This window comes from Macrotis lagotis, chromosome 1 (genome assembly GCF_037893015.1).
Source record: "Macrotis lagotis isolate mMagLag1 chromosome 1, bilby.v1.9.chrom.fasta, whole genome shotgun sequence".
In the NCBI taxonomy this organism is placed as follows: Eukaryota; Metazoa; Chordata; class Mammalia; order Peramelemorphia; family Peramelidae; genus Macrotis; species Macrotis lagotis.
In genome coordinates, this window is record NC_133658.1 from 909,444,032 (window position 1) to 909,516,120 (window position 72,089).

Genomic DNA, 72,089 nt, shown 5'->3' on the forward strand with positions numbered 1-72,089 from the left:
CGTGATCCAGGAGGAGTATAATGGAGCAGGGGCAAGAGAAATCCAGGTGTGGGAGCAGAGTCAAGAAAAGATATCGGAAAGGGTAGTTCTCCACATGCTAGTAGCCAAGCAAATTCAGTCACCAGGAATGGCTGAGGGCTCCTGGGATCATAGATTTAGAAAGCAGTGGCAGGTTGTCTGAACTGCTAGAAAGACTCTTTTGTGATCTAAACTTCTAAGCTCAATTGTTTCTTCTGAGTCACAATTTCCTCATTTTGTGAGAGACACAAGGGAATTGTGAGGAGCTTTTTAAAAAACCGTAAAACCTTAACAGAAGGGGAGTTGGGGCTACAGGTAAGATAGCTGGATCTTAGGAGAATCATTCAATCAAATCCTTTCTTTTTGCAGATAGAGCAAGGGCAGCTTCCCTCTCATTCTCCAAAGGGGCAATTTTGGGAACTGGAATCACAGCCCTTCTCATTCTCTGTTCCAAGCTTGCCTAGTGAGTGGGGTATAGGAGTTGGGAAGGGCAATGGGAGGGAGGCTTCTGGAAGGGACAGAGGAGTGATAGGTCAGAAGCCTGGCACAATGTTGGCTTTATTTTTTTCAGTAAGAAGTTTCTGAGGAGGAAGCAGATTGAGACAGAGGAACTAGAGGTTAGAGATTCCCAGAACAACATGGAAATGGACTATGTTAATGTGAATGTGGTAAGTGAGCTATCCCTGGTACTGAAGTCCCTCCCTTTCCTCCAAACTTCATCTTAAATCATGATTGGACTGACATTTACTCACTATGTGACCTTAAACAAGTCTCTTCCCCAAACCTAAGTCTCAGTTTCATCATCTCTGTAATGATGGATAAGGAATGACTTTAATCAATTCAGCAAGTATTTGATGAAACAATGCTATGTGTGAGGCCTAACAGGCAGCAGTGAAAGTGCTGGGCTTCAGAGTCACAGATTGCCTGCGTGGTTGCAATCCAATTATTTCACCACTCATTGACCCAGGATAATCCCAATTGGCTTTAGAATGGGTGCTGATTTATAATAGCTAGAGAGGAACAGCCTTTTTGGAAGTTTGTTATCTATGCACAAAAAAATAACAAAATTTGTCCCAAAGATGAAGAGATGATTGAGATACTATGTCTTGGCTTTGTAGATAGTGAAACAGGGAAAAATTAGTCCTTGCTTCTTCTAAGGGAAGAGGGAAAAGAATCAACATGAACAGAGATAATTATGGAAGACCTTATTTCATCTATTGTGTATGTGAAATCTATTAAAAATAATTTGGAAATATGACAATATGAATTTCTGGGAGGAATCCAGAAAAATTTCTTGGGAGATATTGCCCCTGCCCTGAGTATTGAACGGAAGCTCAAGGTTCTTTTTTAAAAATTATATATATTGGGTGGCTAGGTGGTGCAGTAGACAGAGCACTGGCCCGGGAGTCAAGAGTATCTGAGTTCAATTCTGGCCTCAGACACTAATTACCCAGCTGTGTGGCCTTGGGCAAGTCACTTAACCCCACTGCCTTGCAAAAACCTAAAAAAATCATATATATATATATATATATATATATATATATATATATATATATATATACACATATATATATGTATATATATGTATATGTATATGTATATATGTATATATGTATATATACATATGCATATATATTCATATGGAACATACATATTATATTTGTATGTAAAATACACATTCATATGTTCATATAAAAGTTACATATTATGTATTATATTCTTTATATATAACTGTATTTTTCCCAGTTACATGTAAAAACAAGTTTTAACATTCATTTTTAAAATTTTGAATTCTGAATTCTTTCTCTTCTTACCATCCCACCTGCTCCTCCTCATTGAGAAAGTAAGCTATTTAATATGTATTAAAATGTGCAGTCATGCAAAATATTTCCATAATAATCATGTTGTGAACATAAACATAGAACCTTCTTCCCCCCAAGAAAAGATGATCCTCAAGAAAAATTAAAAGTAAAAGTATGCTTCAATCTATATCCAGATAGTATCAGCTTTCTTTTTCTGGGGATGGATAGCATTTGTTATCATAAGTCATTCACAGCTGATCATCTTATATTGTTGCTGTGACTTTGTATACAGTACAATTCCCATTGCATCTGTTCTTATAAATCTTTTCAGGTTTTACTGAAAGTATCCTGTTTATCATTTCTTATAACAGAATAGCATTCCATCATAATCACAAACCATAATTTGTTCATCCATTTCCCCTACTGATGGACATCCCCTCTATTTCCAGTTCCTTGCCACCAGAAGAGTTGCCATAAATATTCATATTATATATATATATACATGTGTGTATGTATGTGTGTGTGTGTATATATATATATATATATATATATATATATATATGTATTCTTTTTCCTTTTCCTTTTTCATCTTTTCTGGAATACAGACCTAGTATTGGAATTGCTAGATCAAAGAATATGCATGATTTTATAGCTCTTTGGACATAGTTCCAAATTACTCTACAGAATGGTTGAATCTTTTTACAACTCTTCCAAGAATGCATTAATGTCTCATTTTCCCTATATTCCCTCCAATATTTGACATATTCCCTTTCTTTCTTATTGACCAATTTAATAAGTAGTAGATAGAATCTCAAAATTATTCTAATTTACATTTCTCCAATCAATAGTGAGTTAGAAGGTTTTGTTTTAATAGGGCCATATATCTATCACATTGATTACCTCTCCAGAAAATTGTTCATGTCTTTTGATTATTTATCAATTGGGGAATGGCTCTTATTTTTTACAAATCTGACTCAGTTCTCTAAGTTTGAGAAATGAGGTCTTTGTAAGAGAAACTTGCTTCAGTGTTTTCCCTACAATTACTTTTACTAACTGTACCTCCCTTGATCTTATTCCTCCAATTCCATTTATTCTATTCTCTCTTCCTTTCACCCTGTCCCTTCTCAAAAGTCTTTTGCTTCTGACTACCCACTCCCACAATCTGCCCTCCTTTCAATCACTTCCCACTTTGTCCCATCCCCTTCTAGAGTAATATAGGTTTCTATACCCAATTGAGTATGTTTATTATTCCTTCTCTGAACCAGTTTCCATGAGAGTAAGGTCCATCAGCTTCCCCCCTTCTTTCCCCTCTTCCACTCCACTGCAAAAGTTTTAATGTGAAATTAATTTACCTAATTCTACCAGCTCTTTCTATTTCTTTCAGTGTGTTCCTCCCTCATCCCTTAACTCCATCTTTGCAATATATTATTCCTTCAAATTCAACTCCCTTCTATGTCCTATTTATATAAACTCCTTCTAATTATCCTAATAAATAAGAAAGTACATAGGAGTTGGGAGTATCTTCTTCCCCTTCAGGAATATAAGCAGTTCAACATCATTAAGTTTCTTATGATTTGCCTTTCCTGTTTACCTTTTTTTTGCTTCACTTGAGTCTCATATTTGAAGATCAAATTTTCTGTTTAGCTCTGGTCTTTTTATCAGGAAAATTTGAAAGTCCCTTATATCATTGAATATCCATCTTTTCCCTGAAAGAGTATTCTCATTTTTGCTGGGTAGTTTATTCTTGGCTGTAATCCAAGCTCTTTTGTCTTCTGGAATATTATATTTCATGCTTTATGATCCCTTAAGATAGAAGCTGCTTGTGCTATCCTGACTTTTGCTCCATAATTGAATTGTTTCTTTCTGGTTGCCTGAAATATTTTCTCCTTGATCTGGGAGCTCTGCCAAAGGAGAAGTCATCAGAGTGGGAAACTGAAAATTGGTTTTGGAGAGAAGAGTATGGCTGAGTAATCAAACTGAAACTGGTTTGGTACAAATTAAGAAGGGAATTCAAGGAAAGGAGGTAGAGGGCATGTCCTTTCCTTTTGCTAGGTCTTGATTTTCTCATTGAAAAATGAGCAGCTGGAACGAGCTATATAGTTTTGGGTTCCTCAAAGCCCTGACAGACTCTGTCCCTTTTTCTCTAAAGTTGTAGCCTGCTTGGCCCCACTAATCACCTTCTTACCATAATTCTACCCAATGAAAAGTCAGCATACCTCCATTGACTGCCTCATCCAGAATTATGAATTTAGCAGTAGAAGGACCACCAGAGATTATCTGCTTTAAATCCCCATTTCATAGGCAATGAAACTGAATTGGAAAGAGGGGAAGGGACTAAAGGTTACTTTCTGCTTAACTAATTCAGATTTAGGTTATTTAATTCTAAATCCAGAATTCTTGTCAAGACACAACTATGCCTTCCCTTCAGAGTAGAGAATAACTTTAGATATCATATTATTTGTCCCTTTTCAATTTTATGGAGGATGAGACTGAGGTCCAGAGAGGAAAATGACCTCAGCTCAGGTTTTATAGATTTTAGAACTGGGAAGAAACCTAGGGGAACAAATAATTCTACCACTTCATTTTACAGAAGGTCAAGAGCGGGAAAGTGACTTATTCAAGATAACATAGTTATTGGTAGTCCCTTAGAGACCACCTAGTCCACCCCAACTCATTTTTGAAAAGTTTGAATTAAGTTCAAAGATCTTATATGTCATATAATCCAATCTTCCTCATTTATATCAGGGGAAACTGAGCTTAGAAAAGGCAAGGGAATTACCCAAGATCATGCAGTAATATCAGAAATGGTCTAGTGCTGTTATATCTTGACAAAGTGAACTTAATGTGGAATCATAAACACCTCGGTTCAGAGATAACTGTTTTTTGTCAAAGCGATTGGAGTGAAGTGACTTGTCCAGGGTCACACTGGTGGCAAGTGTTAAATGTCTGAATCTGAATTTGAACTCAGGTCCTCTGGACTCCATTATATATAATATATAATAAAGCTAATGCCTTATCTACTTTGCCACCTAGCTGACCCTAGAGATATCTTTCTGACACTTTGCTGGCTATGTAAAAATGACCAAAGCACTTAGCCCAATCCCTGCCACCCACCACCTTCCCTGTCATCTTTGCAGAGCCTCAATTTCATCAACTTCAAAATGGAAACACTAATAAGTCTGTTGTTTACCTCACAGGGCTGTTAAGAGACTCCTATGAGATGGTATATGTAAATCACTTATCAGATATTAAAGTATGATCTAAAGTATGATTCATTTTACAGAAGCAGACTCTGGGAAAAGAAAACTCACAGAGATAATAATAATAAATTTCTACCTAATCTCATTTTTAGAGCTAGGAAAATGAGGTCTGCTGTGTTAGAGATAAAGGCTAGACTCAAACCAAGACCTCTTGAACTCTTAGCCCAGAATTCCCCCAGACCCACCTTGAAAAGATTTAGCAAGTGCACCCACCTGCCCAAATCCCTAGCCATGACAATGTCCTTTCCAAACCATGATAGATTCCCATGGTCAAGCTAAGACTTCCAGCATCTCAGACTCTTGATGTATCTTTTGCCCCTTATTCCTACAGAATCAGAACAGACCACCCCCACCTGATGCAGTCACCCAAGACCCACCTGATGAGCTGCATTATGCCTCACTTAACTTCAGAAGACCCAATCCGAAGAACCAAGGGACACACACTGAGTATGGAGAGATCAAGTTCTGCTCTGGGGACAAAGAGGGTGGAACAAATTCTGATATGGGGTGAAATGGGTGGGAGGAGAAATAAAGAGAATGCTCTCTATACTGGGAAGGTGCTCATTCTGTGGAGATACTAAGGTCTCAGACTCTTCATTGCTTTGATCTATTGTTCTGGAAATGTCCTTACACTAGTAGTTTTCCACCACCACCCCCAAACCCGGAGGAAAGGGAGAGGATACTAGAGAACCAGGAAAGCAAAGGAAGTGTGTTCCAGGCAATCATGTCCTGTTCTCAATAGGAAACATGTCAAGAGGTCAAAACCTTGTCCATCTGAGCCAGGAGTTGGGAGAACCCAGAGCACCCAGAATGTGAAACCTGGGAGGAAGCTTAGAACACAGACAATCAGAACGTGAAAGGTTGCTAGAATATAGAATATAAGTATTGGGAAGGACCTCAGAGGATGTTTCATCCAAACTGTTTAAGAAAATGGGAAGTCTCTCTATAATATTCCTCCAAAAATAGGAAACCAGATTTTGGCTGAAGACTTTTCTTTTATGGAGAAGAGCTTCCTCCCTCCCAGGGTAATGAATTCTGCTTTTAAGTCATTCTGATTGGTTGTTTTCCCTAACATCAGTCTATCAGCAGGTCAACAAACAAAAAGTACTTATTAAGCACCTATTGTATTCCAGGCACTGTTCCTTGCACTGGGGACAAAGTCAACAAATTAAAAAGTCCCTGGCCTCAATTTCTAATCCATTGAGGAGCATCATTACACATAAAACCCAACATTCCTCATTGGGTTCACTCTCCAATCACATTGGCCCCATTAGTTTGGATCCAAAAATCAGTAACTGCTATTCCACTTAGGGTTCTTTTTTTTTTTTAGGGTTTTTTTTTTTTGCAAGGCAAATGGAGTTAAGTGGCTTGCCCAAGGCCACACAGCTAGGTAATTATTAAGTGTCTGAGACTGGATTTGAACTCAGTCACTCCTGACTCCAGGGCCAGGGCTTTATCCACTGTGCCACCTAGCCACCCCTCCTCTTAGGGTTCTAGTGTAAATCTAACACAAACTCAGAAATTTGCACAAATGAATTTCCCCTGAATAATGAGTCAGTAGATTTGATGTTGGTTTTTTTTTTAATCAAGGAAGGGTAGAGCATAGCAAAGCAAGACCAGTAGTATCCCTTTCCCAAGTCTGGAACCCATTTTCTAACATATACATGGTCCCTGAGGAAGGGAGAAGAATAAGCACCAATTTAGAGTATAATGGCAAATAGGTACATGAGACCAAGCAAACTCACAGCTCTGAAATTATGGTGCCTCCAAGTCTAGTCTTTCTCCAGAAGGTCCTCTTGAGGTTGGATTCAAGATAAGCCATTGTGAGTAGAGGAGTTAATTCTCTGTCCAGCCTGGATTCAATTCTTCATGGTTACGGAAGGCTAACTTTGCACTGACTCCTTCTAGAGGTCCTCTGTTGCTGGTGGACTGGATGCTCAAGATCATTTGGTAGCTGAGCAAGACAAAGCTGGGCAAGTCTCCATGCTTCTGACTTCTTGCTGTTGGGATAGGCCAGGCAGATTGCTAAACCAATAACCTCTCCCTCCTAGACAGGCCAATCTCCTGGATACCCTTGTCTCATTCTCCATCGGGCAAGTTAAGTGCTTCACCACTTCCATCACCTATAGATGGACATGACTTACAGATGTTTACCAAACCTTTCTCATAAACAACCTCAAAACTCATATTTAGGATTGTATTAGAGACTGAATTTTTTTATAGGAATAAAAATCTTTTTACTCATAATTTTTATTTCTTAACTAAAATCAAATCAGTATATTTTAAAATATTGATACCCTAACTCAGTTGTCAATCTGCCACAACATCTAGCATTCAATGTTACTTTAAACTTTTTAGCAAGTGTAGTAAGATTCTTAGGGCTCTACTTTTCCAGATGAGGATAACTTAAGGGGTTCCTTGCTGTGCCAACTTCGCAGAAAGCCATCATACCATCTCCTATATTTCTAAGGAGTTTTTTAAAAACATATTTACTTCAATATTTTAACTATTAAATCTAGGAGTGAAAAAAGAGAAAACTTATAATAATATTCCTAATATAATGAAATAGTAAATTAATGTTTAGGTGCTTTTCTTTAACACATTAAAAATCACTTACTGGATAATGACTTAAAATCGCAACATTAACAAGCCTCCTTATACATAAAGTAATAGTTGAAGACAGGAATAAATTTCACTTAAAATGAGACTAGAATAAATTTAATTACAAATAGACCTATTTCTCAAATGGTATTATATATAACTTCAATTTCTAATTTCAATTAGTATGTTCTTTTACACAAAAGTCATTTCTTCCAAGCTTTTCATATTATGGGATTCACTTTTTCCAACTAATCGACTTCCAAAACTTTTTTTAAAATGACAATACATAAGAGATTTTAATTTCACACTTAAGATCATGTTGCTTATCAAATTTCTTCTCAAACCCTATAGTTAGCCATATTTACTTACATAGAAGTCAAATCTGTTCACATGAAACTGACTTTCAGGTGCCCAGAACAATAGTCTAGGTACAAGCCAGGTTTGGAACATGCAACCTCACTACTGCCTATTTCCCCCATTTGTACTTAACTACCTTCCATGTTTTCTTCCAGTCTTTCCAAATCTTTTAAACCCTCACTCACACTCCACAATCTTCCTTTACATTTCAACCATATCCCACACTGTATATACTGTTGTTAAACATTGCCAAGTTGGAGCTAATTTCAACCCAGGTGTTTTTCTTTATTAATCTGCCTATAATTATAACCTGTTGCATGATTAGCTGTAGCCTAGGTACTACTCTCATCTTCCCAAAAAGAGATCGAAGCCAATACTATCTAATGCTAGTCCCAGGAGAAGTCTGTGGGACAAAGGCTTTTTTAAAAAATCCATTAAGCTGTTTTATGTGTGTTTGGCTTTTAAAGTTATTACAAAAAAGTTTTAAGAGGTTGGTTGAAGCCCAGTAGTGGGGTTTTGGATTCTCTCAATGACGTTAATAGCTTATAAAAGACTTAACTGCCTAATTAACAATAGGGATCTGTTATGGTGCCTCTGGAGTTTGACTCAAAGTAATTTTGCAAATTAAAAATCATACTCTCTTTTCTACTACTCTTCACTTTGGAGAGAGTTACATAATAATTTATACATCAAGAGAGTTGTTTTTCTCTCACAATTTTTTTTACCCAACATTATTTATACAAACAGCTTTTACAATGATAATTCACATTTAAAATATAAATTACTAAAATTCTAAGGTGATTTTACTTAAGTTATAATAGAAAAACTTTGATTAAATTGTCTTAAAAGACAAAAACTTAGGGGCAGCTAGGTGGTTCAGTGGATAGAGCGCTGGCCCAGGAGTACCTGAGTTCACTTAATAATTACCTAGCTGTGTAGCCTAGGGCAAGCCAATTAACCCCAATGCCTTGCAAAAATAAAAAAAAAAAACCCAAAAGACAAAAACTCATTTTGTAGTTTTAAATACTTTGCCCTGATATTAGATATAGTGGGCAGGCAAAGACAATTCCCCAGATTAAAACTATAAACTTTAATTTAGTGGATTCAATTAACTCTGACTTCACAAACTTTTAGTATTCAAAATCATTTTCCTAAAAAAAAAGCCTAAAAAGCAAGAAGAAAACTTACTCATTAAATTCTTCTGAGTAATACAAAATTCATTTCCACACTCAGTTTCAGTTAGTCAGGTAGTACTTGTTTAATTTCCACTGGAATAATTTATCAATAGAAAGATTTCCTTTTTAACTTTGTCAAGATATTGAGACATCCTGTTTTACAATGCCAAGATCCATCCAACAAGTTGTGCCCTTTGTTTAGCATAACAGCCATCCTTTATGCTCACCTTCTGGAGCTGATGGTTCCTGAGTTCAGACAAACACCAACAGGTTCGGACATACAATCCTGCGATGAACAGGCTTTTTATCACTAGACAACCTTGCCTCATTGTGGCTGTTGTGACTCACTACTGTTACTACACTGTAAGTTTTAACTCTGTCTAGTCACAAGTTTATAAATCAAGGTTCAAACTCTTGTCTTGGGTTCCCCTCCTGGGAGTAGGTGCCCTGGCACATAGGTTTAATCCTTGCTTTCAGGCTATTTCTCTCACTTTGAAATTAAACTATTTCATTCCTGACTCTTCTTTCTCCAATCTATTCTGTTTGGCTCAGACCACCCACAGGTTAGAGACTGGTCCGATCCGGTTGACAACTTAAAAAAAAAAAGATTTATCTTTGAGATCCACAACCTTTGCTTCTCCCTCCTACAAGACAGTTAGTTCCATTGGCGATTCTTTAAAATCTGTAATGTGACTTTTCTTCCTACAGCAGAAAAGTTTTTGAAATACCCTAGGTTGTCCCCAGCATGAACTCTACAATGAGTTCTCTAATGACCTGTACAGTAACAAGCAATTCCCTTAATGTGCTCTAGGGTTATTTAAGGCCAAATTGGGCATCCCTTGCAGAAATACTTTTGTAGGGATTGATTACCAAAATGAAAGCATACTTAAGCTTACCTAGAAGCAATTAAATCCTAATTTAGTTTCTAACTTTGATTGACCAAAAAGGAAAAAAATTCCTTCTGTCAAGTGTCTTAAAATGGTTGATTGATTAATAACAATTTGAATTGATGTTCTGCTCCCTAAAAATCAAAATTAGAATTTCCCTCATCAGTCCTTGTAGGTTTTGATTGGATTCACACAACCATGATGAACTAAGTCTTGATCTGAGATCTAATCAGCTAAAGATGAGCTGCTACTACTGTTTGTCTTTGTTCTTTGTTCTTGAAGAAAACTATGACAACAGGTCGATGATGCCATGAAAAGCTCATGAATTAAATTTGAGTGGGGGACACAGTCCTGCGTCACCAGTTTCATTTTCTCCTCCAGAGTTGTCTGGGTCCAGTAGACAGTTGGAGTCAGGATTAGGTGAGTTATAAAACATCAGGTGTCTGAGGCTGAATTCTAATTCCCAGTCTCCTGACACTAAGTCCAGTGCTCTATCCATTGGACCTAGCTACTACTGATCCTCAACCCACCCCCAAAATATGACCTTTCATTTCAAAGTACTCAGAGAAAAATCCCTTCTCTGATTTCACTTTCAAATCTGAGAACTCTTGTAAATTGAGGGGGAGGGGGAGAGTTCCCCTTTCTGGTCTATTTCTTGATTTTGGCCACAAATAAAAACAAAAAGAATATTTTCTCTCTCTTTTTTTTAATTTCTTTTTTTTAATTCAAATTTTAATTTGTAGGAAGAAAAAAGTATTCTCATAACATGGAATAAGATAATTTCAAATGAAATTGCAAATCTATTATGTTAACTTGCTATTCCTTTGAAATATAGAATAAAGTTATCATGCAAAATTCTTTTTTTTTCTTTTTCAATTTTTTCTTACTTCTCCCCTCTCCATCCTAGAGAGGGCTACAATTATATATAAATAAATATATATGAAAAATTATTCTGTTATTAAAATTTTTCTTAAATTATCCTTCAAAATTTTTTTCCCAATTCCTTTTTTTTGAAATTGCATTTTATTCTTCCTCCAATTACATATTATGAAAATTTTAGCATTTTTTTAGGGTTTTTTTGCAAGGCAATGGGGTTAAATGACTTGCCCAAGGCCACATAGTAGGTAATTATTAAGTGTCTGGGCCGGATTTGAGCTCAGGTACTCCTGACTTCAGGGCCAGTGCTCTATCCACTACGCCACCTAGCCACCCCTCAGCATTTATGTTTATGAGGTTTTGAGTTTCAAATTTTTTCCCTCCCTCCTCTCTTCTGAAAATGGTTGGCAATTTGATATGTTTCATGCATATGCTATCATGTGACATGTATTTCCATATTAGTCTTGGTTGTGGAAAAAGAAATAGATCAAAAGGAAAAAATAAGCATGAGAAAGATAAAGAAATTGAGCAAAAGTATGTTTTATATGTATTCAGTGTCATCATTTCTTTACCTGGATATGGATAGAATTTCTTTCATGAGTCCTTTGTATTTGTTTTGGATCTTCGTGTTGCTGAGAAGAGTTGGGTCATTCAGAGCTGATCACACTGTACAATGTTGCTGATACTGTGTTTGTTGTTTTCTTGGTTCTGTTCATTTTATTTTGCATCCATTTGAACAAGTCTTTCCAGGTTTTCCAGAAATCTGCCTTCATCATTTCTCATTGCACAATAGTATTCCATTACATTCATATATCACAAAAACCTCAGGCTGGTCAAGGCCTCATTCTACTTCTCAGCTCTCCTATCTAGCAAATACAGTTTATATCTTACAAATCAACCCAAAGACAGAGACAAAACACAACACACATTGAGAACACATAAAGTCTCAATGACCAGAAATCAAAGTGGATATGTAAAAGTTGCTTTCTTTGCTTACCTGCTTACCTTACCGATCACCTCTGCTATTTATTGCCTTTATCTTGCTTAATTTACTCTGACTCAACTATTTATCTGAAGATTTGATAGCAAGAATCTTCATGGGAAAACATCCCCTTGCTCACTTTATCTAGTATTTTTATTCTGTTCACAGAACCTTTTTTTACTTATACTAAAACTACCCAATTCCTTCCTCTATTAAGGAGTTCTTTTAATTTGCTATCTAGTATATCTACCTGAATATGCGCTCAGCAAGAAGAGTATCTTTGACACACTTTGTACTCTCCCAGCTCTCCTTGATTTCTTTCCCTCAGACCTAGGGCCTAAAATATCTATTTATCTTTTCCTCAGTCTTGGACCAGAAAATTTGAGATAAAATTCTTCTTGCAAGAAAACTTCTGAGATCACACCTGCTTATTATTAACAAGAATGAGATGCCCAGATCTCAATCTCAGAATGAATTCCAGATTTCTCAAAAGGCACCCCAATACTATACCTCCCCTAAGACACCTCCCAAAACCAGAGCTTCTTTCCAAGTCCTCTTCAGCAGTCTTAGCCATAAGTGTGTGTATAAATCATCCCCAAATATACCTCTGTAGTCTGAGTGGAAGGGATCTTGTCAATACTCTTATTTTATTGACAATCCTCTGCTGTTAGAAGTAAAAATTCAGAGAGCTGCAGCATATAGAAAACACTTTTAAAATAGATGTGTGTGTGTGTGTGTGTGTGTGTGTATGCCCAGGGAAGATCTAATAACTAGCAATAGGGAGAGGGTCAAATCATAGCCAGTGTCCTAACAGAAAACTCTCTTCTTATAGACAAATTCTCCACCTGGGCCCAAAATGATATAGGGGAGTTTTTGTTATGAATCCAGGGTGCAGAGATCTGGTCCTTACAAGTGGATCCCAAACTGTGATGAATGAAAAATCCAAGAGATATAGTTTCTGTGTAATTAATAGCCAATTTATTAATCATAGTTAACAGCTAATAGATGAAATCAGTGGATTTCTACAAAAAAATCAAAGAAATCCCTTTGGGGGTTACTCCATAATAGGGAATCTGCTCTCTTTGGCTAACAATTAATAAGAGAATGAATATTATAATGAGGGGTGGGCTTATTTTAATCAGGGTCTGGGGATATGACTTTGGTCTCAATACTCTTGGACAGAGACTCAACTCTTTACTTAGATCATTTTACCTCAGCAAAATCTATTAAAAAAAAAACTATGCAGGGGTGGCTAGGTGGGGCAGTGGATAGAACACCGGCCCTGGAGTCAGGAGTACCTGGGTTCAAATCGGACCTCAGACACTTAATAATTACCTAGCCGTGTGGCCTTGGGCAAGTCACTTAACCCCATTGCCCTGAAAAAAAATCTAAAAAAAAAACTATGCAAAAGGATCTATTCTCTACCCAGACCATATATGTAGTTAAACAAGGGGCCAGTATTCACCTAGTAAGATGGTTTTTATTCTTTTAATCAGAAGTAATCTCTTTCTGTGAGTGAGGACCCACCCAACATTGATAAGAATGTTAATCCCATCTTAACATGAGCCCTGTGCCTCACAAGGACTGGGTTCTGAATGAGGAAACAGAAAGGGAAAAACCTTGGATCTATCTCCCAGTATTAATTGGTTATTAATAATTATTTTTCTCATTCCTAGTTACACTCTGAAGTACAAAACTGGAGTCCTAGACAGGCAGACAGACACACACACACACACACACACACATCCCTTCCACCCATTTATTCTCTTTCCATGACCTATGAGGAAATCACCTCTTGTCCCACAAGAAAGAAGGTGGGACTGGATGAAAGGAGTCTTCAGAGACAGTGGAAGTGGGCAAGAGAGTAGTGTGGTCCTACTCCAGTTTCTCTTTTATTTTTTGCTCTGATTAATAAATTATGAGAACACAGCTTATTATCTGAGTCCAATATATGTTGGATATTCCTGGTATACGATGGTAGCAGACGTGCAAGAAAAAGTCTAATCAATATTTAAAACTATCTTCTAATCTAAATTCAGAACTCAGAAGGCATTTTAACTTTCCAAGAACCTCAGAGTGATGTTATATAGTCATCTAGGAGATTCCTACAATCACATCTGGAGACTCAGAAAACATTTGGCTGGTGGTTGGGTTATAGATTTGCTTTGTGAACAGCATTTTCTTTTTTCTTTTTTGTTTTTTTGCAAGGCAATGGAGGGTCAAGTGACTTGCCCAAGGTCCCATGGCTAGGTAATTAAATGTCTGAGGCCATATTTGAACCCAGGTCCTCCTGACTAGGGCTGGTGTTGTATATGTTGCAAGCCGGAGCTGCTCCAGGACATTTTCTTAATGATTGATCGAACAGGTAGTAACACTGAAGGAAAGCAAGAGTTTGGGCTGTTGACATAGTTGTAATACATCAAATGTCAAAATTTTGTCCCTACAAAGTGCACCCATGGTTCATAGGCAATACAATTGCAAAGAATTTTTGGCATCTCTTTTAATTAGTTAAAATAAATTCTCTTCCTCCTCCTCCTTGCCCCTCTTCTTCATTCTCCTCCCTCCCCCTTTTCCTTTCTTTTCCTCCTCTTTCCCCCTTCTTTTCCTTTTTCTACCTTTCCTTCCCCTCCTCCTCTTTCTTTCCTTCTCTGCTCCCCTTCTCCCTCCCTTCCCTCCCGCCTCCTTTCTTCCCTTCCCATTCTCTTTTTCTCCTTCTCTTGTTCTTTTTTCTCTCCTCTTCTTCCTCCTCCCCCTACCACACCCACATCTGTGATTTCATCACTGTAGGGAAATTCCCAGGGGAGGTGCTTCTCCCTAGGCAGCTGAGGCACTGACTCCCGAGCAAATTGGACAGCAACTCGGCAAAACTAGGTAAAGGCCAGCGCTGAAAACATTTAGCTGTGGAAAGATTTCCAGATTTGTTCATTTAGTAACGTGGGGGAGCTCCTGTTGTTGCAGATTGGCAGTTTGTTCCTATTGTCTGGGCACTAAGAGGTTACATAACTTACATATTGTCATATAGCTAATATAGAGGGGGCGGCTAGGTGGCAGTGGACAAAGCACCGGCCCTGGAGTCAGGAGGACCTGGGTTCAAATCCAGTCTCAGACACTTCATAATGACCTAGCTGTGTGGCCTCGGGCAAGCCACTTCACCCCGTTTGCCTTGCAAAAATCTAAAAAAATAAATAAATAAAATAGTTAATATGGAACAATCAACCAATCAGTCAAGAAACATCATTCAGTGTCTACTATGGGTTATGCTCTGTGTTAAATGATAAAGATGGGGGTGGCTAGGTGGCACAGTGGGTAGAGCACCAACCTTGGAGTCAGGAGTACCTGGGTTCAAATCCGATCTCAGACACTTAATAATTACCTAGCTGTGTGGCCTTGGGCAAACCACTTAACCCTGTTAGCCTTGCAAAACCCCTCCCCCGAAAGATATGGATGCAAAAAGAGGCAAAAGACAGTCCCTTCCCTCAAGGAGTATCCAAGGAAAACTTGAAAACTACTCTCTTGCCCACTTCCACTGTCTCTGAAGACTCCTTTCATCCGGTCCCACCTTCTTTCTTGTGGGACAAGCTTCCTGACCTAAAGGATAGATCTCTATCGACTTCATAATGCTGCTTCCCCTTTTGTCAGCTGTAATATTACAGATTCCAAATGAATAAATCATCAAGCTGTGTGAAGATCTGTCACCCACATGGAGCACCAGGGTGTCCTTGGGTGGTTTGAGGGGAGACAGAATAGCTATCTCCTGATTCTTTTCTCATCACTCTTCTCTAAGGGAGACTTTACTCCCTTAGTCCAGAAGGGAAAGCAGAAAGTTGAGACAGGAGATAATTCTCCTCTAAGGGAGAGGAAGTTTTAGGCTAGAATGATACCTTTTTGTTCTCTTAAATTATATATCTAGGAGTTGTGATTTTAAGTTTCAAGCTAATTTCTGATCATTGGTTAACATTAATGGGGGAAGCAGGATCATGAGGTCTTTTATCCAAAACTTGACTTCCTGCCTATTGAAACCAGTTTTACAAGGAGCATCCATGACACTTAACCCCAAAGCTCATTTATCCAAATTAGTAATGAAGTAGAAGTCAGAGAGAACATACATAGGAAAATAGATACAGACGACATAAAAGTGAAGAAACTCTCCCATAAGGAATGTGGTAGCTCAGTTCAACCACTTAGAGCAAGGTTCCATGGATTCTCTCATGTAGCAATCTGGGAATAGGGCATGGACACTGCTAGCTTCTTTCATTTTTGTTTCTTTCCAGAGTCTTTTCCTTCAGCAATTATAAGTGGAGTTGACATTGTCTTTCTTCTCTCTTGAAGCCAGAAACCAAAAGCTCCTAAACCTGAAAAAACCTGAAGCTTGACGGGATCTGAAGAGCTCTCCTCTTTCCCACTTTCACTAACTCTGCCTCTCACACAGAATTATCTATACCAATAAGGAGAGATTAGTATACCAGAGGGCTCTGGGACCAGGGTTACATAAATATAAAAAGTTATTTGATGAAAATGTTAGAGGAATGATTATATCTCTCCTATAGTAATATCAATTTATAATTGGGGAAACCTGGGATTTCTATTCCTATTTCTTCCTATTTCTCAGTCTTTTCTAGGTCAAATCAGCCCCTGAAGGATAAGGCTAACAATGAGACTAGATATTATATTTTCCTCAAACTTGTTTAGATCCCACTGAACTGGGGAAGTTTAGCTCTGATCAAAAGGCAAAGAGATGTTAGTCTAATGGCTTCTTGTCACCTAGGTCTTTGCTTTCATCAGCACCAACTACAATACATTTCAAAATGATTACAAATTCTGTCAGTAAAGTGTGACTCCAAGTTCAGGAACTCTACTTAAAAATGCAAGGTTGCCCAACTTTTTAAATAGTGCTGAATAGGAGGAAGTGCCTTTCAAAATTTTGGCAAAGAGGCAAATCCCTAGCAATAAAATATTCAATACAGTGAAATGAAATTGAAAACGATTTTAACAACAAAAAAAAATCAATGCAGTTAATAGAAGAAACTGAGAAAAATATTTACTTCAAAAAGTCTCTAATAAAAGACCTGATAACTAAGATAATCAGGGACTTAAAAGATATAGGAACAACATATATTTCTCAAGAAAAATTATAGTTAAAAAGAATGAACAAATATTTCTCAAAAGAAGGCTAGGAAACCACTAATGGCTACTCTAAAATCACTCACTACTAAAATGGAAATGGATATAAATCTTGGATTTCATTTCATGCCTAGCAAATTGATGAAAATGATAAAAGACTAGAAATAGTCAATGTTAGAAGCATTGCTGGAAAACAGTAACAGTGATTCTCTGTAGGTGAAGCTACGAATTTGTCCAGTCTTTTCGAAACACAATTTAGTGTATTGCAGAAAGTTACTAAAATGTTCATGCTTACTACCCCAGGCATCCTCTGCTAGATGTATATAGATAATGACTCAAAGATAGAATAAAAATCCAATATTCTAAAATATTCCTCCCCACACTTTTGTGGAAGGGAAAAAAAAACCCAATCTGGAAACAAAATAGGTTGGTAGCCATTGGTTTAGCATCCATAAATGAACTATGAAATTTGAGGTAAAAAGAAAGGGGTAACTGGGCTAGCAACTCTTCCCTTTCCCAAAAGAGGAGGATGTGCCTTGGTAGAGCAAAGTGGCTTTCTTGTAGTACCTCGTCTCACATTTCTCAGAGAAAAGTATTGTACTTAATTCTTGATTAAGTGCCTTACAGGAAATAACTATGAAAGGCTCACCTGAGAAGGTGAGATCTGTTGTTAACTAAATATTGCAACATTCACCTGGGCTAACTCATTAAAAATAACAATGAAGAATCTGTTTGGAAGGCACAGATAACCCTAGAAAAAGAACTATAGTGTACACAATAGTTGTTGGTGGTGAGGGTCCTTCCTTCTCAAAAGAGGAGCCGTGACATCATAGGGTGATGTCTTGATTTGCACATGAAAGGGATTTAAATGAAAAAGAGTTGTGCAGTCTTCAGTCTCTCTTCTCCAGAGTCATCAAAGTATAGGAACAAGACAAAAATCAAGACAACTGAGAGGGAGAAAGGAACCAAGGATTTATTAAAAGGCACACAAAATGCAAGGCAGCTTGCAAAGTATTTACAAATATTTCACTGGAAATCATTCTGGGGAGCAGAATGGAGTGGAGTAGGGAGAGACTTGTGGCAGGCAGACTGATCAGTAGGCTACTGCAATTGTCCAATCGTAATTTGGTGAGGGTCTGCTCCAGCATGGTGCTAATGTTGGAGGAGAAAAGGGGGCTTAGAGCAGAGGCAAAGGCAAAATTGAGAAGACTTGGCAACAAATTATATACACACATAAACATATAAAGATGCATGTATATATATGTATGTATATTCATTTTCTTCTCCTTCATTACTGAAGAAATTCAAAATAACACATCACCTCGTTAGAGTTAGGTTACAGTGTTTCTACTATGGCTGATCAGACTAAAACAAGCTCAGAATGTTCTTTCAGAGGTCGGGCACAAAAAGTCCATGTGAACACCTGGGGTAGGTACTCTAAATTTTTGTATTTCTCATTTCTTTTAAAATGCTTCCATTCTGTCTTGCTTGTAAAGTACAGCACCCTCTCTGATGAGGGCACGCCATTCTGGGTGATCCTCTACTGGTGTCTCCCATGCTGGGTTTTTTATTTTTAGGTTTTTGCAAGGCAATGGGGTTAAGTGGCTTGCCCAAGGCCACACAGCTAGGTAATTATTAAGTGTCTGAGGGGTTGAACTCAGGTACTCCTGACTCCAGGGCAGGTGCTCTATCCCCTTCGCCACCATGCTTTTCTTAAAAGGGACTTTCAGGGTATCCTGGTATCATTTCTGCTGACTCCCTTGTGAGTGCTTGCTCTTTATGAATTCTCCACAAAAATAGTCTTTTTAGGCAAGAGAACATTGGGAATTCTAACAACATGACCAGCCCATCATAATTGCACTCTCTGTAGTAATGTTGGAATTCTTGGCAGTTTAGCTCAAGAAAGGACCTCAGTGCCTGGTATCTTCTGCCAGGTGCTCTTCAGAAATCTTCCCAAAACAATTTAAATGGAAGCAATTCAGTTTCCTGACATGGCTGGTAGACCTTCCAGGTTTCACAGACATACAGGGGTGAGGTCAGCACAATGGTTCCATAGACCTTCAGTTTTCTAGCCAGTCTAATATCTCTTTTTTTTTTCCACACACTTTCTTTTGGCGCCTCCCAAAGACTGAGTTAGCTCTGGCAATACTTGTGTCAACCTCATCATCAATGTGTATCTCCCTGGAAAGGACACTGCCAAGGTAAGTGAACTTATCCACAGTATTCAAAACTTCTCCATTTGCTGTAAACTGATGGTTCCACATATGGGTGGTATGGTGCTAGCTGAAGGAGCAACTGTGCTTTATTGATTAGCATTGTTAGATCTAAGTTAGCAAAAGCAATGGAGAATTGATCCATACTTTGCTGCGTCTCACTTTCAGAAGCTGCATTGAGTGTACAATTATGTGCAAACAGAAGATCATGCACCAACATTCCCTCTACTTTGTCTTGGCTACAACCCTTTGAAGTTGAAGAATTTGTCATCAATGCAGTAGCTGACCTTGAGACCATATCCATCCTCAGTAAAGGTGTTGGATGGCTGAAAACATCATGCTAAAATGTATGGAAGCAAGGACATAGCCTTATTTCATTCCACTGGTAACCAGGAAATCTTGAGAGCATCGTCCACAATCCAGAACTAGGGCAGGCATGCCATCATGAAATTGATAGACACTACTGATGAATTTCTCCGGGCAACCAAATCTTGACCTAATTTTCCATAAGCCCTTATGATTGCCAATCTCAAAGATTTTGATCAGCTTTACAAATATTGTATACAGACCTCTGTCCTGCTCCTCAGATTTTTCCTGGATATGTCACACCATATCCACTATTTCTCAATCCTTTCTGAAGCCACACTGGTTTCAAACTATTCCCTTTACTTTTATGGAGATGGACAATGGAGGCATCCTTGACCTCCTGGGGGATAATGTATTCATGACATATAATCTGGCAAATTTCAATCAACTTTTGAATTGCAACCCCAACTGCCTCACTTTGTTAATCCTAGCTCGAAGAGAATCAGGACAGGGACAGATTGACTTAAACTTGAGGTAAACGGTCAAAGGCTTTTGTCCCTCTCACTCATCAGTGTGGCTCCACCTGTACTGAAAAGCCCACATATACACTATAGGTCTTTGGCCTTTAAATAGCCTTCAGGGCATCATAAAAATACTTTGGATTGTTACTCTCTGTATAAAACTAAATTTCATCTGCCTTCTTACTGAGGCAAGAATTCTGCATCTCTGTAAGTTTCGTGACTTGGAGGCAGCTGATGCCTCAAATGTGGAAGGAAAATATGATAGCATAGTATTTTGCCCACATCATCAGATGTTTATTAAACATCTAGTAAACTCCAGGCACTGTATAAAGGGCTGGGTTTGCAAAAAGAAGCAAAAGACCCTCTCTGTCCTTAGAGAGCTTACAATCCATATAATTAATTGTGTGTCAGTTCATAAAAGACTTTCCATGTCTTGCTGAATCATCTATTTCCTTGTTTCTTAATTTCTTAATATGGAGCACTTTAGTACTCCATCACATTCACATACCACAGTTTATTCAGGCATTCCTAATTGATGGGCATGTCCCTAATTTTGAAAGTATTCATTTTGCTATCACAAAGAGAACTGCTATAAACATTTTTGTACATACTGAGTTAAAATATTTTCTGAGGATTAATACTTCCCTTAATCTATCCTTCCTCTTATTCCTATCTTCTTTCCCTTCAGTTTCTCTTTTTTTTGTGAAATATATTTATACAGCTTTATGTGTATGCATTCTTCTTTCCTTTAAACAGTTCAGGTAAGAATAAGGCTCAGTTATTGTCCACTCCCCCACTGCCTTCCTCCTTGCTTGCAGGATGCTATTTAGGTATCTTGGGAGGGATTCTGGTAGATGGATAAGGTTTTGTGGGGATGGTTAGGTGTTGCCATAGTGTATTGAGTGCTAGGCCTGGAGTCAGGAAGACTTATATTCCTGGGTTCAAAATTGACCTTGGCTACTCACTAGCTTTATGACCCAGGACAAGTCACTCAGTTCTGTTTCCTCCTGTATAAAATGAGCTGGAGGAGGAAACAGCAAACCACTCCCATATCCTAGCCAAAAAAGAGTTGGACATGTCTGAAACTGAAAACAATAAGGTTTTGCAGGTTTTGTGCTACAAATTCTCTTTACAATTCTTTCAAAAAATAGATCTCATTTCTTTTATTTCTTTTTTTTCCTCTTGAGTGCTTCCAAAGTGTTCAGATGCTGGGCAGAGTCCCCTGACCTCCTGGTCTAAACTCAGCAAGATTTTAACCTGGATTTAGATCAGCCATTCCCCAATTGAAGGGCACATAATGTATTCCATAATTTAGCCAATAAAAAAAAAATGTTGGTATGAAGAAAGTCAGTACCCATAATACCTTTGTATTTGTCATTGGCATTCACAGGGTATGAAGCCAGTGGTGAGACTATTACATGAAAAATTATGAACAGTTGGAAGTTTGACACGTTGAATCAAAAGGTTCTAAGAAATCATTATCCTTTCTGGTATTAAATTTGATGACCCTGTGATTTGATTTTCTTAGAAATTATATGGAAAATGGGTCATGGAGGGGAGGCACTAAAATCCAAGAAACAAATTAGGAGGCAATTATAATGTGATAATATATTTTATTATAATATATAATATATATTGTATATATAATTATATATAAACACATATAATCATATAGAGAATAATATCATAATATAGAATCATCTAGTAGAGAACCAATGGAAACCTGAATTGAAATAATGATTATGATTTTGGACTTGAGGATGATTAATGGAAATAGTGTGGAAGTAGAATTGAGAATACTAGGTAGTTGATTGGCTATGAGCAGTGAGAGAGATAGAAGACTTGATAATGACTCAAAGATTATGATGGTGGGTAACTAGAAACAGAGGTGCTTTTTTTTTTTTGCAAGGCAAATGGGATTAAGTGGCTTGCCCAAGGCCACACAGCTAGGTAATTATTAAGTGTGTCTGAAGCTGGATTTGCACCCAGGCCCTTATGACTCCAGGGCTGGTGCTTTATCCACTTTGCCACCTAGCTGCTCCAAACAGTGAGAATAGTAAGAGCTGAAGCTGGACATTTAATAGGAAAGTAGATTCTGTTCAACCACTATCAAGTTTTAGGAAATAAGGACTTGGCAAAAAAAAAAGTTTCAAAGACAGGGAGGAAAGGGAAGAGGCATTTAATAAGGAAAATCAAGGAAACAAGAAAAGGGTCTGAAAAAAGGAAAATAAACTAAACTGATGATAAAACCAACTGAAAAAGTCACTGATAAGTATATTAGGAAAGTTACTTCCCCATATACTTACTTGTAGTCTACAAGGGTGATATATATCAGCCTCATACTTAACTCAATTCCCATATTAATTCTCAAGTTCGAATGCCTGGACATGTTTGGCTATTTCTCTATTTTTAGAGAAAATTGTGACAATTATCTCATTAATTAATCAGTTAGTTGTGTGTCCTACCCAGTTTTTTTGCCAGGCAAACGGGGTTAAGTGACTTGCCCAAGGTCACACAGCTAGGTAACTGTTAAGTGCCTGAGATCAGATTTGAACCCAGGTCCTCCTGACTCCAAGGCCCGTGCTTTATCTACTAGTCGCCCCCTACCCAGTTTTTAAAAGCAAAAACATCAATTTGTATTTAAATATATAATAAAGGGACACTAGATGGTGCAGTGTGTAGAGTATCAGGCCTTAGAGTCAGGAGGACCTTAGTTCAAATCTAGCCTCAGATTGCCTTATAGCATATATATAATAAAATATTAAATGTTGCCTATTTAATTGAGTGAATCTCTATTCCCATGACTAGCTGTTTATCTCTCTTCAAAATCAAAGCCTATAATCATAAAAATTAATATCGGAATAACTGACTAAACAACGAACAAAGTAACAAGTAATGATAGAAAAGGACACGAAAAAAATTACACTTTGAGTTAACAAGTCCAATTTCCTCCCTCCTCATAATAGCTGTTTTATAAAAGATAAACTAATTTCCCTCTCTTGTTTTGTTGGGGTTTTTTTCTTAGTTTTTTTGCAAGGCAAACGGGGTTAAGTGGCTTGCCCAAGGCCCCACAGCTAGGTAATCATTAAATGTCTGAGTCCGAATTTGAACTCAGGTCCTCCTGACTCCAAGGGCCGGCGCTCCATCCACTGAGCCACCTAGCCGCCCCCGTTTTTGTTTTTACAACGGCTCTTTAGTTGGGAAGTGATAGGTAAACATTGGTGGGGAAGGGAAGGGGAAAGAAAAGAGAATAATGATGCCTTTAGCACTTATTACAGGTCAGACACTGTCCTAAATGCGTTACAAAATAGTATTTCATTTAATCCTCCAGCCAGCCCGGCAGGAAGCTGGTGATGTAATTAGCCCTATTTTACAATTGAGAAAAATGAGACAAAGAGTAGTTAAGGGATTTACCGAGCTAAAAAATGTCTGAAGCTGGAAATGGACTCGGATCTTTCCAACCCGGGATCCTACCCATTTGCCAAACTTAACTGCAAAAATCAAATAGGAATGAAAATGTATTTTTTTCTAAATGGTGATGATACTCTAGAATGGTCTATGAGGACTCCTAGGTGTTTTGCTGTCGGATTTTCATCTGACCCTTATCCTGTGTGGTTTCCACGGCAAGAAAGGTTTGGAGTGAATGAGTCCTGAGGGCTTTGCATAAATTTGAAGTGAGTTTTTGACTTTTGAGGATAAAGGACCACACCCTAGTCATTAGCCCCAAGCTTGTTTACACTTTGGGAGAGGTGTGAATCTTCTAGAAGCAAAAGATATTAAAGTCAGTTTTGGAGTAAACCCCAGTTGATTCCAATTATTTTGCCTTTGGAATCCTACTGAACAGAAGGGTTTTCTTCTCCTTTTTGTCTTCATACTTTGTCAAAACTTAGAGGTTTGTTTCCAAGCCTTTCTACTAAGAAAATGTTAATTGTGGAAGACTTCAGACTCACTGCAATTGTTATAGTTGAGGAAAGTATGGCCAGGGGAATAGAAGAGAATTGAGAAGGGGGCAGGGTTCAATGGGAACTGTTCTGTTTTCCCAATCAGAACCCTTGCTAGCCAAGTCAGGTCTTTAGAGGTTCCTCAGTGTGGGTCTGAATCTGACATCAGCTTCTAGGGGGTAGGACTGGAGGAAAAAGTTCAAACCTGGGGGAGACTGCAATGAGGACTAGGGAAGGCAGGAAAACTACCCACGGGGCCCTGGTGGTCAGGACAGGTTAAGAGGAACCCGGACCATGCTTTCTCATTCCTCTCCATGTTTATCTGTCCGGCCATGGGTTTACTCCCTGAAGATCTCGCCCTCCCAAGTCATCAGCAACCTCAGTGTGATTGTGGGCACATCCTTTCCTTTTCTTCATCCCAGTTTCCTCTCTCTGTGTAAAATGATGGGGCCAGATCATTTTAAAATCCTTTCCAGCTCTAACGTTTACGATCCCATGGTCAAACTCAAACACAAAGCTTTTCAGATCCTCCTCGCTGAAGGACAGAAATTCAAAAGGAAAATTCGATTCCTGGATTCAGGGTAGACCCCAGAACGTTTGGGAAGACAGGTTGAACAAATGATTATTGACTAAGGGTGAAGGTCTATTTCAGAAGTTCCTTCTTTGGGGTTGGGTCAGTGCTAGCCTGCTCCAGGCCCACTGAGGGTGGCCTGAGAGACCATCTTCAGGATTCGAATACTTCTATTGGACAGGAGCGAGTGAATGAACAGGAGCTTTAATAAGAGGTGAACATGCAATTCCAATACTCCCATCATTCATTAAGCACCTACTGGATTGAGATCACTGTCATCTTGTCCAATTATCCGCCTGTGAAGAATCACACTTTTGAGACCCTGGAATACAGGTGTAAAAGAAAATAGAGATTTATTGAAAGAAGTTACAACACATAAAGTGTTAGGAAAGTTAAAAAGAGTTTAAAGAAAAAGACCGTGTAGATTGCTAATGGAACTTGTTAGAGCCGCTGCCAAGGAGTTATGTGGAGTCTGGAAGGTAAAAGAGAGGGAGCACCTTCCTCAGATCTCCTTAAATCCTCCCTCAGGGTCTATGGAAGGATTGGAGAACATAGGAGATTTTCGTTTTCTGGAGGAATCTCTTATGGGTGATTTTAGATGTGTTTCCAGCCTTCACACCCTGGCTGCCCCACCAAAGGAGAAGGTAATCCAGATCAGATTAAAGGTCAGGTCCTCAGGCCACGAGCTAAATTAGACAATAAAGGAAGAAGGAAGATTACTTTAACAATGCAAACAAAAGATTTACAGAATTTGTCTCCAAGTGATCTCCACACTCCCTAAAACCGTGGTTCTCTGCATCAATCTCAGAGAAGTCCTCTCTGAGGATACAGAGGAAGCTCTAGCAATCCCTGCCATCTTGGTGCTTCTAGGTGGCACAGTGGGTAGAGCACTGGTCTTGGAGTTAGGAGATCAGGGGGTCGAATCCAACCTCAGACACTTACTCGCTGTGTGACCCTGGGCAAGGCACTTTATCTTGATTGCCTGGCATCCAAGACCATCTCCAATCATCCTAATTCAGATCTGGCCACTGGACGCAGATGACTCTAGAGGAGAAAGTGAGGCTGGTGACATAGCACAGCCCCTCCCTCCCTCAAATCCAATTCATGTACTTCTCATGGCATCATCATTCTGATGTCATGGTCTTTGAAAATGAAGGACAAAAAAACATTATTATCATACCTGGTAAAGTCTGGACCAGGGTAGGGGATGGGGAACCCTAGCTCAAGATCCTTTTTTTTTTTTTAATGCAGGATTGCAAATGGAGAAAGAAGAAACAAATCTACTCTCCAGAGACAGTGCTACTTCTTCCCTAGAGGACTCATCAATGGATTCCAGCAGTTCTGAGGAGGAGGATGTACAAAAGGAGGAAGGACAGCATCATGAAGATCCCTGGGGAGTCAGTCAAAGAGACACCAATGTGCCTTCAGTCACAGATCTCTGGCCACAATTTAGACCTGGAAAGGTAGGCTTGGGTCAAATGTAGGGAAAGTCAGATGACAAGAAGGCACAGGTGCTGACATCCAAATGAAGCAAATACTCAGACACAGAGATAAAGCCAGAGAAGCCCACTTATCAGGAAAGACAGACACACAATCTAGAGTTGGCTAAACAGAAAAGTAGAGGCAGTAAGACACTGAAATGAAGGCAGAGACACAGTGACAGAGACTCACAGACATGCATCATCTTTCTTGAGAGACTTTGCAGACAAGTCCACTAAAGGTATCTGAAGTCCTGGTGAATTTTGGCAGCAAGAGGGTGGGGCTGGGAAGAACCAATTTTTTTTTTTTTCCTCAGTTTGAATAGCTGAGGCCCCTGAAGGAGCTCTCTAAGATCAAACCAGAAACCCCAGTGCTCTTGACATTCTCTCTCTCTGTCTCTCTCTCTCTGTCTCTGTTTCTCTCTGTCTCTCTCTCTCTCTCTCTCTCTCTCTCTGTGTCTCTGTGTCTCTGTCTCTGTCTCTGTCTCTCTCTCTCTCTCTCTCTCTCTCTCTCTCTCTCTCTCTCTCTCTCTCTCTCTCTGTCTCTCTCTCTCTCCTTCTTGCTCTCTCTTTGTTTCTCTTCCAGAGACTGAAGGCTGTGGTCTACTTAACCCACTTAGGTTCAGTATCCTATCCCTGAACAGTAGCTAGGTGAGAGATGGAGAGAGCAGATTTCTTTTATCTGAGTCCCACCTGGCCACTCAGACGGGAAGGTCCATTTCCCATTTTTGAATTTTCTATTCCAGACTCTTCGTTTTCTCCAACTCTTTGAATCCAAGAAGACGCCAACTGTGTGGGAGAAGGTCAGAAAAAGGATGAGAAAAAAACAGAAAAAACAATGTCCCTCAAAACCTCCCCAGGGGAAGACTCAGATAGTTGAAACACCAGGCCCTGAGGAATGTCTAACAGATGATGAGGTAATGTCAGGATGGAGGGGAGGGAAATATCCATTTCGATTCTATTTCCCATCCCAAATCCCACGTCTACTCCCATAGCATCCTAATATTGTAACCACCCTCAAGTTTCCCTCCATTTAGGTTACTGTCATTTTCCCCACTCCCAGTTTCATTTCTGTTCCCTTCCTTAGTCTCTTTTCTAAACCATTCACTCCCCACAATTTCATCCCCATTCCCAACCCTATTTAATACACATCCTCTGTTTAACCCTAGACAAAAATGATGGCTCCAGTGACCCCACAGACTGGTTCTCAATCATCTGAATGCTCCCGGGATTCTCACATAGAGGAGGTGGCCCCATGGCGGTATGGCCCTGCCAAGCTTTGGTATGACATGCTGGGCGTCCCTCCCCATGGAAGAGGTTTTGATTATGGATTTCAAATTAAAGAAAAGTCACAAGAGGAGGAAGAGACAACCCAAATAGACCACCCTTTGCTGAAGGATGAAAACTTCCTGATGGTCACTCAGAAATCCTGGGAAGATGACATAATCTGGGATAACAGAGACATGCAAGGATCTTGTCCTGATGCCCAGAAAGTATCTCAGGCAGGATGGATTCCCTCTGAAAAGACCAGATTTCTCAAAACAGGTCAGAGAGTTCTGGAAGAACTAGAACATGATGGAAAATGGGGGTGGGGAGGGAGTTAAAATGTATTTGGGCTATGACAATCTGCATGTGTCTGTATAGTTTAGGATGGAGGCAGGGGACACAGAGTTGGAACTGGGACTGGAGATAAAGATACAGATGGGGATGATATAGGGGGTTATGAAGGAGGTGAAATTAGAGATGATCCTGGGGATAAGTCGAAGTTGGAGAGAGGTATATAGGTCTAAATGAGGACAAAGATGGAGTGAGAATGTTTTGGGATGGAGATGAAAATATTACTAGGCATGAGAATGGTGAGACTAGATATTAGATCCTAGGTTTGGTTGGGTCTACCCCTAAGCGAGTTATGCTGTCCTTCATCACTTTGCTCCCTTTGCAGGTCTCCGTGACCCTTCTCAGCCTGGTGGATCAATTTTCATCCCTGAGAATGAAGATCTCATCTCTGGCCGATGGGAAGATAACATTATTTGGGATGTCCAAGCCATGCCCAAACCATTGTATCCTACAGTCTTAACACTTAATGCAGATGATGAGAATCTCTTGCTAGGTATGAAGTTTTTTATGCCCCAACTCCATTACTTCACCCTGCAACAGCAAATGAGAGCAGGGAGGGGAAGTTTGTGGGAATCTTAAAAGAACTTTGAGATACCTATAAACTAATTTAATGTGATTCTGGATCCTGGGGAAATGGCTGTGGCAGGGAAAGAGGCCAGTATAGGAAGCATTATACAGAAGTAATTTTGGACTCTTTGATGATAGATTGTCTCCTTTTCGCTCTGCTTTTCAACTAGAGACTAGGTGACCATTTGTTCAGTTGATTCCTACAGTTTAGTCTAAGTGACTCTTGGGATTCCTTCCAGTTATGAGTGTAAGAGTGAGAGATTATGTGTTTGGGCTTTCTGAGTTCCCAGGATTAGGTCACCTAGCTCAAGAAGGAGAATGGGCCAGTAGAAAGAATTCCTCATTTGAAGTCTAGAGAAGAACAGCTCAAATTCTGGCTGTCACCTTGCACAAATCCTGACCAGTCATCAATCTATCACCCTCTGATTTCTTTTTTCACAGTTAATATCAAGGAGCCTGTGGAAGAAGAGACTCCTGTCCCCAAACCACTGACCCAGAAGAGGTTTTCTAAAAAAGATCAAATCATGCTAAAATGTGGCATCACGGGAGTGAATGAGATTGAGCAGGTGGGTGTGTTGGGGTTTCAAGGGTTTTGGGAGTGGAATACCTCTGAATAGGAGCTGAAGGAATAAATCTCTGAACTGGAAGAAGCCTGAGATGAGTTAGCCAATCTACCCCTACCACACATGCAAGGTGTTATTGCTCATGCAACCTTTTTTTTGGAAAGAGCTCCCAAAGAGATGCAAACTCATCATCTTCTGAGAGACAGCTCCTTTGTTAGAGAATTTTTCCTTCCATAAAGTCTAAGCCTACCTTTCTTCAACTTACACACAGCAGTCCCAGTTCTGCCAGCTGTGGTCAAGCTGGACAAGACTAATCCTCATTCACAGGTCAGTCCTGCAGGGTCTTTTCCAGCTAAATATCAGTAGATCCCCCCAATTAACTCCTTTAAAGACCTGCTTTCCAGAAGTTCACTCCCATCACGGACAGTCTTCTGGATGCTGCCCGCTTACCAAGGCTGCTCTGACTCTCTCTTTATCCTTTTCCTTCTTCTCCTGCCTTTTTAACTTCCTCTACCTCCCCCATCTTCTTCGATTCTCTCCCCGTCCCCTTTTCACACATACATACATACACACAAACACTTGAGCAATTATTAACTATTATTCTGTTTTGCTACAAAAGACACATATAAGAGACTTGGATAGAAGGTGTAGAGAGACAACTGTAGGATTATTGTCAGGATAAGTATCTTAATAATTTAGTATCCCAAAATGGAATAGGTTGATCATAACTGGAGGGTCTTGCAGCAAAAGCCAGTTAACTTATTCATGGGTATTTTGGAAAGGGAACACTTATTTAAGGATGTTATAAATGACTCATGAGTACTTAGTCCAGAGTGATTAAAATGGTTTTTACTAAGATATTTTAATGATACACCTCTCTCAGAGTGGGATGGGGTGAGGAAATCCCAAAATGTTAGGTCTTTTATGCACTTTGAAATGCCTTGTTCTTGCCCCTTGGTGCCAATCATTGGCTAGAGTCACAATCTAATTGATACATTGGTCCCCATACATTTCCTTGCTAATTATCCTAATAAGAATGAACAGCTACTTCCTTCTTCGGGGACAAGGGACAATAGCACAGACTCCCATTCAACCTATGCAGTTATTTAACCCTTTCCTTTTTGTCTGGATTCTCTCTTTCCTGTAAACAGGTTGATCTCTCTTGAGTTTCCACAAAGACCAGACATCCTGGTTTTTGTAATGTATTAGCCTCACAGATATCTGTGATATTCTGGCATTATCCTTTCTCACCTACCTGAAAGCAAAATACTCGATTCTTTCCCACAATTTCCCCCCCTTTTTTCTTTTTTTATAATCAATTTTGTTTTTCCACCCTTTCCTAATAATTCCTCCTTCAAATCATATTCCTTATTATTGACATGACTACTGACTTTTTCTATGAAGATCTTACTTCCTCATTATCAGGCATGGACCCATCCTATTTTCCAGGTTTACCAACTTTCTGATGTCCCTTCCTTATTTCTTTACTACTTGTCTATTGCCATCTATCTTTAGGCAACAATTTGATAGATTCAATTTATCACAAACTCCTCCTTCTCCAATCAACAGATTGTCTAATACAACTCTGTTGAATAACTCTTGTTTGTATGGCTTAGTCAACCAGCAAGTCCAAGGCCCTAACTGTATAAATGGTAATGGTTTCTGCTACATCTTAGAATCTAATCAAGATATAAATTGGGGGGGATACAGCTAGGTGGCGCAGTGAATAGAGCACCTGCCCTGGAATCAGGAGGACCTGAGTTCATATCTGACCTCAGACACTTACTAATTACTTAGCTGTGTGGCCTTGGGCAAGCCACTTAACCTCACTGCCTTGCAAAAAAAAAAATTGGACTTCCATAGCCCCAAGTCCCATCCTGTGACCAGGTAGCAGGCCCACAACTCTAGATAACAACTCCCTGATCAACCCTTGGCAGATGGGTATATGCAGTGGTAATCACAATTTTCTTTACCATAATGGATCCTGACAAGGGATCCAGGTACCATCATTGCATCCCATGTGAGTCTCAGTCACCTATCTCTTTAAGTTATACAGTCCAGAATATATGTACCCTGCTTCTGGACATAAGTCCACAATCATTTGTTACTCCCTAGGAAAATATCCTGGCCAGACTGGTGTAGACATAGACTGCATCATGCCTCTGGTATTTCTCTCCTCTGGATCAGAATCCTGTGCCACATTGCACCTCTGTCCAGGAACTGAGAATCTAAGCCAAACTGGGGATTGGTTCCCAAGGTCAGTTATTATACTGCTGTGGACCACCACAAGTTCAACAGTTGGCCACACCAGAAGACTGGGCAATGACTTCTATCGGCCATATTCTCCTTCCACCATTACTAATACCCCATTGTCTAAATCAGAGATAGGACTCTCCCTAGATAGGATATACAGACTCATGAAGGATATAATCATGCCACCCAATAATCTCAACTTCCTTTTGTCTCAATGGAGAACACCTTCACCCTTCCTCTCCTGTTCCTTTCCATAAGGAGAGGGGCATAAGTAGGGGTTCACACTTAACAGAATCAAGGGGAAGTTATAGGAACAGATGCTCTGACTACACAATGTACACAAAGGTGAGAGATGGCAGAAATGAACTGGTCCAGTGTCTCTCCTCTCTTCTCTTCTCCCCTGGAAACATCTGATGTCCTTCTGCATCTTCTGAATCTGTTCCCAAAAGGTCCTCTCCAGCAGGTGACATGTGGAAGCCTTCTCTTTTGGTAAAGAAACTGCTTAACATTTTACTCAGATCAAAACACGTTTTCATCACAAGACAATGAAATTCTGGCACTTTATTACAATATACATTTTGCCTCACTGTCATATTGACACACATATTTCACTTTACATGAGTAAGCTCCACTGAGAATTACCACATTAACTTAAGCTGGTAGTATATACATTTCTTAACCTTTTGCTCTCGTTATAAAACTGACTCAAATGTCCTTAACCAAAATGGATTTTTTTTTCTTTTCCAAAATATTCCCAAATATACCGTAGTTCTTTTTTCTGATATACTTTTCTGGCTCACATTCCTTTCTCTAAACTAGACCTTGAAACTAATTATCCTAAGAATTTCTCATTCTTCTTACCTAAATATTCCCTTTAACATAAAAATTAAGGAAACTTACTTCCTGTCTTAACATGTAGCTGATAGCAGATGTCAGAGCCACACACCTTACCTATCTGGTTATTAAATCCAGTCTATCTAAAACTTCTTTTTTCTAGTTGACAGTAAAAGAAAATTCCTTTATAGATAAAATTATTGAATGTCAGTGTCCAGGCAGAGGTCGTATGGGTAGTCAAATATCTTAGGCCAGATTTATTCTTCCAGGTGAGACATTATCCCAATGTTACTTTGGGGGAAGTCAAATCAAAAGGGTCCAGCCTCAGGTCATACTGAAAAGCTACCCCTTTGATTGTACATCTCTGTCACCTGACATCTTTAGTCCATTGTACTTAGTCCAAGAACACATTGACCCAAGAACCCTTCCTTTTTGTTGATTGTTCTGGAATCTGACATAAAAAGAAAGAAATTGATTTAAAAGTCCCATGATCTAAAATAGTTGTTTTACCTAATTAGAATTTTGGGTGAGTCCAGTTCACTAAATTCCAAGTATAGTCTTAATGGGGTCCCAATTAATGAAACTCCTACCTAAAGCTCTGAGTGTCCTTCCTTGGTGGGTCCTTGCTAAAACCAAGACTATGGCTGGCCCTACATGCCTCATTCCCCTATTTCTTACTGGAGGTCTCTGATCTCCAGATCTGCATCCCTTTGTCTGAAATGACATCTACTCTATCTCTATATAAAGATGGTATATCAAATTCCCCTTGGATAGAGAACCCTCTTTCTAGCCTATTGTAGTTTACAACAAATAACCACCTCCTTTGACCAGGTAACTGCCTATCATCTCCTAAATTCTCACATACCATTTAAGCTAAATACTGTCACAGAAAAATCTCAAATGAACTTTCTTGTGTTTATCTTTCTCATATTACATAGGTGCTTTTACTTCAAAGTAAACAACCACAGTTTTGGAATATATATCCAAAATATTCCTAATTAACATATTTAGCTAGAAACTTCTATACATAAACTTGTTTAGCTACTAGCCATCTTTAACATACAAATGATTATTTTTTTGTTTGTTTTTGCAAGGCAATGTGGTTAACACAGCTAGGTAATTATTACTTATCTGAGGTCAGAGTTGAACTCAGGTCCTCCTGACTGCAGGATCAGTGTTCGAGAAGAGCATACTGCATCACCTAGCTGCCCCAATATACAAATTATTACTTTCAAAATTCTTTAAAACCATTAGAACATATTAAGTGTCTTTAGATTTCCAGCATGTGTTATTAATTCCAATATAACAAAACAGCAATAAGAATAACACACAAATTACTAGGTTGTACAAAAGAATCCTTCCATTATTACATTGTGCATGAATCCACAGATCTATTCCAAAAGGGGTTATAATTTCTGATATTTCCCATTATTACCCCTTCAATGTTCATTCCAGGCTTTAACATTACAGTATTTAAATAGATTATATATTCTTGAGAGATAACCAAATATTGTAAATATCATCTCTTTGCAGTTACAAAAGAATATCACATAAGTGATAAATATAACTTACTCATCAATGTTATCCTACAGTAGGACCACACAATTGCTATTTGTTCAGTTATCAGTCAGAGCCCCTCACATCAGCTGTCTGCAGTTACCAAGAGAGAAGTCCATTCTTGACTTCTTTAAAATTAAACATACATTGTTAATATACATTAATCATAAGATTCTTATTTAAACATTTCATTCCCCTTAGAACAAGAGCAAAATGAATATTCCACTATTTTCACACTTTTGTCTTTAGACCTCTTTACCCAGAACCTCTCAGAATCCAATCTCATACATATATTTAAAACCCCAGTGCAATTCTTATTTATGCTATAATGCTAAGCACTGTTAATACATTTTCTTATTTTCAAATAGCAGATTTTACTTTTTGTTATTATATATATATAATATATATATTATATAAATAGATATAGCCTTCCACAAACATGTGATAAGACACAATTACACTTTCCTCCTTTACCAACAAAAGACTTTATGAGATTATTGATAATGTATCATCACTATCAATTTAACATCAAAACAAATCAGATCACAGAATTTTGGTGCTCTTTAGTTCTCTTTTCTAAAAGAAATCAGTAAATATCCCTGATAACATAATGATTTATTTCCTAATTATAAAAACAGAGTGGAAGTCAGCATTTTTAGGCCATGTGGCCAGAGCAGCATAATTTCCTTTCAATAAATGTGCCTCCTAACCCTTGGATTTTGTATTTTCTTCCTTCCCCCAATCACATATCACATCTGTGGCAGGGTCTCTTTCCCTCTAAGTCTCCTGCCCCCCCCATCCTCCATGGGTGACTGGGGCACTCCTCCATCTAGACTCAAGTTTAGAGTTAAAGTAGAAATCCTCCCTCCTACAACTTCTCAATCTTAATCATCATCTCCCTTCAAATTCTCTCTTTTCCTTTTTAAACCTCTCCCTGCCCCAGCTTTCTCTTTAGGAACCTCCCCCTCCTCTCTCCAGCTCCATCCGTCAGCACTGCTTCTGCCAGTTCAGTGAGGGAGAGGCTGATCTCCGCCAGGGAGACACTGGGAACTGCAGATTTTCCTTCCTACCTTCTGAAATTCCTGGGTTCAACTCTCAGCTCCCCCACAGTTTAAAACTTAAGCTGAGTCCCCTGACCCAGAAATAACTAACCCAGACTGCTTACACAAGACAAAACACACAAGAAACACCACATACACAACACCCATCCCCCCCACCCCCCCCTTGGGACCATACTCACATTGGATCCAATTGGTGGCTTGCTTCCTTCTGTCCTTCTACTACCAGCTACCAGCTCCTGGCTACAAGCCATGAACCTATCTAGCCTACAATCTTCCCCTTGATGGACTTTGGATTTTGGGGAATTTTCTGAGAGGGGCTCCAAATCCCCCTCTCTCTCCTTTTGGGGCACCCTATAATCCTCTGACCTCTCCTTCTTTGGAGGATTCTCAGCCAGCCAGGGCAGTTCTGGCCACTACTACACCACCTTAGAGGCCACCCCTTACTGCAGTTCATACTCCCAGACATTTTAATCATTCTTGGCTCCAAACCTAGGCCAATCTTTCCAGGAATCTCTGCCCAATTTCCCCTGGTTTGAAATCAAACTGTTTGGAACATTATTTTCTTGTATTCTTCTGGGAAAATACCAGGAAAAGCGATTTACCTTAATATCCCAACGAGCCCCCACATTGTTATAAATGGCTTAGTCCAGAGTGATTAAAATGGTTTTTATTAAGATATCTTAATGGCACACCTCTCTCAAGGTGGGAGAGGGCTGAGGAAATCCCCAAATACTAGGTCTTTTATCCTCTTTGAAAAGCCTTGTTCCTGCCCCTTCATGCTAGTCATAGGCCGGGGTCACAATCTAATTGATACATTGGTTCCCATACATTTCCCCCACCTTGCTCATTATATTAATGAGCAAGAGCAGCTACTTCCTTCTCCAGAGGCAAGGGACAGTAGCACAGACTCCCATTCAACCTATGCAAAGTTATTTAACCTTTTCCTTTTGTCTTAGCTCTCTCCTTCCTGTAAACACGTTGGCATCTCTTGAGTTTTTCCACAAAAAGTCCTTTCTGCTTATTCTATTGTCATCCCATTGTCTCTCCTCAGGGTTCAGTCCAACTGAAAGCCAAGGACCCCTGGAACCTGTCCAATGATGAATTTTACTTCCCCCAGCAGCATGGCCTTCAAGTTTCTTTCAGAGTTCCTTTAATCCAGGTGAGATTTTCAGACACTTCTCATTTTCTCCCCTCTTTATATTGACCTAAGAACTTTTCCAGTGAAAGCCATCAGAGTATGAATTCTGTCAACTCCTGTCACCAGGTGGGAGGCAAACAGATTTGGGAATTCAAGGGTCAATCCCAGACCCCTGAAGGAAAAAAAAAAGAGAAAGAATAGGAACTTCTCCTCCCCACCCCCACATACAAAGAGGGAGATATAGAGATAACTAGAGACAGGGAGGAAGAATATGTTAGAGAGAAAGGTAAAGTAGAAACAGAAAGCTGAAATCAGAGGGCAGTGCACAAAGCCAAAGAAAGGTAAATGGAAACAGAGAGAAAAGAAAAGATCCTTATAAAGACAGGAATATAGAAGCAGAGGTAAACGAGAAAACAGGTGCACAAGTCTGACAGATGGAGAAAGAGAGAGACAGAAAGATAGAGAGACAGAGAGAGAGAGTGATAGAGAGAGAAAGACAGAGTGATAGAGACAGAGAGAGTGATAGAGATAGAGAGAGACAGAGAGAGTGACAGAGAGAGAGAGAGAGAGAGAGAGAGAGAGAGAGAGAGAGAAAGAGAGAGAATCAGTCAGAGGGAGGGAAAGAGAGGGGAGAGGGACTTAGAATGAAAAGAGGATAGGAGGGAAGGGGGGAGAGAAGAATGAAGAAGAAGAAAAAAGAAGACAGAAGAAGAATAAAGCCATTATGGTCAGGACCCTTGACTGAAGAGGAAGAGAACCCGGAGGTCATAGAGAAGGCCATCTTAATTCTCCATCAACCTGAATAACCTTAAAGCTATTTTCATTTTTTCCAGCATTCAATCCCAGCACTTAAGTTACACTCCTGCCTCTTTCCTACCCACATGGAGGCTGAGCAGCTCCGCCTGTTTCATCGCCCACCACTCAGGTGGCTGGGCAAAGGGCCTCATCCTGTCTGCAGCTTGACTCGTCACATCGAAAAGAAAGCCCAGGTAGGACCTGTCAGTTCTTTGATCTATTTTCCTATTTTTTGAGATCTCATTTCGGGATCTGAAATGCTACATTTAAAGAGATGCCCTGAAGTCAATGAGTGGGAGTAATGACACCTAGATTTGCCTCTATCTTGGGGTACCTCTTTGGCAACTCCCCGGTCAACAGTTTCCTCAAAAGCAAAACAGCATATTTTAAGAAAATGGGAAATGGGAAAGTCTCATGGCAGTGTTTTAATGATAAATTTGTCTAGTTCCATGCTTTCAGTTCTTAGAGATGGAAAGGACTCTGAGGTGGGGCCACTTGCCTGACACTGATGTATTCCTGCTTCCTCCATCAGGAACGACAGCAAGAGCTGAGGGCTTCAGGGGGAGGTCACATGTTTTTCATGAAGACCATCCAGGACCTGAGTGGGAGAGATGGGGATCTCATTCTTGTCGAATGGAGTGAGGAGAATCCGCCCTTCTTGAACCAGGTTGGAATGGCCTCTCAGATCCAGAATTATTACAAAAGGGTAAGTCCTAACTACCAATCAAGGAAGTGGACTGGGAAGATGAGTCAGTTCCCCAACTATGACCCCAAGATACAAGGTTGAAGGAAATGCCTCTTCTTTGCTCAGTGGTGCAAAAGTACCTTAGGATTTCAAACTTCCGTTAGTCATATTTAGTGTATGTTTCTGCAAGGTTTTTCCCTCTCTGTCTCAGTCTTTATGCTTCTTCAAGATGGTGTGTCTAGCTAACCATCCCTGGAGTTATGGCCTTCCATTGGAAGAAGTGTCTTCAGAGTCACTACCAGATTTAAAAAGTACTAGTATCAGTTTGGACATGGTTGAAAACCATTCATCTCCTATCGTATTATATCATTCTCTTCATCTAACCCCAAAATTCAGAACAGAGACAATCCATCTCCATTCAGTTCTTAAGGCTTGGGATGAAAATTATGATTCGTAAAATTGTGACCAGACAAGAGGGGAGGAACAGGGGAAGAAGGTGAGCTAGAAAGACTGATGAAGAATATTTGGGTGGGGGGAGGCAAAAAAAAAAGAGAGAAAGGGAGTAACCCAGGAAGAGACTTGAGTTAGAGGGGAAACAAAGTGAGCAGAAAAACAGAGGGAAAGAAAAAAGGAAAAAGAAAAAAGAACTGATGACCTAACAAAAGGGAACAAGGAAGAGAAAAAGCAGAGTAATGCAATGGGGGGGAGCCAAGACAGAAGGACAGAGGAAGGGTAAAGAAAGTAAAGAAGAATTTGAAATGCACACAGGGAGACCAATAGAAAAATAGAAACAGGCTAATGGAATGGTTTATTGCTTGTCCTCTGAATTCCATAGTGTATTCTATCCTTGACCTTGAAGGACTTCATAGCCCAGGACTGACTTTGCTAGACCAACGTCATCTCTAAAATGATCATTTCCCTTAATGCTTCTCCTTTTCTTTGAGTAGGTTTCTCTCTCCTTCACCATTCTTCCATTCTTTAAGACTCACCACACTCAGGGAGACCCTTAACATCTTTATAATCAGAAATGCATCATGGAATAGCTAGGTGATGCAGTGGCTAAGAGTGCCAGATCGGAATTAAGGAAGAATCATCTGAGTTCAAAGCTGACCTTAGGTATTTTCTAGTACCTTGGGCAGGTCTCTTAACCATTTTGTCTTAGTTTGCTCATCTGTAAAATGAGTTGGAAAAGGAAATATCAAACTACCTCACTGTCTTTGCCAAGAAAACCCCAAATGGAGTCACAGCAGACACAACTGATATGACTGAACAACAGCAACAGCAACAACAAATGGACACATGAGGGGAGCAGGGAATCCAAAGGGATCCTGGGAGTTGGACATCCAGCTTGGTGTCTGGAGGTCTGAAAGACCGAGTTCTTTCCTTTTTCTTCTACAGAAACTTGGGAAGGACACTGGACCGCCTCCCTACAAATATGGGAACCTTATGCTCTGTTCATCTTCACCCTTCCTGGGAAAACTTTATGCTGGACAGTTTTTGCAGGTAAAATATTCTCTTCTTTTGATGCTAGATCTACCTGAGTCAGGGCTCCATCAGTTTGATGAACTGAGCATTACAATCTGATCATATCCATTCACCTGCTTCTCTTCTCACTTCTTGGGATTTTATCATCTCTGTTTATCTTTATCTCCCTTCCTCTCTTGTACTTTTCTGCCCTTTCCTCTCCTGTCCTCTCTCCTCTCTCTCCTCTCTCTCTCTCTCTCTCTCTCTCTCTCCTCTCCCTCCTCCCTCTTCCTCTCTCCTCACTGTGTTTCTCAACATATCTATTTCCTCTTTCCTTCTGACCCCCCCATTTCATTCCTTCCATCCTTTCTTTCTTTGTTTTTTTCTCTCTCCCACCTTCTCTGATTTCTCTTCCTTTTCTTTGCCTCTGTCTACCTCTGTCTATTTTCAACAGACAATTCAAGTGCATGCAAGTGGGAGAAGGTAACTTTGGTGGAATTTTGAGGTGAACAGTTTGACTGAAAAGTCAAGTGTGTGTGGGAATATCATTTAGTCTGTCTGCAAATGTAAGAAGTAAGTAGAAGACACTTTCTCTTCTCTCAATAGGCTTTGGAGAACAAACTTTTTCGGGCTCCCATCTACCCACATAAGATGGCAGACACAGACTTCCTGGTTATGGTAACCAAAACAAGATGCTTTCTGAGGGAAGTGAGGGATATATTTACTGTAGGACAGCAGTGCCCACTGGATGAAGTTCCTGCCCCCAACTCAAAAATGGCAAAGGATTATATACATGGATTTCTTCAGGTAGTGTGTTTATGTATCTCTCTCTCTCTCTTTCTCTGTGCGTGTTATGTATGTATGTGTGTGTGTGTGTGTGTGTGTGTGTGTGTGTGGTAGAGGGGAGTAGGACAAGGAAGGAGGTCTCAGGTTATAGGGATAGGGTCTAGAAGGTCAAAGACCTTGGGGTCTGTCAGATGCAATTCTGTTCCCCCAAGAAGTATTAGGAGACAAAATATTGCAAAAGCTGGTGTTTACCTGATGTAGCTCTGATTCCTGGAAGGCATGAGAACATGAGTGCAGAATTAGGTCACAGAGGCTAGGGTATAAGTATGAGATGGCCTCTTGGGAAACTGGATGGTAATGTTAGAGACTGTCGAGTCAGACTGAGGAGGCAAGGAAAGGGTTAAGGATTGTGGGACACATGGCCTCAGGGATATGGGAGGAGAAGGTCAGAGGTCTTTGGAATCTGTTCACTAACCTTATGTCTCCCTCTTTCCTCTTTTCTCCTTTAGGTGTTTATATATAGGCAATTTTGGAACAGCCCTCACAGACCTAGGAGGATTCGCATGGAGGACATCCGAAAGGCCTTCCCCAGACTTGCTGAGAGCAGCATTCGAAGGAGGCTCACTAAATGTTCAGATTTCCATAGGACAGGTAAGGGACCCAAGGGACTAAAAATAGTAAAGAGAATGGTGGGAGGGAGGAGGAGAAGAAGGGTTGATAGCTGACAGATGGTAGTCTTCAGAAGTGACCTGTCAAAGAAGATAGAAAGATGTAAGAGGAAATGTTTTTGGATCTCAAATGCCAGAATGAGGAAGGGGCCTGAACTATGAAGGTAGGTTTGAGACTTGGCCCAGTTCTTGCTCTCTTATGGGGGTAATTGGTTTATCTTTCAGGGATCTATTTTAATTATTGGGTGCTGAAGGCTGGATTCCGCCTGCCGAGTGAAGAGGAGCTGAGGGTCATGATGCCCCCAGAGAAATGTTGTGCAATATATAGCATGCTGGCTGCCCAGCAGCGTCTCAAGGTAAGTATGATCATTTGCATGGTGAGTAGAGTGGGGAGTGAGAGGAAATGGAAGGAGAAATGATGTCGGGTCGTGGAAGGAATGCTGATCTGAGTCCCCAAGTTTGAATCCTGATTCCCCTGCTTAATAACTCTGGATCTTGGGCAAATCACTTGACATCTCTGGGACTCATTTTTTCCTGTGTATAAAGTAGAGGTCCCATTGGTTGACCTCTGGGCACATTTTCTGCCTCTGGGATCCTATTATTTTAGATTCTCTGAATAATCCCTGATCTTGGGGTGAGGGAGGGAGAAGATGGCCCCCTCCAAAGGGAGGGACAGTCTACGGCCTCTTATGATTGTGAATGCCTCGAGAGAAAGACCTGTCTTTGGCCTCTTTATGGAATCACCACTGCTAAAGTGACTCACAGTGGGTGCTTAAACATTTATGGAATGATTGAATAACTGAATTGTGACAAGATTTCTTTGTCTAGGATGCTGGCTATGGGGAGATATGTTTACTGAACTCAGAGGATGAAGGCATGTGTCTGGAAGATGAGGTAACTATGGGTCCCCCAGTCTTGGAGTGGGAGATTAACTCTGACCTTCTGAGGCCCTTGGTCTGAGAGGGGAGATTCCCAAAGGAAGACTGAATCTAGGAAGACATAAAAGACTAAATTCCTAAGTACCATTTCCAGTCAAATAACTGCTCCTTACAGCTGACATACACCAAGCCAGGGGCTAGCCTTTCTTGACTTTTGGAAAAGTCACCATTTTGGAGGAAGCAAGGAATTGGGAGGGACAGGGAAGGAAGAGTCTCAATCATTAAGTCTTCCATCAGACTAACCTGGCTCATCTGCCTTGAATACTAGGTCCAGGCTGCCCCATGGAATACAACTCGGGCGTTCCTAGAAGCCACCAAGGGGCAGTGTCTGCTGGAGGTGAAGGGAGCAGCTGATCCCACAGGCTGTGGAGAGGGCATTTCTTATGTCAAACTCAAGGTGAGCTGAATGGGCCTTGGGCAGGGGAAGGGCAGAGTCAGGGGAGAATTCTAAGTTGGAAGGGATGGAGGGATATGAAGGAAAGGAAGAAAAGCTTGAATGGTAGAACTGGGGTCAGAAGAAGGATGGGCCAAAGGAGGCTCCAAGTAGAAAGGAGTGGAGGAGGAATGTGAAAGGAAAGAAGAAAAGATTGGGTGTAAGGATGGTGGGATTTGGGGCAGAGGCCACAATGGAAGGAGACATTTTGGGATGGAGGCATGGTGGATTAAGGAAGATGTAGAAGGATGATTTGGGGGGATGATGGCATAAAGACATCTATCCTACTGGTAGATATTGGGGATCAAGGATTAACAGATTGGGAGCAGGGGATGGAGGAATGAAGATACCAAGAAAGAAAATTCCTAGAGCATGAAGGATGAAGGGATTTTGGGGGGTGAGCCATGTAGAGTTGTACAATTGAAGTATAAATGATGGAGAGATTCTATCAGTTTATGATGTCAAGATAGGGTTTTTCAAAAGATGGATATTGGTTTGGCAACTATGGTAGGGTGCGAGTTGGAAGAGGCGGCAAGGTGACTTGGTGGGGATGTGGAAGGGGGTACCTCAGGCAGTTGAGGCATACCCCCAATGTCTGAATTCCACTGCCTGATGTTGCAGCAGGAGAACAAAATCCGGTTGGAGGGGGAGAAGCTGATGGGCACTGATGCAGACCTTCGCCGTCTCACCCTGAAGAAAGCCCAGAAATTGCTGAGGATATTTGGGGTCTCTGAGGAGGAGGTGAGTAGGTGGCAAGCAGGTATGGACATGGGGCTATGACTCATCATCTTTATTAGGGAGGTAAGAAGCAAGGAGGCCATCTGACTAACCATGACCATTTCCCTTTGTCTCTGGCTCAGATTATCATTTACAGGTACTGGTAGGGTCACTAACCCACAGAAAGACTCCTCCGCACTTAGCAGGGTTTCAGATAAAACATTTACAGATTCCCACAATTTGGTCTCCAGTTCCCTGTCAGCTCCAATGTCTTAGAAGCCCCTTCCTCTACTCTCTATGCCTGTCTAAGAAGCCTTCCCTCCAGGACCTTCCTTAGTGACTTGGAGCAGGTGTTGCAATACCATTCTATCTTTTTTTTTTTGAATTTAAAAATTTTTTTTTCTAATATTCAATATTTATTCTCATTTTGTACAAATAATGTTTTTTTATACATTAATAAAATATTCTTGTTTAAGAGTAAATAGAATACCCCCTCCTCCCAAAAAATATAGACTCGAGCAATAAAGGGGAGAGAAAAAAAATAAAATTAAAAAAAATAGTAATAATTGTAGGTATGGCCAGGTGGTGCAATGGATGGAGCACCAGCCCTGGGGCCAGGAGCACCCGAGCCCATATCCGGTCCATACACCCAACAATCACCCAGCCATGTGACATGCAAGCCATCCCAACCCCACTGTCCTGCAAAAACCAAAAAAAAGAAAAAAAAAAGACCCAAAATAAAATAAAACAGCAACAGTAGTAGGGGTGGCTGGGTGGTGGACAGAGCACTGGCCCCTGAGCCAGGAGCACCCGGGTCCAAATCTGGCCTCAAACACCCAACTATCACCCTGCTATGTGGCCCCAGGCAGACCACCCAGCCCCATTTGCCCTGCACCCCCCTCCCAAAATAACAATAATAAAAAAATGTGCTTCACTCTTTGTTCCAACACCAACAACTCTGTCATGGGTGGATCACATTCCTTATGGTAAGTCCATCACAAAAGTTACTTCCATATTTTTCCACTATTGCCATTGCTGATCGCAACTCCCTCCTTTAGTATTTCTTCACTACCAGGTACTATATTTTCTCTCTCCTTTCACTCTGATTCTGCCGTAGGGTATCTGAGTGGTGCAGCAGACAGATCCCTGGTCCTGGGGCCAAGAGGCCCTGAGCCCCCATACCACCCCTTAGGCTCAGCATCCACCTGGCCCTATGGTCCCAGACAGGCCATCCAATCCCAGCCCCTTGCAGGAAGTAAAAAAGAAAATGTGTTATATCTGACCACTCTCCCCCCATGGTCCATCCTCTCCTCCTTCATTCACATCCCCACCCTTTTCCCCTGTCCCCCCCTCCTTCTTACTCCAGATGCCTATACCCCATTGAGTATATATGCTGTTTCCTCTCCTAGCCACCTCTGATGAGAGTGAAGATTCCCTCATTCCCCCTTGCCTTCCCCCCTTCCATATCATTGCAATAACTCATTGTAATAAAGAAAAATCTTATTATATGAAATATCTTGGCCTATTCCCCGTCTCCTTTTTTCTTTCTCCCATTGCATTTCCTTTTTTTCTATTGACTCCATTTTTACACCATATTTTATCTTCAAATTCAGCTTTCTCATGTGCTTCAACTATAAAAGCTCCTTCTACCTGCTCTATTAACTAAGGTTCATATCAGTATTATCAGTGTCATTTTTCTATACAGGAATACATGCAGTTCATCATCATTAAGTTCCCTCATATTTTCCCCCTCTCCTCCAATCTCTATGCTTCACCTGAGACCTGTATCTGAAGATCAAACCTTCTGTTCAGCTCTGGCCATCCCAACAGGAACATTTGAAATTCCCCTGGTTCATTGAAAGTCCATCTTTTTCCCTGGAAGAGGACATTCACTTTTGCTGGGTAGTTGATTCTCGGTTGCATTCCAAGCTCTTTTGCCTTCTGGTATATTGTATTCCAAGCCCCATGAGCTTTTAATGTAGTTGCTGCTAAGTCCTGTGTGATCCTGACTGCAGCTCCATGATATTTGAATTGTATCCTTCTGGCTGCTTGTAATATTTTCTCTTTGACTTGGGAGTTCTGGAACTTGGCTATAATATTCCTAGGGGTTGGTTTTTTGGGATCTCTTTCTCGGGGGCGGGGGGGATCAGTGGATTCTCTCCATTTCTATTTTGCCCTCTGCTTCTAGAATATCAGGGCAATTTTCCTGTAGTAATTCTTTGAAAATGATGTCAAGGTTCTTTTCCTGATCATGACTTTCAGGTATTCCAATAATTTTTAAGTTATCTTTCCTAAATCTGTTTTCCATATCAGTTGTTTTTTCAATGAGATGTTTCACATTTTCTTCTAATTTTTCATTTTTTTGGTTTTGAAGTAATGAATCCTGGTTTCTCGTAAATTCATCAATCTCCCTGAGTTCTATTCTTTGAAGGATTTGTTTTCCTCAGAGAGTTTTCTTATCTCTTTTTTCCATCTGGCCAATTTTGCTTTTTAAAGCACTCTTCTCCTCAATAACTTTTTGAACTGTTTTATCGATTTGATCTAAGCTGATTTTTAGCATGCTATTTTCTTTAGCATTTTTTTTGGATTTCCTTGACTAGGCTGCTGACTTCATTTTCATGTTTTTCCTACATCTCTCTCATTTCTTTTCCCAGTTTTTCTTCTAACTCCTTCATTTGATTTTCAAAGTCTTTTTTGAGTTCTGTCATAGCCTGAGCCCAATTTCTATTTTTCTTGGAGTCTTTAGATGCAGGAGCTTGTGCTTCCTCATCTTCAGACTGAGTATATTGATCCTTCTTGGGATCATAGATAATGTATTTTTCAATGGTGTTCCTCCTGTTTCTCTGCTTGCTCATTTTCCCAGCCTGGGCCTGGTTTTGGGCTACTTCTTGAGCTTTTGGGACACTCCCACAAGGGTCTTAGTGTGTGAGGCTCTGTCCTCCCTCCTGGTCTGTGCCCCCCTCTGCCATGGGGCTGAAGTGGGGGGGCCTAGACTGCAATCAGGATCTGAATGTGTTCAGAGCCCCAGAGTCCTGTTCCAGGGGCAGAGCTCTGCAGTGTCTCTCTCCACTCCCCTCCCTAGGTTCAATGGGCTCATGCCCTGGGGGCTCCTGCTTATAGGCTCCGCCTGCTTCTGTTCCTGGATCTGGGCTGTGCTGGTCAGGCTGCTCGCTGTGTGCCCTGAGGGCTGGACTTCACATGCTCACTCTGGCAGAGGTCCCCGTTTCCCCACTTTGTGCCTGGTGCTCCTTGGGGCATAGCTCAGGAAATGCTCCTGCTGCTGGTAGCTGCGGCTCCCAGCGCCCTGGGGCTGCCTCTGGGAGGCTGAAGTTCTTTTGCTCTGGTGGGCCGCCCCTCCAACTCTGGGGAGCAGAGTCTTTCTGCTCTTTTCCAGGTTATCTTGAGTAGGAGAACTGCCTCATTGGGTCCCTCTGTGGGTTCTGTCTCTTGAAAATTTAGTTAGAGTCCTTAGTTTCAAAGATTTATGAGAGAGCACCTAAGACACGATCCACTCTTGTGGCCAATACCCTTCTATCTTGTCCAACTCTCATGGTGACATGGGAGCTACCTTCCAAGCTCAGCTCAGGCAAGACCAGTTCCTGTAGATCCAGTGACTGAAATTCTAATGGCGGATTGGATATCCATCATTATTGGTTCTAAGAAAGAATGAGAGTGAGCAGGAAATGCCATGGGTGAATTTTGGGACCTAGGGATGATTTGCCATCAAGTGGGGATGGGAATGGGAGTGAAGGAGAAGGTGGGAGATGGTGGAGGAGATGAAAGGAATGAATCATTCCCATCTCTAGAGATAAGGCCAGATTACATTCCAGTAATGAAAGGGTCAGGGGACAGGCAATATGAAAGAAGTTAAGGAAGTAGAAGAGGTCCAAAGGCATTCAGGGAAAGTTGGGATCCCCTTCAAATAATCTCAAAATGACTATCTCTTCCTATGTCTCTGCATCAGATCAAGAAACTCTCTCGCTGGGAGGTGATTGCAGCTGTCCGAGCCCTGTCTACCAAGGAGCTACAGTCAGGGACCAAGCCCAGAGACCTTACCAAATTTGCTCGAGTGTCTCAGACTTCAGGAGCAGAGCAACAGAAAAACTTCCAGGAAGAGGTTCAAAGAATTTTTGACCTCCAGAACAGGTATGGGAGATTGGTTAGTGGGCAAGGCTGGGGAGGGAATGGTTAAAATTAGAGAGAAGAGGAAGGAACTGTATTCTTGGGCATCCTTGTGGAGGAATCACTGAAAGCCTTCATTTGGGCACATACCTCCATGGGAAGTCCTCTGGCTCTCTGCCAGGCTTTGTATTTTTATGTTTCTGTGATTCTCCAGAGGGTCTCTGAGTGGATGTCTCTGTGTATATGTTTCTGTGTATATTGGTATGTGGTTTCCAGTCTGTTTTCCTTTGTGTGTCTTCAGGACCATCTGGGTGCATCTGTCTCACTGAGAACCCCACTGTCTCTCTAGGAGGGTCTCAGTAGGCTTCTCTGTCTCTCCATGCTTCAGTGTTTTTTTTTCTGTCTTGTTATGTCTCTATGAAGATAATTGCATCAGATTCTGTTTCCTTTGGGGAGGAATTGTGTCTCTAGGTCTCTCTGGAGCTCTTGCAATATGTGTGCAAATCTGGGTGAGCATGGGTGTGACAAAGCTTCTTCTCCCCCACCCCTTTCCATCTGCACATGTACTTCACTCTGGCTAACGTTTCTCTCTCACTCTGATATATGCTGTCATCTCTCCTCTCTGTGTCATTGGATCCTGCAAGCCCAGAGTGCCTTGGGAAAGATCGGTCATAGGGCCCAAGACCATTGATCAGATGCCATATTGAACCAATTTAATTTACAGTCAGGCTTCATCCTTCACAGAACCCTACTAGAGTCTGTAATACTTCTGTGGTGTGCCTTTGATTGTCTTGCTAGTGCTGTAGCCTGCTCCATCTTTCCCTTTGGGTGAAAAGCTTTCAGAACATCTGTCCTAAAAGGACATATTTGGAGCATGGTGTGCAAACTACTTTCTCAAGTCCACCCAACCATCTTCCTCTGTTTCTCTCAGGGTCCTGGCTTCTACTGAGGTGTTGACCACAGATACGGACAATAGCTCCTCAGATGAAGAAAGTGATAATATGATAGATAAGATGTGTCATGATATTGAGGACCTCCTAGAGGGTAAAACTGATCCTCGGCGGTTGAAGAGCCAGAAGGAAAAGCAAGATCTTGAGGAACTGCATCAGCTGATGCTTCGAGGAGATGGGGGTGCTCATCTCCAAAAAAAAACCAAGACAGAGAAGCAGGGTACGTGATGATGGAAAAAGTGGGGTGTCTGGAAGGGACATGTCCATGGGGAAAATGGGAAGTGGGAAATGGGAAGTGGAATGGTTAATCCTCTTAGTTGAAGCAGGACAAGCTTTCTGCACAAAAAATTCATCATTCTACAACTTCATAAGTACATCTGAAATGTTGTCGCACTCTTTCTGTCTTTGCTTTCCTCTCCCTTCTTCTTTGTCTCTGTCTCCTTCATTGTCCTTCATCTACCCACTCCCATGGCTCACTTTCTTTTTCTTTTCTAACTTACAGATGGGGGTTTGACCACCTTAGATCCTCTATATCTGGTTATCCATCGAACATATGTGGATGAGTCTGGCAAGGAGTATATACGGAGCGAGATAGTTCAGAATCCATCAGTGATCAAAGCTTATATCCATGTGAAGACCACCAAAGATGAGGACTCCATGTAAGGTCAAGGGCATGAGTGGGGGAGGAGTGACTATGGAGATGAGGGTGGGTGATGTTGAGAGTCATTTGAGGGTAGGTTGGGACTGTGTGGGGAGAAGGGTTTTTGACTAATCTTGGGGGAGAATCAGTAGAGAATCTTATTAATTTGCAGAAAAGATTTGTCAAGAGAACTAACAGATTAATCCAGGGGAGTTAGGTTCTCAGTTACCAAAGGGCTCCAGACTGCATAGATTGGGGAGAGGACTAATTGATTCCAGGATCGGGGACAAATCACTTCTGCACTGGACCTTAATTTTTGTCTATGTAAATTTCAGGGCAACTAGGTGGTACAGTTGATAGAGCTCTGGGTCTGGAGTCAGGAAAATCTGAGTTCAAATCTAGTCTCAAACATTTCATAGTTGCATGATCCCAGGCAAGTTATTAAACACTTTTTGCCTCAATTTCCTCATCTATAAAATAAGCTAGAGAAGAAAGTAACAAACCACTCTAGTATCTTTGCCAAGAAAAATCCAAGAGGGGTCACAAAGAGTAGGTCATGACTGAAATGACTGAATAAGAATGGAGGGGAGGTAATAATCCCTTTTCTGGTCACCTGCTAGGATGTAACCGTCATAGTGCAAGAAATACCAATTCTTTGTGCTTTTATTTCTCCTGGAATAAAATGGTGTGAGAATCTGCTCCTTGAACTGATCCTGGGGAGGTGCAGAGCCTTGAGGGAAGGGGCAGTCTTGGGAATGGGTAAAAGACCAAGAGAGATGTGGCTTCATGTAGAGATCTGAGATCTGACTATGAGGCATCTGAATCTGATGGGGGGCTGTATTGGGATATCCAATGAGATGCACCCCCCCCAGATTTTGAAGATGGGAATGGGATGGGTACTGCATCCTAGAAGGAAGTCTCCAAGGCTAAACTAGGAAGACAAATTCTGATGGACTTTCTCTGGGTTCTTTGCTGGGACAGCCGGCAGTTTGTTCAGGTGGATGAGCAAAAGCGACAGGAATTGCGGAAAGAGAAGAAAAGACTTCAAGACAGACTTCGTCGAATCCGCTTAGCAAACAAAAGGAAAGAGCAGAAGGAACATCTCTCCCCAGTGAAGGTTCTCAAGCCAGAGGCTACTAAATTGAATGTAAGTAAAGGAACTGAGATAGATCCTTTAGGAAAGGGGAAAATTCTGAGACTTAGAAAGGGTGAGAATCAGATATCAGGACCAAGGTTCAAGAGGTCCCCCTAGGGTGTCCTTCTCTACCACCCACCTAAAGGCTGTGAGGAGGAAGGATAGGGTCTCTCCATTGCAGGATGAATGTCACATCTGATTGAAGTGACCAGCTGGGCCTTTCTCCTAACCCTTGGTCTATACTCATTCGTTTTGACCATGCATCTTGACTTCTGATGTCCCCTGGAAGTTGTGGTATTGGAACAACCCATATTTTCCAAACCTAAACTTTGACTTATGTCACAGTCTGATTTCTAATGTTCCAAATTTGATATCTATATGTTGTGATGTCGATGAATAAACAGTTTAACCTGATCTGTTATTTCTAAGAGGTCAAATACCATAGTGACTCAATCTTCCATACATTCCTTCCACAGCTAATATGCAGTGCCTGTGGAGCCCAGGGACACATTAAGACAAACAAGATGTGTCCGAAGTATTGCTCATCCAAGGATGAAGTTCCCAGATTGAAAGTCATGACTCAGGAGGACGAGGAGAGGGAATTGGCTAAACGACTCCCTCAGGAATCCCTTATCAAAATCCAAGAAACAAAGCTTTTCCTGAAGAGAAAACTATTTGACACGTAAGGAGGGTAAGGGAGAGGGAGGGTGGAAGCGATTAGAACCCATTGATGGGCCTTTCCTAATGGTTTATTTAAAGGTAAATGTCAGGGTACAAGGTGGGGAGGGGCATAAATACAAACATGGGAAGTGGGCTTCTGGAAGTTATTGGTCTTTTTGAGAAAACCATAAGGACCATCTGAGTATTGTGAGGAGAATCCTGGAAGGGTAAGGAAGGTGTGGGGTTGCTTGGGATGGAAATATAAATTTCAGTCTCCTTCCAGAGATTTAACACCAGATTTGATAATGAAGAATTTCAGTAGCCCATATTAGTATGGGGAAGGAACTTTGGAACAAGAGAAGACCTCTGGACTTTCAGGTTGACTCATGACTATTCTTTTGGCAGCATGAACGAGGTCCAGAGGGAAACCCTGAAGGTGAGAGTTGAGAAACAGCGCCAGTTCAGTCCTCCTCGAAAGAGACCACATGAGCATGTGGACTCTGAAAGTGCAAGCTGCTTACGGGTAAGACTGATCATGGAACCTGGGACTAGAGGACTGGGAAGGTCCTTAGAATATAGGCTCTCTGTGCTTTGAATGCCTGAGGAGCATTTATTAGATGGAAAACTGAAGTCCAGAAGAGGGAAGTGATTTATCTAAGATCCCCAAATGAGGAAGGGGCAGAGTCAAGATTCTGACCCAGATTTGAGTTCAACTATAAGAATGTAAGCACTGCCTATCACCCCTGTGTTCCTCCTCACTGTCTCCTAGGGGAGCCCTCCCAGTTAAATGTCAGAAAGGGTAATATAGGGTAATTCTCACAACGTGACCCTTCCTCTTTATTGGGATCCCAGTCTTTACATACCTACCAGCTCATCTGGTTGGTTCCTTCACACTTTTGGAGCATCAGTTGCAGTACCCTCAGTTCTTGTGCATGGCCAAATCTTTGACAGGTTCTCAAGGATCTCAGCATAAACACTAAGATGAACAAGTGAGTTGATTATAGGGACCCTGGACCATTACTTTGTGACCCATCTTCAGGAATAAGTCTTATATCCCAAATTTGAGATTAAAAATTTCTGTAGAGATGTTCTAATTCATTGGCCACTCCTTCACAACCTTCTCTTTTCTCCATGTACAAAATGATTGCACTGAGAAGAATGAGGGGGTTTCTGTGCTGAAAGTCAATATTCAGATTAAGCTGCCAGGCTAAAGATTCTAATTGTGCTTGGTAGCTCAATATGTCAAATGATTCTGTAACTCTGGATGATAAATGGGAAAAAATCTTTCTTGACCTGGTCCAGAGTCTCAGATTCTGAACCTTTGCACTGTCAAACCTTCAAATGTCTAGGAAAGAAAGAAGAGTGGAGCACAGGTCACATGTCATAGAAATAACAAGGTAATCTTTGTTTTCTCTACAGCATCCATGCCAACCTGCTATTCCTTGCCCTCCACCCAAGAGACACTCAAAACCTTTGGATTCAATGCCGATTCTTCAGGTTCCTTCAGAAAAGACTCAGAAGATTCTGCCACCTACAGTCCAGTTAGCTCAGAGTGAACCTGAAGCACCCTTGTATTCCAAACCCAAAGACTGGAGTCTCCAAAATTGGCTCCAGAAGAAAAATAGAAGTTTAACCCCGCCCTACCAAAAAGGAGTAGGTTTTATGACCAAGACTGAAAAACCAGTGATCCCTCCACTGAAGGCAGGCCCAAAATTGCATGATTCATCTGGCCTTTGGTACAAGAAACCCAGAAACTTTCTGTGTCAATCTGATCAGGAATCAACCCAGAAACCTGACGCTATTTCCAAACAAGTTCTGGACAGATCACTTCAGAGATCTCCATTAGTCAAAGAAACACAGCCAGTCCTCCCACAGAAATCAGTTGGAAAGGTAGGTAGGATGAATCAGTAAAATAGAGACTTGGGGTTTAAAGGAAAAAACTCCAGGAATAGGTGGGAGAGAGGATGTAGTGTTGTCTCCTCCGTTGTGGAATAGATATAGTGGTTCACAAATGGAGAAGGGTTATTGGGGAAATCAAGGACATTGGGAAGATTATTATCTAAGATATGAGGTGGGGGAGGAAAATCAGAGTCTCTCCATGATGGGCCTCAGGTTCCCCAAATTATCCAGCCTGACCCCAGTCACTGATTGAGTCTTTTGTCTCCAGGTACTCCAGGCTCCTTCTGAGGACAGTACTCCAAAGGACCTGACCCAGAAGCATCAATTGAATATTCTGTATGAGGATCTCCAAGTTTCTGACTCAGATGAAGAAGAAGAAGTGGAAGTGGAAATATAGAACAAATGAAAAAATATGAAAAGTATAAAGTTTTGCTACTTATGATATAGAGATGTAAGGATGTTGGCAGATGGAGGGGAGATTATATAATCTGGAAGAGACTTTGTATGCCTAATGATGTCCTTTAAAAAGCATTTTATTTGGGACTTTAAGATCTTAGACTTTTTATTAACTGGTTTACTCTTTAATTTCCCTGTCCATCTTTAAGAGAAGGGCATTGGGGGGCAGCTAGGTGACGCAGTGGATAAAGCACCGGCCCTGGAGTCAGGAGTACCTGGGTTCAAATCCGGTCTCAGACACTTAGTTACCTAGCTGTGTGGGACCTTGGGCAAGTCACTTAACCCTATTTGCCTTGCAAAAAAATCTAAAAAAATAAAAGAGAGAAGGGCATTGGGTAACATGAACTTTAAACATCTTCTAGTTCTCAACCAGAGGAATGGGGGAAGGGGGGATGCAGACAAGTCAGAGTCAACCCTTGAGTCCTTCCTGTAGGAGGGATGACCTAGGAATTTTCTTAGAGTAGTTTGAAGTCAATCATTCTTTCCCCTTATTATAATTTATTTCCCCTTATTATAAGTCAGCATTGTCATCAGAGAGACTGGGGACTGGGACTCTGGGATGAAGATGACCAAGGTCCATACTACATCCCAGGAAGACTATGAAGAGAACTGCCTTCTTCCTCTGTACTACCTAATCTCTAAAACCCATTCTCAGGGTTGTGGTTGTGGGTGGGACTGAATAGATCTTGTGAGCAGGAAAAGGAAAATGGGAGGAGATATGACTAGATCTAAAGCTAAGATTGCAGATGGATTTTTCTGATTCTGTCACTTAGCCATTCTGGGGATGATTTTATTCTATTTCATTAAATTGTATACACATGCTCATTGAACTGTCACTCTGTCCTTGGGACTTAGGGGAAATGAAGGTAGAAGGGATTGTTCCAGGCAAGATGAACCTGCACCAGGAACAGTGCCTAGTCTTATATAGTCTCCTGAAAGAATCCATAGGACAGGGACGGTGAATCACCTTGTTACATCATAGCTCTGATTATTTTTCCTTAAAATTCAGCAATTACTTCTTTTGTCTCATGTAGTTCTCATTCATGATTTCTTGAAATTTAGCTCTGACAGACCAGACTTTAATAAAGTTCTTTGGTATTCAAATGGAGTATTTTATTATTCCTTTAGGCTAAAAGCACTGTTTGCCCTGATCCAAGTCTTACTTACTCATTATTTGGATGTCGATGGCTCAGAGTAAGTATAAATATCAATTTTCTTTATTCTGGTCAGAATCTCTGAGGGTCCCCTTCCCAGATTGATTCACTTTTTTTTTTTTTTTTTTTTTTTTTGCAAAGCAATGGGGTTAAGTGGCTTGCCCAAGGCCACACAGCTAATTATTAAGTGCCTGAGGCTAGATCTGAACTCAGGTATTCCTGACTCCAGGGTCGGTGCTCTATCCACTGCACCACCTAGATGCCCCCCAGATTGATTTTTTTTTTTGAAGGCAAACTGAGCCAACTTTTGCCTGCATTCTTATCAAGCCTTCAAATACTGAATAGTTCTTGCCTCAGACAAACAGAGACCTGGTAAAGATCTTAGTTTAAAGAAGTGAAGATCTTTCACTGCATCTGGGACACCACCAGTCATCTAACCACTGAACTCCAGTGATGCTGGAGGAGAGAGTAAGGTTGATTTCTTTGCACCAATCCACCTCATTTAAACTCAATTCACTTGCAAGTCAAAACATCACCCTTCTGATGTCATTGGTCCTCTTTGAGAATGAAGATAAACAACAAAATGGCTATGGAAGCCTGTCCCCTTGGTATGTGTAAAGTATTTTAGAGTGTAAATAACATTATTCAGTTTCTGAACCTTTGTATGTCTGAGTGTTCATTTAAGGGTTTTGTGTTTCATTAGTTAATGCCAATAAGCCAGAACAATTCAGAAATTGGTTTAACTGCAGTTCATTACATTTGGAGTGTGACACAACCCATCAGTAGTTGACAAAAATGTTTCCTTCATAATTTATCTAGCAGTATTTATATATTACAGATGACAAAAATTGGATTGCTCATTACAGGAAAAAAATGAGCTTAACAAGCGCACATTTTTCCTATAATGAGCAATCTAATCTAATTGAGTCCACACACACACACACACACACACACACACATAAGATTGAGAATCAATATCCTTGTGAGTACAGTTCGTTATGTTAAATCCAAAGGAACTACCTGTTAGATAAGGGAGAGAATTGATGCATCTACTTCTGCAATTCATGAAAAATAGAGGCCAAAATGAAATCATGTAGCGACTACCAAAATCCATTTTAGAAATCCCTTTAGTTGCATAAAACTATTCTCTCGGGCCTTTTAATTTTCAAGAGTAAGTTAACAATAAAATAAATCATTTGTTTCTAAGACGAATTAGACAATTTCACCATAAGAGGGATGACTGCAGTTCTAAAACAAAAAATATGCTACTAACAAAACACAGAAATTCAGAATATTCTTCCTAAAACTAAGTCTCAAACAACAATAAAGTCTCACTCTGGGATGGGTGGGGTTTCAGAGCAGCTTTTTCTAGTGCCTCTGCTTTTCCAGTTCAGGTCAGTTGCAGAGATTCCCATTTCTGTTAAAATCTCTTACAAAATAGATATTAATACTATTAAATATAGTCACTGCAATGTTGCCAGGGGAAATGGAGCCAGCTAACGGTCCAGACAGAACATGAAAGAATTCATTTAAAAGGCCAACTCTGACACAAGAAATTTTAGGGACCAGAAAAAAGGTCTATATAAGTATTGCTGTAATGACTATGAGCTAAGAGGCAGGAAACCACTGATTCCTAAGCAACCTAAATGAAGCAAAAGAGGCCACATGGGGGAATCCAGCTTCCCCCAGAGGGGGCTGCCCTCCAAAGGAAGGCAAGTCATCAGAGTATCAACAGTAATAGGAGGTAATAAGGGGCAGGAGAGTTTAGGAGATCAGGCTCTCCCAGAGTGGGGTACTTTCCAAATGAATTGCAGGACCAGGGGTGGCTAGGTGCCATAGTGGATTAAGCACCGGCCTTGGAGTCAGGAGTACCTGGGTTCAAATCTGGTCTCAGACACTTAATAATTACCTAGCTGTGTGGCCTTGGGCAAGCCACTTAACCCTGTTTGCCTTGCAAAACCCTAAAAAACAAAACAAACAAACAAAAAAAAACAAATGAATTGCAGGACCAGCTGCAGCAGCCCTCTTCCTTATCTATTCTGATAGGTAGTTCCTTTAGATTTAGTACAACTAACTACACTAACAAGGACATAGATTCTCAATCATGTGTGTGTGTGTGTGTGTGTGTGTGTGTGTGTGTGTGTGTGTGTGTAAATAAATTCATATAGGAGGACTTAGGGAAACGTAGGAAGGCATGAGTGGGAGTGGGTAATAATTATTTATTGTCCTTCATTTCTGAAGAAGACCATAACATCAGGGAGATGATGCTATGACAAGGACTTGAATTGGATTTGAGTGAGGGTGAGTGCTGTGTTGAGTCACTAGCTTCACTTTCTCCTCCAGAGCCATTTGAGTCCAGGGGCCAGATAAAGATCAGGATGACTGAAGATGGCCCTGGATGTGAGGCAGTCAGGGTAATGTGACTCACCCAAGGTCACACAGCTAATAAGTGGCAAATGTCTGAGGTTGGATTCAAACTCTTGTCCTCCTGAATCGAAGGCCAGTGCTCTATCCACCATGGCACCTGGTAGCTCAGGAGAGCAGAGGATGAGATAATGAGAGATAGGTTGATGAGGGAAAGTAGTTTAAAGACTTAATCCTTTCAGGATGGGTCAGAGACCATCATTTTGTGGATAATTTCAGGGAGAGGTAACCTTACCACAAAAGAGTTCATTGACTCCATCTCAAATAACTTGAACAATGGAATGGGGGGTAAGGGAAAGATACATGGTCAGTATAGAGGGTACAGATGAATAATTATGAAAAATATTTCTCTGCCCAGTATTTCCCTACTTTAAGTAAGAACTGACCCAAACCTTATCTCTCTCATAAGAATGTTAAATTAGAAATCTCTTGTTCAAAGAACTTACTTTTTTCCATATTCCTTGCTTCTTCTCTCCAGGTAACTGATTTAGACACTGCCAGCAGCAGGCTGAAAGAAAAATCTAAAAAAAATCTGTGAAGGATGCAAAAAAAGAAAAACTTGAAAGGGATGGCTAGGTGGCACAGTGGATAGAGTACCGGCCCTGGAGTCAGGAATACCTGAGTTCAAATCCAACCTCAGACACTTAATAATTACCTAGCTGGGAGGACTTGGGAAAGCCACTTAACCCCACTACCTTGAAAAAAAAACCTAAAAAAACCCCCCAAAGAATCTATGAGGGAGAAGAAAAAGAAATTGAAGGAATTAAAATTGTCAGCGAGGAAACAAAACATTCACTCTTTGCAGATGATATAATGGTATACCTAGGGAATCCAAGAAAATCATCTAAAAAACTCTGAAACAATTAACAAATTCAGCAAAGTAACAGGATATAAAATAAACCCATATAAATCACCAGCATTTCTAGATATGAACGATAAAGCCCAAGAGCAAGAGGTACAAAGAGAAATTCCATTTAAAGTAACTGCAGACAACATTAAATACTTGAGTATACCTCCCAAATTAAACCCAGGAACTGTATGAGCACAAGTACAAAGCACTTTTCACACAAATGAAGTCAGATCTAAACAATGGGAAAAAGTTAATTGCTCATGGATAGGTTGAACTAAAATAATATAATACAAATGACAATTCTACCCAAATTAAATTGCTTATTCAGTGCCATACAAATCAAACTACTAAATAACTATTTTAATGAGCTAGAAAAAATAGTAACCAAATTCATTTGAGACACCAAAAGGTCAAGAATATCAAGGGGATTAATTAAAAAAGTAAAGGAAGATGGCCTAGCTGTACCAGATCTAAAACTATACTATAAAATGGCAGTCATCACAATTGCCTGGTACTGGTTAAGAAAATGTAATGGATCAGTGGATTAGGAGAAGTTCAAACAAATAGTAGTAAATGACTATGTGGGTTTGGTATAGAAACTATTTGACAAAAACTTTTGAGAAAACTGGAAAATAGTATGAAAAAAACTAGACATAGACCCACATCTCACTCTCTATACCAAAATTAGTTCAAAATGTATACAGATTTAGTAATAGAACAATTAATAGATCAAGAAATACTCTATCTGTCAGATTTATGGAAAGGAGAGAAATTTATGACCAAACAAGAAATAGAATACATTACAAATTACAAAATGGATGATTTTGATCAATCAAGTTAAAAAAGTTTCTACACTAATAAAATCAATGTTTCCAAGATTAAAAGGAAAGCAGAAAGCTGGGAAACAATTTTCACAGGGGGTGGGGTTCTTATACAGTCTCATTATTTTTTTTTAGATTTTTTTTTGTAAGGCAAATGGGGCTAAGTGGCTTGCCCAAAGCCACACAGCTAGGTAATTATTAAGTGTCTGAGACCGGATTTGAACCCAGGTACTCCTGACTACAGGGCCAGTGCTCTATCCATTGTGCCACCTAGCCACCCTTACAGTCTCATTTCTAAAATATATAGAGAATTGAACCAAATTTATATGGTTACAAGTTATTCTCAATTGATAAATAATCAAAGAATATGAATAAACAGTTTTTAAATGAAATTAAAGCTATATATAATCATATGAAAAAATACAAATTTGCATATGTACAATATTAACCTGACTGAGGGGAGGTGGGTAGGAAGGAAGGATGGACAGAAATTATGTAACTTAAAGATATGCATATGTATGTGGATGAATGTCAAAAAACTTTTATAACATGTATTTGGAAAAATAAAACATCAAAAAAAAATTTCAGGGATCCCAGAGGGGAATCATAATTTTTGATATTCCCCTTATCTGTTCAAAGCAATCAAGTGTTAATTCTGTGTTTAACAGCATAACAGGTAACCAAATAATTGTAAGTATAATCTCTCTCTGCAATCATAAAGATGATAAACAGATCTTATTCATCAATAGGTTATCTTGGGGGGGGGCTACACAATTTTTAATTGTCCATTCATGCTTCAGAGCCCCACCCCACCCCAGCAGAAAGCATCCCAGGTTCCGGTCATGTTTTCCAGTTCACTAACCCTGAGTCTGCAGTAACCATGAGGGAAGAAATCCATAATCTTGACTTCTTTAAAATTAAACATACAATCATTAACCTACATTAAACATGCTAACATCTTATTTCCTTAGAACAAAATTCAATCTCATACATATAATAATACATATATCACCCCCTTACCTCAGTTCTTACTCCCAGACATTTTAATCACTCAGTTCTGAGTCTGGGACTGGTTTTCCCAGAAATCTCAAATATTTCTTGTACAAAGAAGGCTGAGAAATGAGCTTGAAATTAAGCTCTTTTCTTGAGTTCTTCTGAGAGAATATCAAAGCATATACATTATAGTATCCCGGGGACTGAACCCCCAAATTGTTATCAATGACTCATTGTTATAACTACTTATTCCAGAGTGATTGAAATGGCTTATATTAATACATCTTTGCAAAGAAGGACCTCCTTTCCTAATGAAAGGGGTCCTCAAATTACAACAATCAGTCTTATATGCAGTTTGAAAGACTTGTTCCTCCCCTTTGTGCCGATCATTGGCCCAGGTCACAACCTAATTGATACCTTAATTTCCCATACTAATGAGCACAGAGGGGTGAACAGGAATATGCATGAACCAACTTGAGCAGTTGCACTGGTAAAGGACAGAGACCCTCAACTCAAAACCAGGAGCAAACCTGGTCTAATCTCAAGCCTGATCAGGTTAGGGTCAATTCCTTTGTCTTGCACTCACATACCTGCCCATAGACACAATCACAGGCAGACTGCAGTCTTTGTAATATAAATAAACAATCTCCCTTCACATTCTTGGGGAAACATTCCTCACAGGTGAGGTATCACCTCACACCTATCAGATTGACTGAGATGACAAAAAAAAGGGGAAATGATCAATGTTGGAGTTGTAGGAGGATTGGAATATTAATGTATCATTGGTGGAATTGTGAACTGATCCAACCATTTTGGAGAACAATATGGAGCTACCAAAGAGCTATAAAACTGTTCATACCCTTGACCCAGCAATTCCAGTACTAGGCCTATATCCAGAAGAAATCATAAGAAATTGGGAAAAGTCCCACATTTTCCAAAATATTCATAGCATCTCTTTTTTGTAGTGGCCAAGAATTGGAAATTGAGAGGGTGCCCATCAATTGGGGAATGACTGAATAAGTCATGATACATGAATACTATGGAATATTATTGTTCTCTAAGAAACTAGGAGTGGTTGAACTCTAGGGAATGAATTATAGCATCTGATGTTGACTGAAGGGAGCAGAACCAAGAGAACATTGTACACATTAACAACATTGTGAGTTTATCAATCCTTGATGGATGCAGCTCCTCATAGCAGTTCAAGAGAACTAGGAAAATCCTGGGAGACCTACCAAGAACAATGCTATCCCCATCCAGAGGAAGAAAAACAAAACAAGACAAAACACAAAAAACCCTTCAGAATCTGAATAAACACTACATTCATTTAAAAAAATTTTTATTATGTTTTTCTTTCTTATCTCATTTTTTTCTTTTCCCTTAGGCCCAATTCCTCATACAGAAAATGACTAATATGTAATTAAACACAAATGTATATATACAATATTCATCAGGCTGAGGAGAGGGGAGTGATCCCTATGATTGTGAGGTTTTTAAAGGACTTTTTATAGGAATATATAGCTAGTAACAGGCAGATGACATCTCCTTAGTTGTTCAGGAAATAGAAAGGACTACAATTCTAGGCTAAATATCTCAGATCTTATATACCCATGCTGCAAGGAAATGATGTAGAGAATTGTGAACTAGCAGAAATAAAATCTTTCAAATGTGTGGAGGTCCCTGCTCTTGAGATTCTGCCTCCCTTGGACACTGTTGACTGTATCCTGTCTCCCCTTGACCCTGTATCTTATCCTCCATTTCCACCTTGACTTAACTTTGCCCTGGACGCCGGTGGACAGGAAATGACATGTTAGAATTGGATCTCACGTACTTTGATACAGGAAGGACCAGCATGTAGAATGCCATTGAAGTTACCTGACTCCAAGGTGAAAGACCATACCCCAAGCACCACCTCTGTCCAGCTTACAATGGAGGAATATGTAACAGGAAAAGTCACCCCTTTGAGCTCTCTTTTTCATGGCCTCCCATCCAGAAAGATGTACTTTCCCCTGGCTGTTCATTAAACCACTTGGAGCTCCATGGGCTTCATCATGTGGCCTGGTTAATCCAAGTTAATCTCCACTACCACCTAACTCTCTCTCTCTCTCTCTCTCTCCAAAATTCAGCTGAGCCTGCCAGTTCACCTGCCAAATCCATGTGACTTTTCCTTAAACTCTTCTTAACTTTACCTATCATTTTCTTATGTGTTATAACTTCTTTTAATAAATTTTTATTTTCTTTCCACCCTCACTTTCCCGGGTCTGAATAATGATTCCCCACAAGCAGAACTGAACTCAAGTAGCCATTGGCTACACCTGCATCTTATGATAATAGCTCAGTTGTCCTCTAATATTAGTGATGACAGGAAAATGGGGTGACCTTAGAGAGAGGGTGCTTGTTCCAAGTGTAAAAACTCATAGAGCACCTGACGAGATTTTGATTTTGATTCACAGGTTACTGCAAAGTTCACATGTTATTGCAGAAAGTTCACAAGTCACTGCATAAAGTTCACAAGTATCTTCAAATAGTTATCCAGGTTAAATTCTCTAGAGAGTCAGCAGGATAGGAAGCTACATAAAGGACAGGTTGAAGAACAAAAGTTAACGCTAAAGTGCTTAAATGCAAAGAGGAAAAAGAAAGGAAGCAACCACAGATATGAATATGCTTACACCCATGTAGATCCAGTAGGTAGATCCATATTGGTAGTTACAAGCTGGGAAAGTAGTCAAGTTAAAAAAGGAAAAGAGAAGAAAAGCTTAATAGAGGAAGAGAAGGGCCATTTAGATCACATCCAGCCATATAGGGCTGGGGCCATATTATTAAAGAGAGAAGGGGAGAGAAACTTAAGGATGTGATTTGAGTCTAAAATGACTTGGAAAATGGAGAGAATGGAGAAAGTCCTCCATAGTAAAGCCACAAAAGATTACAGCATTCTCTGTGCCTTGCTTCATTAGCTGATGAGATAAAGATTTCATATTATGTTCATCTCTTCTACTTAATCCCCCCACTATGATTATAGAAATTTACCAGAAAAGGAAAATTGGGGATAGTTTTGGTGAGGGGGACAAAATGCATCCCTAATCTCATATCAGCTCCAAGCAAGAGTTATATAGGCATCCAATTGCATTGAGAGAATGTCATAGTCAAACCTAGAGTCAACTAGGTGGGAAACTTTCCATTCAAGAGGAAATGTCATACACCTGGGTCTATATTTCCAAATTATCATACACAATCTCAATTTATTATTTCATTTAATTAGTATAATATTTTACACAAGGGCTATTGATTTCAATTATTTGCCCACCATTCCCAGTCAATCCACTGCCAAACATTTAAAAAAGTGATAGTTTGATATTAGGTTATAATCTGTCTCAGTTGTCACACTTAAGAACATATCATAATTTAGTTCAAAATTGGGTTCTACAATCTCAGAACCCTCTTTACCCCTATCTCTCAATAGCTCTATTAGTTTTCACATCAAGTTATAATTTTTTTGTCTCAAGGATTTTTTTAATTTGAAATTTCACTTTATTTTTTGAATTCCATATTATGAAAGTTTTTCAACATTCATCCACTAATATGTGTTACACACTTTTCATGCAACTCTGCCTCTCTTAAATCCAATGATATGAGTCAAATCATCACTCCTGGATGTAATCGGTCTTCTTTGAAAATGAAGGATGAACAATTTTTATTACTACCATAGCTCACAACTTTTCCACTTAAAGTCAGACTTCCTCAAACCTTCTCAACATGCACAAAACTTCATTTTTATTCCTTTCTATTGTGGTTTGAAAGTCCAAACCTTATTTTTTATCTTGCATAATTTTTCCTTCAAGACTTTCTTATTTCTCTCTGAATCTCCTAAGATTTAGACAACCCAATTTTCCTTTGCTTGCTCAACTCTTTCATTTCAGCTGTATCTGATTACATTTATTCCAATGAATATTTCCTTCAGAATTTCAGTACACTGCTGTTACACTCAATGACTTATTACAAACTCACTTTCCCAAGTTGTACAATTAATTTCAGCTCAGGTGTTTTTCTTCATTATTTTACTTATCACAATTATACTCTGTTGCTCAATTGGTTACAATTCAGTATTCTCTAATACAGCAAAGAGCCCTAAACCTCTCTCATTTTCTCAAAAAGGAGATAGAAACCCGTACTGTCTATTTCTAGTCCCAGGAGAAATTTGTAGGACAAATCCTTTTTTTTATTTACTTATTTTTAGGTTTTTGCAAGGCAATGGGGTTAAGTGACTTGCCCAAGGTCCCACGGCTAGGTAATTATTAAGTGTCTGAGGTCAGATTTGAACCCAGGTACTGCTGACTCCAGGACTGCCCCAACAAATCCTTTTTTCAAAAATCCATTTAGTGGGGCACTAGGTAGCACAGTGGATAGAGCACCAGCCCTGGAGTTAGGAGAACCTGAGTTTTCAAATGGGTCTCAGTCACTTAATAATTACTTAGCTTAATAATCACTTAATAATTACTAATATTAATACCAATCAATACTGATATTAATAATTAATAGTACTAATAATTAATAATTATAATAATTACTGTGATCTTGGATAAGTCATTTAACCTCACTGCCTTGCAAGAACAAAAAAGCAAACACAAAAATCCATTTAGATGTTCTTAGTAATTATAAAAACTTTTATGAGGCCTATAGCGATTTACATGTTCCAAATGAAGTACAGGAATGGAGTCTGGGGCCTCCCAGCTCTTGTTAACAGCTTATAAAAACCTAGAAGGCCCATTTAACAATCAAGGTCTATTATGTTGTCTACAAAATACAACTCAAAACATTTTTTCCAAATTAAACTATACTTATTCTATTTTATTTTCTGCTTATTTATTCTTCACTTTTCAGAATCTGGAGAGAGTTAATATTTTATAATTTACAAGTCAAGAGAGTTACATGTTTCAATTCTTATTCCTTTTGCAAACAATTTAATAAGGAAAATATACATTTTTAAACTCTAATTGCTAAAATTCTAAATTGATTCTATTTAAGGCCACTATAGAGAAACTTGATTAATATGTGCCTTAAATAATAACCCTTCTTGGGGTGGCTAGGTGGCACAGTGAATGGAGTACCAGCCTTGGAGTCAGGAGTACCTGGGTTCAAATCTGATCTCAGACACTTAATAATTACCCAGCTGTGTGGCCTTGGGCGAGCCACTTTATCCCATTGCCTTGCAAAAACCTTAAAAATAACCCTCCTCCCCCTTAATTGTCAGTTTTAAACATATCACCAGGATGTTAGATATTGGTGGACAATTATAAGGAACAGAATATCATGACCAGACAGTTTGCCTAAATCTAAATTGAACATAATCTATAAACTTTAGTTTGGGGGATACGATTAAATCTGGGTTTGCAAACTTTTGATATTTTCAAGATCATTTCCCAATTAAAATGTTAGCCTTAAAAGCTGGAAAAGTATTTCTCTCTAGCTGCTCACATCACATATTCCTTTCCACACTCAACTCCAGTAGTCATTTAGTATTTGCTGATTATACTTAATCAATAGAAAAAGTTGTTAAAATTCTAAAATCTGGGGGGCGGCTAGGTGGTGCAGAGAATAGAGCATCCGCCTTGGAGTCAGGAGTAACTGGGTTCAAGTCCGACCTCAGACACTTAATAATTACCTAGCCGTGTGACCTTGGGCAAGTCACTTAACCCCATTGCCTTGAAAAATCTAAAAAAAAAATTCTAAAATGTGTGGAAGAAAGGGAATACTACAGAAAAGTCAAGCAATAATGCTCCTTATCAACATTCTCCTTTAGACTTCTAACATCCTCTTGTCTCCTAAAACAACATATTCAGATTAGACAAAGAAGGTTTTAGATGCATTTTTTTGTTTTCTCCAACTCAATTAAAGGAATTCATTTGGCCATGATGTTTTGATATTCTTTGGACCTTCAAAAATCCACACACCCCTCCCTACTTGCCCCCATACCCCAACTGGGTGGGAGACTATCATTTAATCCCAATTAGGACATGGAAGATATACTCTCTATGATTTAGAGAACAATAAACCTGGAAAAACAGAGAATTTCCCTCATCAATCATTACTTTCTATGCCTGCAATCACAGAACCATGCTCACCCAATATAGGTTCAGTTCTCTGTCCAAGGGACCCCAGTTCATAAACTAAAGGAAGGCAAGAATGATGAGATTCCCCCATAGACCTATAAATGAATTCAAAAATACTATTCTTCTAGTAGTAAAAGTGAGCATCTTAGAGTTCAACAAGCATGTTACTACACTTTCCTCAAATATCTTCTTGCAGAAGAGGAGAAAAGTGGTTTAGTTTTATTCACAGAAGAGTACAAAAATCCTGTCAAAGTTGTCATGTCCCAAACATGGTCTAGAACCATCTAGGCCACTGAGGTTCACAAAGAATATTGAGATAACAATGTTACACAAATAATGAACAAAAAACCTTGACCATTTCTGACATGATTCCCCAAACCACACCAATGCTGAAACACCCCCCCACCTCCAAACCCTTCCCAATCCCTCACAGTTCACCCTTCCTTTCTTGTAATCTACCTTTTTCTTCCTATTTCTGCTAAAGTTGAATTCCTAAAAGGTCAGTCAGTCTCTGAAGGGTTTGACTTTGTGATAAAATTATCACTTCAAACACCCAAGTCAGGTTCATTAACCAGGTTGTGTGGGACACTACCCAAATAGAATTCAGTCTGGGTAAGTCTTTACCTGGGGGGGGGGGGGGACAGGACTCTGTCTTTGATCCCATTAAAGTTTAGCGTAACCCAATTCATGAAGGAGAAAACCAGCTGGAGAGGTCTGAATGGAAATAGCTTCCCTTGAGCAGACACCTTGAAACTGTGGAGTCTCATGAGCAAGCCCCTTTCTCATTACATTTCTGCCAGTCAAGCTTGAGTTTCATCGGTAAGGGGACTTCCCTCTCCAAAGGCACATACTTGATTTAAGGTGATTCAGAGTCTCCCTTTGGGTCTTTGGTTATGAAAGGAAACACTGACAATCAATATATTGATTATAGATCAACCTAATTAATAAATTGATTCTTAATTCAACAGAAACTTTGTCTTTTGGGGGATTTATTCATTATGGTTGTCATTTTTTTTTTTATCAGAAAATTCCCCTATATCTTTTTGAATCCAAGTGGAAAATTTGTCCATAAGGGAGATCTTTCTGTTAGAGACTCTGTCTTTCCCTATTATCAGTAGTTCTATTTTCTTTTAAAAATTGGCCACTCACCCAGCGGATTGTTGGAATTTAGCTTTGGATTGTGTAGAATGAAGAATTCACCAACTCAGCAATCCAGAGTTATGGGAGACAGATAAGTTTATTCACATTGAGCAAAGGGGCAACGTCTCCAAGTGGTCTAAATTCTAAGACCTAACAACTTGTGGAAAGGAAAACAACTTTTAAGAGTTTAGGGACTTTTATAAGTCCCCTTACTGGTGAAACTCAACCCTGATTGGTAGAAATGTAGCGAGGAGGGGACTTGCTCATGAGACTCCACAGCATCAAGGTGTCTGCTCAGGGAAGCTTATTTCCATTCAGACCTCTCCAGCGAGTTTTCCCCTTCATGAACTGGGTTACCCTAAACTTTTTTTTTTTTGCAAGGCAATGGAGTTAAGTGGCTTGCCCAAGGTCATACAAGCTAGGTCATTATTAAGTGTCTGAGGTTGGATTTGAACTCAGGAACTCCTGACGCCAGGGCCAGTGCTCTATCCATTGCGCCATCTAGCTGCCCCTACCCTAAACTTTAATGGGATCAAAGATGGAGTCCCCGCCCAGGTAAAGACTTACCCAGACTGAATTCTATTTGGGTAGTGTCCCACACAACCTGGTTAATGAAGCTGTGACTTGGGTGTTTGAAGTGATAATTTTATCACAAAGTCAAACCCTTCAGAGACTGACTGACCTTTTAGGAATTCAACTTTAGCAGAAATAGGAGGAAAAAGGTAGATCACAAATTAATAATTAGTTATTAATATAATGTAAGATTAATTTCTCTTAAGTGACTGAGTCTACTGGACAGTTTGAATTTAGGAAGGAAAGAAATGAGCACTTATCATGATCTATTAGATGCTGGGCTAAGGGTTTTACAAATTTTATCTTTTGGGGCAGCTAGGTGGTACCTGGATAGAGCACCGATTCAAATCTGGTCTCAGACACCTCAGACACTTAATAATTACTTAGCTGTATGACCTTGGGCAACTCATTTAACCCCATTATCTTGCAAAAAAGCCCCAAACCCACAAATGTTATCTTTTGTGTCTCATAGCAACCTTGAGGTGTAGGTATTATTATGACCCACCCCCCCAATCTAGAGCTGCTTAAATAGCAGAGATTAAAAACTTGCCCAGGTAGCACAACTGTAAGAGTTCTGAGGTCAGATTTAAATTTAGGAAGATGAGTTTTCTTCACTTTTTGCTTCCTGGAGCCACTCAGCTGACCTAGATTTATTTAATCATATGGTTTCATTTTTGATGCTATAAACATAGTTTATTACCGTATTCTGATGTTGAATCAACTGTGCTTTTGGGTTTTAAACTCTACCCCAAATCAAAGGTTATAATATCTTTTACATGCTGTGGTTGCTTACTCGATAATATTTTGTTTTTAAATTTTGCTTAAATGCTCATTAGGGATATTGATGCATGGATTTATTTTTTACTTTCACTATGATATTGAGTTAATACTTACAAACACTGACTTTTGGTTGTAATAGAATCAAGATCTCAGAGCAGAGAAATAGATAAGTTGAAGGATTTAGAATTTCTTTTCTCAGTACTTTAGTAAAGTTTTATGATAAAGATGCAGATAAAAATGCAAAGTCCTAGTCTTCAGAAGTGAAATGAAGACTCTTCTCTTGCCATCACTACCTCACATAGGACAAGGCTTAGTCTCAGAAGGGTCAGCTGACTTGCCAAAGGTCAAGTTCATTTCTTGCTTGAGGTGTTAATCCTCTCTGTGAAAAGGTGTCAACTCAGAAGCAGAAAGGTATTAATGAGTTCAACTGCTTAAAAAGTTAGTTCTAACTCAAGTTCTGTCCAGGACAGACCTGATTTCAGAAGTTCCAAGAAAGGTTCTTTCCAGGACAGACCTCTTTGACTTCAGTTCACCTTATATGTATGTGCTTATGTTACCATTTTGAAGGAGGGGGGTGCTTCTCCCTATAAGAGAATAATGTGGGGGATTTGGAGAAAAAATGAATATGAAAGATTTTTTTAGAAAGGTCATTGATAGGCTGTGTTATTGGGCAAACATTTAGATCTAGAAGGGTTGATATCCTGGCATAGTTCAAGAGAATGGGAAATTCTGAGAGAAAACATGAAAGAATGGAGCCCATGTGGGCACTGAAGAACAAGCTGAAATTAAGGGGATCTCCTCATTCCAGAGGGGTGTGTTATTTCCAATGGGAAGTCCTAGATCCCAGGGGATAAACAGATCCTACTCCAACTCCATGGAAATAACACTGGCCTGAGCATCAGAATGCTTTGTCTGAGTCCATCTTCGCTGAAGAGATTGACTATATGGCCATGGGGAAATTATTTTGTCTTTCAAGAACTGAGGGATAGTTTTGGGTGATTCCAGAGTTCCATGAATACACTGATTCTGTGATCAATGCCATTTTCTTTCACCTAGGTGCTCTGCCTTCTACCTTCTTTGTGAACAGAGGTTCTTAGGAGATGGAGCATCAGGGAACCTTCCAGTATCGTGTGGTCAGAACAGAGGGATTCAAAATCACGTTTCAGAAGAAACCAAATGTCAGGTAAGGAAGAGCCTGGAGAAAGATGGCAAGAGAGCCTGGCATTTCACCAGACATCCCTCATGGACAAAGGTCATGGCTATTCTAGAGGGAGGAATGAATAAAAGAAAACAATGAGGAAAAGGTGCCTAGGTTCTTGAGGGAATCTAGGAATTCCATTTCTCACTGTTATTTGGGGAAGGAGAACATAAAAGAAGGTCTTCAGAGCAGGATGAGCAGAAACCCATTGAAAGAAATGGAAGGAATGAAGGAGAAATTCCTTAGGGTTCAGGAATTAGGATATTTAATGAGAAGCCTTAGAAGAAATGAAGCAAGGATTTATTAAGTATGAAATATCTAATATAAAATATTAAGTATTTAAAATATCTGAGTTAATACTCAGAACTCTAGGAAATAAGTATAATTATTATTCTCATTTTTATGGATGAAGAAAATTGACTTTGCCATCTCCAGGTCCAGCTCCTTATACACTCTAGTCATCAAGATGCCTTAATAGAGATCCCTAAGAATCTGTTTATTGGGTATAAGGGGGGGTTGTAACAGAAGTGGGCAGAAGATGGGAGGCAGTTGGGATGGGGAGGCATCTGACTGATTCTGATATGGTATTCTCTTTTACAGCCCTTTGGAGATGCAAAATGAGGCTCCAAAGGGGAGAGAGGAAGAACAGCCCTCTCCCAGGAAGAAAGAATTTGAACAAATCCAACTGGATGACTACTCTGCATGTATAAGGGTAAATGTGACTAGAGAATTAGAGACCAGGAATCTGGGGAGGGCCCTTTACACATGAATATTCATTGTCAGAAGTGTCCTTAGAAATCTTTCTTTTAAAATTAAAGTTATCTATAGTCAAGTGAAAAAGTACTCTGTACCATTGAATAGAGAAATTCAAATTAAAACAACTCTGAAGTACCACTTCACACATATCAGATTTGCTAATATGACAAGAAAGGAAAATTGATTTTGTAGAGGATATGGGAAAATTGGGCACTAATGCATTGTTGGTGGAGTTGTGAACTCATCCAATCATTCTGGAGAGCAATCTGGAACTATGTTCAAAGGGTAATAAGACTGCGTACTCTTAACAATACTACTTATACTAAGTCTGTATCCCAAAAAGATCACAAAAAAGTGAAAAGACTGATATGTACAAAATTATTCATAGCAGCTCTTTTTGTGGTGGCAAAGAATTGGAAATTGAGGGGAGGCCCATCAGTGGGGAATGGATCAATAAAGTGGGGTATATGAATATAATGGAATATTATTGTTCTGTAAGAAACAATGAGCAGGTAGACTTTAGAAAAACCTTGGAAGACTTCAATAAACTGATACTGAATGAAGTGAGCAGAACAAGGAGGACATCATGCACTTTAACTGCAATATTGTACAGTATTGCATGACGAACTTTGCTCTTCTCAGCAATATAATCCTAAAAGACATGCCATGGAAAATGTCATTCACTTCTAGAGAAAGAACTATGGGATCTGAATATAGATCAAAGCATATCATCTTCACTTTTTAAATCTTGTTTTTTTCCTTTTCCCTTCTTGTAGTTTTTCCCTTTTTGCTCTGATTCTTCTTTTACAACATGATCATCAATATGGAAATTAAAGGAACTACCCTTTTTGAGGCTTACTCCAATTATCCAGGATGCATTGTTGTTTCTATTATTGATAAAACATTTCTAGTAATACTTTAAGGTTTGCAAACCACTTTGATTTCATTTGATCCCCTCACTCAAATTTAATTCATGTGCTTGTCATAGCATCATCTCCCTGCCATGGTCTTCTTTGAGATCAAAGGACAAATACCATCATCATCATCAATATGGAAATATGTGTAACACACTTGCACATGTCTAACCTATTTCAGATTGCTCACCCTCCTTGGGTGGGAGGAGGGAAGGGTTGGGAGGAAGAACCCTTTACAGAAATGAATGTTGAAAATTATCTCTACATATAACTGGATAGATAGATCAATCCTTTCTTTGACTGGGAAATCAAGACCCTTATCAATCTTATAGTAATTCATTTAGATCTAACTTCACAATTCTAACTTAAAGAGCTGGAAGGATCTGTAGAGATGTTCTTATTCATGGAAAGGATTCCATCACTACTGTGGTACTCCAAATAGAGGAGTAGGAAAAATCTAAATATCCATTCCAGCCCAATTCTTTGTATTGATATTTTATTTAATTTTTCCAATTATGTGTTATGAATTTTTCAACATTCATTCACTTGTATATTTATAATACACAATTTTCTTTCACCCTCCCTTTTCCTCCCCTTAGCAGGCAAACAATCTAGTGAATGTTGTTCATGTATATTTGTGTTTAATATGTTTATAAATTGTCATTTTGTGTATGAGGAATTAGGACTAAAGGAAAAAAGAAAACCATGAGATAGGAAAGAAAAATATAAGATAAATTTTTAGTGGACATAGTTTATATTCAGATTCTGTATTTGTTTTTGTTTTTTTATTTGGATATGGATGGTGTCCATAACAGGTCTCCCAGAGTTTTCCTAGCTCTTTGAACTGTTGAGAGGAGCTTTGTCCATCATAGTTGATCAATTCACAATGTTGTGTTAATGTGTACAATGTTCTCTTGGTTCTGTTCCCTTCACTCAGCATCAGTTTCTGTAATTCTTTTCATGCTTCTCTAGAGTCTGACCATTCATGGTTTCTTATATAGCAATAGTATCCCATAACATTCATGTACTATAACTTGTTCAGCCATTCCCCAATTTCTGGTCCAGCCCAACTCTGAAAACTCAGGTTCTTGGTTTTATAAACTGGGATGATCCAATCTGGGTTTTTGGCTTTGGGTGGGGTTTCTTCCTTTACTTCCTTTACTGCGGGTGGGTCCTGGTTCTATATCTCTCCAAGTGCAGAGCCTAGCTCCTAAATACAGCTGCCTTTACATCCAGTGGTCAAGAGGAGCAAAGTGGCATAGGGGCCCTTATTTCAGAAGATCTAATGTTATGTTTGGTTTGTTTTCCAGCATCCCTGTAGACCTGTTCAACCGTACCAGCCAACCAGGAAAAGACCTCTGGAATGGTCCTCTGTGCCAGCTCAGTCATCACAAGTTATATCGAACAATTCTGTAAAAATGCCTCCTATGAAAGTTGCACGCCAGGACCCAGTGGGGATGCCCCCAATCAAGTCAGTTAAGCGAGGTCCAAAGCCACCAGGAGCATCTCTGATGAAAAAGCCGCCAGTAGCGCCCTTGATGAAAACAGCAAAGAAAATGAGTGCTTTGCTCTGGGAGAGGAGCTACAAGCCTCAGACAAAACCTTATCAACAAAGCAAGGTCTGGATTGCCCAGTTTCAGCTACAGAGCCCCTCTTCTATGCATTCAAGTTGTAATAAAAAACTTTTTTAGTCACAGGACTCTAAAATGCCCGGAGATCTCTTGTCCTGTCCAGTTCGAGGATCTCAGGAATCACCAGACTTGGTCAAGAAACCTCAATATTCTCCATCTAGAACTGCTTATAGGCATCCCCAGGGGCTAGTAACTCTCCCTTCCCAAAGTCCTCATGATGTTGCCAAGAAATCCATCCAGAAATTTCCACTGGACAAAGACATGTCGGTGATCTCTGCAGTTAAGTCATCAGTCCAGGTAATCATAAGATTTGGGGTCTGGAGATTCTTTTATAACAGGCCAGTTTAAGTGTTCCCATTGAGAGGGCAGAGGGGAACCAAACTCTCTCCACTTGTGTGAGAGAGACCTCAAACATCAGCCATGCCCATCCCTCAGTTGGCAGGTGAGAACACCGAATCATTGAGAGATAGAGAGTCAAGCTCTGACTGTCCAACCCATTCTGTTCCTCCCTCCATAGAACCTTAAAACTCTCATTAAAGAGCAAGAGGAGATGGGAGATAGATCCTTGTAGACTAGAGTCTCACCTCCTCATTTGGGCCATAGCTATCAATCAATCGGGTAATAAACATTTGTAATATGCTAAGTTTGGGGATGCAAAAAAGAGGCAAAAGACCTTTCCTTTCCTCAAGGGTCCTGCAGGT

The 72,089-nt window shown here is 39.9% G+C and overlaps 2 protein-coding genes and 1 long non-coding RNA gene across 5 annotated transcripts in view; all 3 read left to right on the forward strand.

The window, feature by feature from the left end:
* The window catches only part of LOC141509726 (sialic acid-binding Ig-like lectin 10), a 13,867-nt gene extending 8,193 nt beyond the window's left edge, over positions 1 to 5,674 (forward strand). For all 3 annotated transcript variants that reach the window (XM_074219469.1, XM_074219468.1, XM_074219470.1), the window contains 3 exons: positions 388 to 481; positions 590 to 686; positions 5,412 to 5,674. In XM_074219469.1, coding sequence (XP_074075570.1) covers positions 388 to 481; positions 590 to 686; positions 5,412 to 5,591 — 371 coding nt within the window. In that variant the 3' untranslated portion in view covers positions 5,592 to 5,674. The remainder of the gene's footprint in view (positions 1 to 387; positions 482 to 589; positions 687 to 5,411) is intronic.
* Positions 5,675 to 27,364: 21,690 nt separating this feature from the next.
* Positions 27,365 to 47,485, forward strand: LOC141508739 (transcription initiation factor TFIID subunit 1-like). The gene is made up of 15 exons (XM_074217600.1): positions 27,365 to 27,370; positions 28,052 to 28,169; positions 28,735 to 28,859; positions 35,613 to 35,720; positions 36,533 to 36,688; positions 37,027 to 37,200; positions 38,578 to 38,682; positions 39,250 to 39,450; positions 39,939 to 40,080; positions 40,323 to 40,453; positions 40,926 to 40,991; positions 41,304 to 41,432; positions 42,090 to 42,209; positions 46,150 to 46,331; positions 47,239 to 47,485. The coding sequence occupies exons 1-15, from the start codon at positions 27,365 to 27,367 to the stop codon at positions 47,483 to 47,485; spliced, it is 2,010 nt and encodes a 669-aa protein (XP_074073701.1).
* A 303-nt stretch (positions 47,486 to 47,788) lies between these two features.
* Positions 47,789 to 49,553, forward strand: LOC141492138 (uncharacterized). Its single transcript, XR_012469850.1, has 3 exons — positions 47,789 to 47,916; positions 48,879 to 49,044; positions 49,509 to 49,553. It is a non-coding gene; the product is annotated as an uncharacterized LOC141492138 (long non-coding RNA).
* Positions 49,554 to 72,089: the final 22,536 nt, after the last annotated feature.

Coding starts and splice junctions, on each gene's coding strand:
- LOC141508739 (XM_074217600.1), top strand. Junction 42,210..46,149: donor TTGGGGTCTCTGAGGAGGAG/GTGAGTAGGTGG, acceptor TCTCTGCATCAG/ATCAAGAAACTCTCTCGCTG. Junction 46,332..47,238: donor ATTTTTGACCTCCAGAACAG/GTATGGGAGATT, acceptor TGTTTCTCTCAG/GGTCCTGGCTTCTACTGAGG.